General features: G+C 44.0%; 3 protein-coding genes and 1 pseudogene across 5 annotated transcripts; 2 read left to right on the plus strand and 2 right to left on the minus strand.

Annotated features, from left to right (window-relative positions):
* Positions 1-8,088: 8,088 nt before the first annotated feature.
* Positions 8,089-16,750, minus strand: LOC135547503 (transcription cofactor vestigial-like protein 3; annotated as a pseudogene).
* Positions 16,751-16,789: 39 nt separating this feature from the next.
* Positions 16,790-20,618, plus strand: LOC135547507 (sericin-1-like). The gene is made up of 2 exons (XM_064976578.1): positions 16,790-16,846; positions 19,917-20,618. Exon 2 carries the CDS (start codon positions 19,921-19,923, stop codon positions 20,386-20,388), a length of 468 nt encoding a protein of 155 aa, XP_064832650.1. The 5' UTR covers positions 16,790-16,846; positions 19,917-19,920; the 3' UTR covers positions 20,389-20,618.
* A 9,899-nt stretch (positions 20,619-30,517) lies between these two features.
* On the plus strand, positions 30,518-50,847 carry LOC135547506 (charged multivesicular body protein 2b-like). The gene is made up of 6 exons (XM_064976577.1): positions 30,518-30,684; positions 33,781-33,872; positions 40,687-40,881; positions 41,903-42,005; positions 42,237-42,343; positions 49,469-50,847. Exons 1-6 carry the CDS (start codon positions 30,651-30,653, stop codon positions 49,580-49,582), a joined length of 645 nt encoding a protein of 214 aa, XP_064832649.1. The 5' UTR covers positions 30,518-30,650; the 3' UTR covers positions 49,583-50,847.
* Positions 50,848-51,661: 814 nt separating this feature from the next.
* On the minus strand, positions 51,662-59,780 carry pou1f1 (POU class 1 homeobox 1). Of its 3 annotated transcripts, XM_064976575.1 has the most exons (8): positions 59,641-59,780; positions 54,993-55,159; positions 53,754-53,915; positions 53,560-53,658; positions 53,222-53,464; positions 52,949-53,113; positions 52,787-52,847; positions 51,662-52,629 (listed from the first exon to the last, which is right to left on the minus strand). In XM_064976575.1, the coding sequence occupies exons 2-8, from the start codon at positions 55,129-55,131 to the stop codon at positions 52,422-52,424; spliced, it is 1,077 nt and encodes a 358-aa protein (XP_064832647.1). In that variant the 5' UTR covers positions 55,132-55,159; positions 59,641-59,780; the 3' UTR covers positions 51,662-52,421. The 3 variants fall into 3 exon arrangements, with proteins under 3 accessions (XP_064832647.1, XP_064832648.1, XP_064832646.1); XM_064976576.1 differs by lacking the exon at positions 54,993-55,159; XM_064976574.1 differs by lacking the exon at positions 59,641-59,780 and having other exon boundaries at positions 54,993-55,355.
* Positions 59,781-62,199: the final 2,419 nt, after the last annotated feature.

Consider the following 62,199-nt stretch of genomic DNA (forward strand, 5'->3'; position numbering starts at 1 on the left):
TACCACGACCGACCGACCTCAGTACATATTTCAATCACCCACGTGGGTATAACCAATGAGGAGATGGCATGTGGGTATCTGCTTCTATAAACCATTGAGGAGATGGGAGAGGCAGGACTTGCACCGGGTTCAGCGTCACAAGTATAACTTATTTCTATTTTAGCACTTGGCAATGCAGATGCTCGTTGGCGTGTGGGTGCAGTTATTAAATAACGTGTACGTGTACATTTATTTTGCAACGCTCGTAAACGCGATGCGAGTGGTGTGGTCAGCATGCAATAGTTTCTCCTCCTGTCTCCTTTTTCTTTGTTCTGTTATTAAACAGGTATGTGGTGTACACAAGCACATTTTTTAAAGAAAATGTTAGAGTAGAAAGGGTTACCTGAGTGATACTTGCCTTTTATGTTGAAATTGTAAAGTTTAAAAGTTTAAATGTATTGTGTGAAAACTGTTAGCGATCTTGACATTGAGATTACTGGGTTTGCGGCTAAACTAGGCTAGCCCATAGAATAACATAAGACGAAATGGCGAAGTTAAAACTCTGGTATGAATTTATTGATTTATAGCTCCTCTAAGGTAATTTTGTGGTTTCTTATCTACTCCGTTTATATGGTGTAGGCCCTGACATCTCCCCACCCAACAGTTATATACAGTTGAAGTCAGAAGTTTACATACACTTAGGTTGGAGTCATTAAAACTCATTTTTCAACCACTCCACAAAATTCTTGTTAATTAACAAACTATAATATTGGCATGTCGGTTAGGACATCTACTTTATGCATGACACAAGTCATTTTTCCAAAAACTGCTCACAGAGAGATTATTTCACTTATAATTCACTGCATCACAATTCCAGTGGGTCAGAAGTTTACATACACTAAGTTGACTGTGCCTTTAAATTACAGAAAATTATGTCATGGCTTTAGAAGCTTCTGATAGGCTAATTGACATAATTTGAGTCAATTGGAGGTGTACCTGTGGATGTATTTCAAGGCCTACCTTTAAACTCAGGCCCTCATTGCTTGACATCATGGAAAAGTTTTAAGAAATCAGCAAATACCTCATAAAACAAATTGTAGACCTCCACAAGTCTGGTTCATACTTGGGAGCAATTTCCAAACGCCTGACGGTACCACGTTCATCTGTACATAGTAATCTGTAATACTATGCAGGTATAAACCCCATGGGACCACACAACCGTCATACCGCTGCCTCCTAGAGATGAACGTACATCAGTGCGAAAAGTGCACATTTTATTTTATATTTATTTCATCTTTATTTAACCAGGTAGGCAAGTTGAGAACAAGTTCTCATTTACAATTGCGACCTGGCCAGGATAAAGCAAAGCAGTTCGACACATACAACAACACAGAGTTACACATGGAGTAAAACAAACATACAGTAGAAAAATAAGTCTATATAAGATGTGAGCAAATGAGGTGAGATAAGGGAGGTAAAGGCAAAAAAAGGCCATGGTGGCGAAGTAAATACAATTTAGAAAGTAAAACACTGGAATGGTAGATTTGCAGTGGAAGAATGTGCAGAGTAGAAATAAAAATAATGGGGTGCAAAGGAGCAAAATAAATAAATACAGTAGGGGGAAGAGGTAGTTTGGGCTAAATTATAGATGGGCTATGTACAGGTGCAGTAATCTGTGAGCTGCTCTGACAGCTGGTGCTTAAAGCTAGTGAGGGAGATTTCCAGTTTCAGAGATTTTTGTAGTTCGTTCCAGTCATTGGCAGCAGAGAACTGGAAGGAGAGGCGGCCAAAGGAAGAATTGGTTTTGGGGGTGACCAGAGAGATATACCTTCTGGAGCGCGTGCTACAGGTGGGTGCTGCTATGGTGACCAGAGAGCTGAGATAAGGGGGGACTTTACCTAGCAGGGTCTTGTAGATGACCTGGAGCCAGTGGCTTTGGCGACGAGTATGAAGCGAGGGCCAGCCAACGAGAGCGTACAGGTCGCAGTGGTTGGTAGTATATGGGGCTTTGGTGACAAAACGGATGGCACTGTGATAGACTGCATCCAATTTATTGAGTAGGGTATTGGAGGCTATTTTGTAAATGACATCGCTGAAGTCGAGGATTGGTAGGATGGTCAGTTTTACAAGGGTATGTTTGGCAGCATGAGTGAAGGATGCTTTGTTGCGTAATAGGAAGCCAATTCTAGATTTAACTTTGGATTGGAGATGTTTGATGTGAGTCTGGAAGGAGAGTTTACAGTCTAACCAGACACCTAGGTATTTGTAGTTGTCCACATATTCTAAGTCAGAACCGTGCAGAGTAGTGATGCTGCACAGGCGGTAGCGATCAGTTGAACAGCATGCATTTAGTTTTACTTGCATTTAAGAGCAGTTGGAGGCCACGGAAGGAGAGTTGTATGGCATTGAAGCTCGTCTGGAGGGTTGTTAACACAGTGTCCAAAGAAGGGCCTGATGTATGCAGAATGGTGTCGTCTGCGTAGAGGTGGGTTAGAGAATCACCAGCCGCAAGAGCGACATCATTGATGTATACAGAGAAGAGAGTCGGCCCAAGAATTGTACCCTGTAGCACCCCCATAGAGACTGCCCGAGGCCCGGACAACAGGCCCTCCGATTTGACACACTGAACTCTATCAGAGAAGTAGTTGGTGAACCAGGCGAGGCAATCATTTGAGAAACCAAGGCTATCGAGTCTGCCGATGAGGATGTGGTAATTGACAGAGTCAAAAGCCTTGGCCAGGTCAATGAATACGGCTGCACAGTATTCTTTCTTATCGATGGCGGTTAAGATATCGTTTAGGACCTTGAGCGTGGCTGAGGTGCACCCATGGCCAGAAAGGGTCCAGATTGTCTAGCCCGGCTGATTTGTAGGGGTCTAGATTTTGCAGCTCTTTCAGAACATCAGCTTACTGGATTTGGGAAAAATGGGGAAGGCTTGGGCAAGTTGCTGTGGGGGGTACAGTGCAGTTGACGGGGTAGGGGTAGCCAGGTGGAAAGCATGGCCAGCCGTAGAAAAATGCTTATTGAAATTTTCAATTATAGTGGATTTATCGGTGGTGACAGAGTTCCCTATCCTCAGTGCAGTGGACAGTTGGGAGGTGTTCTTATTCTCCATGGACTTTACAGTCTCCCAGAACTTTTTGGAGTTTGTGTTGCAGGGAGCAAATTTCTGCTTGAAAAAGCTAGCCTTGGCTTTTCTAACTGCCTGTGTATATTGGTTTCTAACTTCCCTGAAGAGTTGCATATCACGGGGGCTGTTCGATGCTAATGCAGAACGCCATAGGATGTTTTTGTGTTGGTTAAGGGCAGTCAGGTCTGGAGAGAACCAAGGGCTATATCTGTTCCTGATTCTAAATTTATTGAATGGGCATGCTTATTTAAGATGGTGAGGAAGGCATTTAAAAAAATATATACATATATATATATTTTAAATCAATCCCAGAACAACAGCAAAGCACCTTGTGAAGATGCTGGTGGAAACAGGTACAAAAGTATCTATATCCACAGAAAAACAAGTCCTATTTCGACATAACATGAAAGGCCGCTCAGCAAGGAAAAGCCACTGTTCCAAAACCACTATAAAAAAGTCAGACTATGGTTTGCAACTGCACATGAGGACAAAGATCATACTTTTTCGTGAAATGTCCTCTGGTCTGATAAAACAAAATAGGACTGTTGGCCATATTGACCATCGTTATGTTTGGAGGAAAAAGGGGGAGGCTTGCAAGCTGAAGATCACCATCCCAACCGTGAAGCACGGGGGTGGCAGCATCATGTTGTGGGGGTGCTTTGCTGCAGGAGAGTCTGGTGCACTTCACAAAATAGATGGCATCATGAGGCAGGACAATTATGTGGATATATTGAAGCAACATCTCAAGACAGTTAAAGCTTGGTCACAAATGGGTCTTCCAAATGGACAATGACCCCAAGCATACTTCCAAAGTTGTGGCAAAATGGCTTAAGGCCAACAAAGTCAAGGTATTGGAGTGGCCATCACAAAGTCCTGACCTCAATCCTATAGAAAATTTGTGAGCTGAACTGAAAAAGTGTGTGCGGGGAGGCCTACAAACCTGACTCAGTTACACCAGCTCTGTCAGGAGGAATGGGCCAAAGGGGCAATGCTACTAAACACTAATTGAGTGTATGTAAACTCTTGACCCACTGGGAATGTGATGAAAGAAATAAAAACTAAAATAAATAATTCTCTCTGCTATTATTCTGACATTTCCCTTTAAAATAAAGGGGTGATCCTAACTGACCTAAAACAGGGAATTTTCAATAGGATTAAATGTCAGGAATTGTGAAAAACTGAGTTTAAATGTATTGGGCTAAGGTGTATGTAAACTTCCGACTTCAACTGTATTGTTAACATGTATTGTGACATATAAGGCATATATGTAATAAACATTTTAATACTACGTGTCACATGTATGTACATACTATAAAAACTGCGTTCAGAAAGTATTCAGACCCCTTGAATTGTTCCACATTTTGTTATGTTACAGCCTTATTCGGAAATGGATTAAATACATTTTCCCCCTCATCCATCTACCCCATAAAGACAAAGTGAAAACAGGTTTTTTGAAATGTTAGCAAATTTATATAAAAAAACTAAACAGAAATACCTTATTTACATAAGTATTCATACCCTTTGCTATGAGACTCAAAATTGAGCTCAGGTGCATCCTGTTTCCATTGATCATCCTTGAGATGTTTCTACAACTTGATTGGAGTCCACCTGTGGTAAATTCAATTGATTGGACATGATTTGGAAAGGCACACACCTGTCTATATAAGGTCCCACAGTTGTATTTGAAGCTACTCTTCCTGGGTTGGATGATGTGTCTGTGCCTATTTTTGTGTTGCGTCACAGTCCCTGCTGTTCCATAAGGCGTGTTTGACAGTACACGTCAGAGCAAAAACCAAGCCATGAGGTCGAAGTAATTGTCCGTAGAGCTCAGAGACAGGATTGTGTCGAGGCACAGATCAGGGGAACGGTACCAAAAAATGTCTGCAGCATTGAAGGTCGCCAAGAACACAGTGGCCTCCATCATTAATAAATGGAAGAAGTTTGGAACCACCAAGACTCTTCCTAGAGCTAGCCGCCCGGCCAAACTGAGCAATCGGGGGAGAAGGGCCTTGGTCAGGGAGATGACCAAGAACCCGACGGTCACTCTGACATAGCTTCAGAGTTCCTCTGTGGAGATGGAAGAACCCTCCAGAAGGACAATAATCTCTGCAGCACTCCACCAAGCAGGCCTTTATGGTAGAGTGGCCAGACAGAAGCCACTCCTCAGTAAAATTCACGACAGCCCTCTTGGAGTTAATTTTTTTTAAAGGCACCCAAAGGACTCTCAGACCATGGGAAACAAGATGCTCTAGTTTGATGAAACCAAGATTGAACTATTTGAACTGATTTTGATTAGATTTTAATGCCAAGCATCACGTCTGGAGATAACTTGGCACCATCCCTATGGTAAAGCAGGGTGGTGGTAGCATCATGCTGTGGGATGTTTTTCAGCGGCAGGGACTGGGAGACTAGTCAGGTTCAAGAGAAAGATGAACAGAGAAAAGAACAGAGAGATCCTTGATGAAAACCTGCTCCAGAGCGCTCAGGACTTGAACCCAATTTAACATCTCTGTAAAGACCTGAAAATAGCTGTGCAGCGACACTCCCCATCCAACCTGACAGAGCTTGAGAGGATCTGCAGAGAAGAATGGAAGAAACTCCCCAAATACAGGTGTGCCAAGCTTGTAGCATCATACTCAAGAAGACTTGATCGCTGCCAAAGGTGAAGTACTGAGTAAAGGGTCTGAATACTTATGTAAATGTGATAATTACAATTTGTATTTTTTTTATTTGCAAAAATATCTAAAAACTCATTTTGCTTTGTCATATGGGGTATTGTCTGTAGATTGATGAGGGAATTTTTTTTAAATTCCATTTTAGAATAAGGCTGTAACGTAGCAAAATGTAGAAAAAGTCAAGGGGTCTGAATACTTTCCAAATGCACTGTATGTGTATATAAGGCATAAATATACAGTGCCTTGCGAAAGTATTCGGCCCCCTTGAACTCTGCGACCTTTTGCCACATTTCAGGCTTCAAACATAAAGATATAAAACTGTATTTTTGTGTGAAGAATCAACAAGTGGGACACAATCATGAAGTGGAACGACATTTATTGGATATTTCAAACTTTTTTAACAAATCAAAAACTGAAAAATTGGACGTGCAAAATTATTCAGCCCCCTTAAGTTAATACTTTGTAGCGCCACCTTTTGCTGCGATTACAGCTGTAAGTCGCTTGGGGTATGTCTCTCAGTTTTGCACATTGAGAGACTGAAATTTTTTCCCATTCCTCCTTGCAAAACAGCTCGAGCTCAGTGAGGTTGGATGGAGAGCATTTGTGAACAGCGGTTTTCAGTTCTTTCCACAGATTCTCGATTGGATTCAGGTCTGGACTTTGACTTGGCCATTCTAACACCTGGATATGTTTATTTTGTAACCATTCCATTGTAGATGTTGCTTTATGTTTTGGATCATTGTCTTGTTGGAAGACAAATCTCCGTCCCAGTCTCAGGTCTTTTGCAGACTCCATCAGGGTTTCTTCCAGAATGGTCCTGTATTTGGCTCTATCCATCTTCCCATCAATTTTAAGCGTCTTCCCTGTCCCTGCTGAAGAAAAGCAGGCCGAAACCATGATGCTGCCACCACCATGTTTGACAGTGGGGATGGTGTGTTCAGGGTGATGAGCTGTGTTGCTTTTACGCCAAACATAACGTTTTGCATTGTTGCCAAAAAGTTAAATTTTGGTTTCATCTGACCAGAGCACCTTCTTCCACATGTTTGGTGTGTCTCCCAGGTGGCTTGTGGCAAACTTTAAACAACACTTTTTATTGATATCTTTAAGAAATGGCTTTCTTCTTGCCACTCTTCCATAAAGGCCAGATTTGTGCAATATACAACTGATTGTTGTCCTATGGACAGAGTCTCCCACCTCAGCTGTAGATCTCTGCAGTTCATCCAGAGTGATCATGGGCCTCTTGGCTGCATCTCTGATCAGTCTTCTCCTTGTATGAGCTGAAAGTTTAGAGGGACAGCCAGGTCTTGGCAGATTTGCATTGGTCTGATACTCCTTCCATTTCAATATTATTGCTTGCACAGTGCTCCTTGGGATGTTTAAAGCTTGGGAAATCTTTTTGTACCCAAATCCGGCTTTAAACTTCTTCACAACAGTATCTCGGACCTGCCTGGTGTGTTCCTTGTTCTTCATGATGCTCTCTGCGCTTTTAACGGACCTCTGAGACTATCACAGTGCAGGTGCATTTATACGGAGACTTGATTACACACAGGTGGATTGTATTCATCATCATTAGTCATTTAGGTCAACATTGGATCATTCAGAGATCCTCACTGAACTTCTGGAGAGAGTTTGCTGCACTGAAAGTAAAGGGGCTGAATAATTTTGCACGCCCAATTTTTCAGTTTTTGATTTGTTAAAAAAGTTTGAAATATCCAATAAATGTCGTTCCACTTCATGATTGTGTCCCACTTGTTGTTGATTCTTCACAAAAAAATACAGTTTTATATCTTTATGTTTGAAGCCTGAAATGTGGCAAAAGGTCGCAAAGTTCAAGGGGGGCGAATACTTTCGCAAGGCACTGTATATCACATATGAAAATGGCCAAATTTTGTATATGTATCCACATATGTGAGTTTAAGTAATATACACACAGTTTATTAGGTACACCACCAGGCATTCAGTTACTGTGTGATGGAATGTTAGAATGGGCAAAACAAGTGCCCTAAGCGACTTTGACTGTGGTACGATCATCGGTGCCAGATGCACCAGTTCCAGTATCTCAGAACAGGCCGGCCTCCTGGGCTTTTCATGCACGACAGTGTCTAGGGTCCCTTGATACCAATTCCGTAACGTTTCCATGCCCTAAAGAATTCAGGCTGTTCTGGAGGCAAAAGGTTATCCTAATAAATTGGCCACTGAGTGTATTGCCATATATTACTTTTCCCTATGGGCAGGTCATTGCTAAACCATGCTGAGTGATGTCCAATTATCAGATCTGATACAAAATAAGATACTTTGAGTCCGTTCTTAAAGATGAGGAAATGTTTGCCAATAGAACTTAGCAATTTATTACACATCAGTAATTACATGATTTCTCCGCACATATAGAACACTAGGCAACATGACAACACAGGGTTGGTGAAAAACAATTAGCAACAATCAAACACTTTAAGGAAATGACAATCACATCAAATCAAAGTACTATATACAAAATATATTACAGTCAATTACACACATATTTACACACATAGTTACACACATAGTTACACACATAGCACGAAGTAAAAAAAATATCAAAAAGAGGCTTGGCTGAGCAGTGTTCCCACAAACTAAGTTCTTTAAACAGAACGATCATGTGGTATATTAGGTCCGAAACAGCCAGCTAATACTTTTGGTACGAATTTGAAAAATATTTGGCCAAGAAGTGATCAGAAGTATTCCTGGTGAGTGGTGTGAGGCATGGAGAGTGGTCTAGGCTTCTCCAGAGTGCTTTCTAAGAGACCTACAGATGTAGGATCTTAATTTGAGAAAGCTTGCTACAGCAGTAATCCCGCAGCAACAGGAAATGTGAATTATTATGTGGATTATAATAAATTGACATTTTTGTAGGGATTTATACATTTCATTCATTAGGGGGGAAAATTAAGTCTAAAACTTCAAAGTGGGAAATTACAAACTTTAGAAGCCTTTTTAAAACTGAAATACTCTACAAGTTTGCATTTCCTGCTTTGCAGTAAAATTCTCATCAATAAAAGAATGATCAAATTAAGATCCTACATCTGTAAACCCACCCTGGACTTTTTCTAGTGAGCGGAGAGTCTTCTACTTGAGAGTGAGTACACAGGAAATGTGTTGTGGTTCCAGGGGGTTCTGTTAGAGCTGGTCACAGCTCAGTGCCAGGGTGATGTCACAGTGATGTCATATCCTCTCTCTCAGAACCAAACAGTATTGACTTTGTCCTGATCCAGACCTGATGAGAGCGTGAGAGAGCACAACATCAACTTTTAGATTAAACAAAAACGTAGCATGCATGTAGACATCAGTGGAGGCTCCTCAGTGAATTTCATAAAAAATTAAAATAGTAAAACAATTAAAAAGTTATCCTTTTTAGATTAAACTATACTAAATATATTCACATGTCACAAAATAATTGATTCAACCACACTGTTTTGAAATGAAGGTCTACAGTAGCCTCAACAGCACTCTGTAGGGTAGCATAAGGGTGTAGCCAGAGAACAGCTAGCTTCCGTCCTCCTCTGGGTACATAAGAATCCTCCTCTGACTTCAATAAAAAACTTAGGAGGCTCATGGTTCTCACCCCCTTCCATAGACTTATACAGTATTTATGACAACTTCCAGAGAACGTCCTCCAATCAAAGCTCTTGCAGCATGAACTGACACGTTGTCCACCCAATTAAAGGATCAAAGAATTAAACTAGTTCATAAAGCATAAGCTACAGCTACCTAGCTAGCATCGAAGTGCATAAAATGTGGTGAGTAGTTTACAAATAAATAAAAAGACAATAGTTGAACAGTTTTTAACAAATTAATTTGAAAAATTAAGGAGAAGCAAGAGACAGAGAGAGAGAGAGATATTTAGTAATTTATTTTCACTTTCACTTTGCTAGCAAATGCAGCTTGCTGGCTAATTTAGCCTACTCAAACACCCGGCTCAAACAGAGGGATGCTATGTTAGCTAGCTGGCTATGCCTATCTAGCATAGCCAGCTGGAACTCTTACAATTCAAGGTAAGCTTTTGGTTTTACAAATGTATTGCCACCAGTGTAACTGCTAAAGTGCTTATTCAACTGCTTACTGACTGCACACTGTAATGTTACTGCATAATTGTAGCTATGTTGACTATGACATTACTTTGGCTAATATGGTGACAATGATGCAGGCTGTGTGTAGCGGTTATGATTTGGCATGGAAAGGGTTTTCCCCTGGACACATTCAGCTGATGTGTTGTGCATTGAAGTCCTCAAGCAAAGGGAAAAGGTGAGAGGAGAAGAGTGCAAAGATGTGAGAAAGAATACAACGTGGCGGCTATGAAAGTGAACTGTGTTGACATGTTATCAGGGGTGTATTCATTTCACAGATTCTGTTGTAAACGTTTCTTAAAAAGAAGCACGGAATGTACAACTGTTGGACTAATGATTACACACTAAATCAGATAGATTCAGGCAAGAGTGTGCAAGGCAGTATTTAATGTGTCTGTCCATGTGTCACTGTCTGTCACCTCAATTTTCTCTTAACCTGTGTGTACCTACGTTAAAAAAACTTGCATTCATAGGCTAGGTTGTAGCAGAAAAATTCAAGTATCATGTAGTAGCCTAAACCTATCGATGTTACATCGAACTGGGTGAATGGAATATGAATGACAGCCATTCAATATGCTGTAATAAAAATAAGGCCATGCGGATGAAAGAAAAATCATCTCTCTTCTTAAATGGCACTGACCACCACTGGCAGACATACAAGAGAGAGAGTGCATGTGTGGGTATGAATGCTTCAAGTCCGGGGCTTACCTGAGTCGTAGGTATCCAAGGGTGTGTGTAGAGCTGCGGGCCAGGCTGAGGGGGTCAGGGTGGGGGGGTTGGTGCTGGCCTGCTCCACCTCTATCTTCACACCACTGTGTATCCCTGGGCTCTGGCTGCTGTGTGTGTTACTGTGTGTGTTACTGTGTGTGTTATGTCCAGCAGGGCTGTGGGCTAGGGGGCTCTGAGTCTTCACACCAGGCAGGAGCAGAGGGCTGAACCTGGGGTCTAGGCCTGGGTCATGGGACGGGTGGGGATGTATGACCGGGTGGGTGTGGTGGGGGTGCATGTGTGTGTGAGGGTGTGTGTGTGTGTAGACATTGTGGGCATGTGTGTAGCTGGCGGAGGTCTGAGGGTTGCGGCTGTAGGCCCAGGGGTCTGGGAGAGAAGCTGTAGGAGGGAGGCTGGGCTGGGGCAGAACGTGTCCCGTCCACAGTGCACTATCTGGGGCATGGAAGGCTGCTGGGCTGGGGGAGAAGTCTGGGTGGACGGAGAGACAGGGGCTGGTCTGGGATGGGTAACCTCCACCCCACAGGGAGGAGGACAGGGAACCACACTGGGCCTCCGAGAGAGATACACTGTCTGTGAGAGGGAGGGAAGTCATTTGTATAAGAAGAGGTTGTTATGGACACAAGTTTCTACCATGTGATTGTATTAATTCTAGATAAAAGTAACAGTAAAATGTAAATTTACAGTAAATTACTGGCAGCACAGAAGTCAGTAAATTACTGTCGATTTACAGTAAATTTACTGTAACAAATGCACAGCATATTACTGGAACACCTGACAATAGTAACATGTTGTATTTCTAGAATTTACAGCACATTACTGGAGGAACAGTGGTTAGTATACTGTTGCAGACTTACAGTGCAGGTAGCTATCTCTTTACTTGCTGTGACTATGGTATATTCTTATTTACCCTCATTTTAATACACTGACTGTAAGTCGCTCTGGTTAAGAGCATCTGCTAGATGACCAAAATGTAAATGCTAGGCACACTGCTTGGTATAATTATAATGACCTCCCCCCCTAAACAAGGCCATGTCATTAGGATAATACCCAGCAGTGTGCTTTGCAAATGTACATTTTAAACATTTACATTTTGGTCATTTAGCGGATGCACTTGTCCAGAGTGACTTATAGTCAGTGCATTCATCTAACATTGCTTTTGAAAAACAACACATATCACAGTCATAGCAAGTCAAATGTTTCTGTAACCATTACTGGGAATGTTGTTGTAGTTAAGGATACATTGATCTTCAAAATATCCTGTATTTGTAACAAGATAACTTCTGGAAACAACTTTGCCCATCTTTGGCTAGTGCAAAGTGTGACACGGTCATTTTCACAGTAACGTGCCAATAGCTTACTGTGACTTAAAGGAAAATGCAGCGCAATGATGCAGTACAATACTGTAAAATTTGCCTACTATACTGTAACAGAGGAAATGCTACTGTAAATGCTACTGTAACCAGTTTTTTACTGTAATTACTAGTGATGCGGAAACAAAGCTTCCTTTCCAGACAATTGTGTTGAAAATAGGTTCACTAAATGGAGTGTCATTAGAATAGTGGTTAAAGCGTTGGACCAGCAACCAGAAGGTTGCAAGTTCAAACCCCCGAGCTGACAAGGTACAAATCTGTCATTCTGTCCCTGAACAAGCAACCCACTGTTCCTAGGCCGTCATTGAAAATAAGAATTTGTTCTTAACTGACTTGCCTAGGTAAAAGGTAAAATAAAATGTTTTTTTCGCAATGCACATTAGTGACTTCTGCTGGTCAGCAATAAATAGCAACGTGTGATTATAAGCTAGGTTTTTTTCCCTCTACTGATTTCATCAAAACTCTGTAGCGCAGCAGTAAGTCGTTGGCTTTAATGGATTGCCAGGTTTGCATCTTACATAATGTTTCCCTTTTTTGCCAACAAGTTTACTATTTTTCTAAAATGGAATCTATGGCATTTTTTAGGATGCTTAAGACAGCTTATTCTATGTATTTTTTATATTTTTTATTGAACCTTTATTTAACTAGGCAAGTCAGTTAAGAACAAATTCTTATTTACAATGACAGCCTACCAAAAGGCAGAAAGTCTCCTGTGGGAAGGGGGCTGGGATTAAAAATAAATACCATATAAATTCACAGGGGGCAGAAAAGTATTTAGTCAGCCACCAATTGTGCAAGTTCTCCCACTTAAAAAAACGAGAGAGGCCTGTAATTTCCATCATAGGTACACTTCAACTATGACAGACAAAATTATTTATTTTTTTCAGAAAATCACATTGTAGGATTTCTAGTGAATTTATTTGCAAATTATGGTGGAAAATAAGTATTTGGTCACCTACAAACAAGCAAGATTTCTGGCTCTCACAGACCTGTAACTTCTTCTTTAAGAGGCTCCTCTGTCCTCCACTCGTTACCTATATTAATGGCACCTGCTTGAACTTGTTATCAGTATAAAAGACACCTGTCCACAACCTCAAACAGTCACACTCCAAACTCCACTGATAATCTCCCTCGATCTGGGGCTCCACGCAAGATCTCACCCTGTGGGGTCAAAATGATCACAAGAACGGTGAGCAAAAATCCCAGAACCACACGGGGGGACCTAGTGAATGACCTGCAGAGAGCTGGGACCAAAGTAACAAAGCCTACCATCAGTAACACACTACGCCGCCAGGGACATAAATCCTGCAGTGCCAGACGTGTCCCCCTGCTTAAGCCAGTACATGTCCAGGCACATCTGAAGTTTGCTAGAGAGCATTTGGATGAACCAGAAGAAGATTGGGAGAATGTCATTTGGTCAGATGAAACCAAAATATAACTTTTTGGTAATAACTCAACTCGTCGTGTTTGGAGGACAAAGAATGCTGAGTTGCATCCAAAGAACACCATACCTACTGTGAAGCATGGGGGTGGAAACATCATGGTTTGGGGCTGTTTTTCTGCAAAGGGACCAGGACGACTGATCCGTGTAAAGGAAAGAATGAATGGGGCCATGTATCGTGAGATTTTGAGTGAAAACCTCCTTCCATCAGCAAGGTCATTGAAGATGAAACGTGGCTGGGTCTTTCAGCATGACAATGATCCCAAACACACCGCCCGGGCAACGAAGGAGTGGCTTCGTAAGAAGCATTTCAAGGTCCTGGAGTGGCCTAGCCAGTCTCCAGATCTCAACCCCATAGAAAATCTTTGGAGGGAGTTGAAAGTCTGTGTTGCCCAGCAACAGCCCCAAAACATCACTGCTCTAGAGGAGATCTGCATGGAGGAATGGGCCAAAATACAAGCAACAGTGTGTGAAAACCTTGTGAAGACTTACAGAAAACGTTTGACCTCTCTCATTGCCAACAAAGGGTATATAACAAAGTATTGAGATAAACTTTTGTTATTAACCAAATACTTATTTTCCACCATAATTTGCAAATAAATTCATTAAAAGTACTACAATGTGATTTTTTTTTTGTTTTTTTTTTTGTCTGTCATAGTTGAAGTGTACCTATGATGAAAATTACAGGCCTCTTTCATCTTTTTAAGTGGGAGAACATGCACAATTGGTGGCTGACTAAATACTTTTTTGCCCCACTGTATAGGACAGAACACACATGACAAGAAGAGAGACAACACTACATAAAGAGAGACCTAAGACAACAACATGGCAAGGCAGCAGCACATGACAGCACAGCATGGTAGCAACACAACATGGTAGCAGAACAACATGGTAGCAGCACAAAACATGGTAAAAAACATTATTGGGCACAGACAACAGCACAAAGGGCAAGAAGTTCGAGACAACAATACATCACGCAAAGCAGCCAGTAAGAGTGAAAAGGCATATCATCGAACGAAGCGTCAGACATCATTGATGACGTACTTCTGATAAAGTGATACACGCATCGACACACTGCTTCGAAGTCAGCTGCTTAGCCCTTTTGACACCTGCCTCGGAGCTCCTATCAAGCCTAACATCACTAGTAATTACATGGGATTAGTGCAAGCAGGTTGGCTGCTAGGTAGTTGCATATTACAGCATACCAGTGACTATTTTGTGTTTTATTTCACTTGCACTTGTCGAGGCCTTAAAAAAGCCTTCTAAACTGGCATTGACTACAGGGTGAAACAGATCAAAAGGACATGGCTAAACACTCAATCATTAAAAGTTTGAGACTTGCTGCCACTCTGATCTTTCTCCTATATACATTTAATTGTTAGGAAACTACTACCATATTTCACTTAAATTGTTACAGCACTTTCACTAACAGGTGCAACAAGTATAGTCTCAAATGTGTTTATGAGCCACAACAATACCATGCACCCACAAAATGGTTTTGGCACTCCAAAATTACAGTATGGTACTGTATTCTGTGGGGGTGGAACTCAATTATGTAAATTACTGGTGGCACAGAGACCAGTAAATTACTGTAGATTTACAAGACAAAAATAAAAACAAATACGGTATGGTATGGTACTGTATTCTGTGGGGTACAGCATTCTCACTAAGGGGTGCAACAAATATAACCTCTTACAAGGCCTGCCTTGAAATATGTTAATGAGCCATACATTATTTTGCCAACCAAAACATTTCTCCACTATGCAGCATAACACAGTACTCTGCTGTAAATATACAGTAGAACAGGTAATGCAGTATTTTATTGTAAAATTGCATTGATCTTTACAGTACTGTACTGTATAGAATTACAGTATAAAACGTTTTTTTTTTTGCTGTAAATGTACAGTAGTTTGTTACAGTGAAAGATAATACGAATAAGACTGTTTTCAGATGACATAATTCAAACTATGAGTAATGATATGAAAGTCCTTCTGTGTTCCTACCTTTCCACAGTCCAACCGAGGCAGAGGTGTGCATGGGGGTGGTCCTAGACGTCTTCATCTCTCCAGTGAAGGCACTGGTTTGGTTCAGAGCCCTAGAGAAATGTTCATCCACCACATCCCCAATGTCACCATGGAAATAGGTGAACAGAACACACCTGGAGCTCAGGTACTCTGCCTCAGCAGGCTGGCTGTCCTTCCCAGTACCCCCACAGCCCCTCAGCCCAGAACCCTCCAGGCCCCGTTGGACCCAATGCTCCCCAGCCAGTCTCCCCCTCCTCCCCCACGCTGCTGTTGCTGTCTCCCCCCTGGACACTGCTGCTCTTCGCTGTCCTGCTGCATCCTGCTGTACACGCCCAGCTTCTTCTACAGAGAGTGAAAGAGAGAAAGAGAGAGAGAGAGAGTGCACGAGAGACAAGGTTAAAGTACGAAAAATTAATCTCAAAGGTTCAGCCATGAGAGCACCATCTGTCTGTCTATTTTGCGCCACAACGATCAAGCCACATGATTAAACGTGTGTGCCACATACACTGAACAAAATAGCCAACATCAATGCCCTTAAAAGTCATACTATCCGTTACAAACTTCAATTTTCTATGACCTCCATTTTAAAGGAAAACGAATCATCTTTACAGACCGAAGTTTATTCAAGAAGTTGTAGGGTGTTTCTCAGCGTGTGTTCTGGTGAAAGTATGTCAACTATGAAAATGCTCGTGGCCGTTCCAAAAGAACCATCATCATCAACATTCCTGAGAGACAGTGACGAGTTGTCATTAGCCGACACCCTTCTGACGGAACGAGGAGATGAATCACCCTAGTCATTATACCTGCTCGAAATGCACAGCGAGAAATGACCGCTTCAACTTTTCGAATTGTAACTTTATAAGTTCTGTGGTACACGGGAGTCAGGACTTTTCGCTGTGAACTGACATCTGCGACGGGCCAAAACTTTCAGCACGGAGTGTATTCGTGCCTAAAGCACCCGGACAATTATGGGAACACTAAAACAGCATAATATTTAAAAAATATATATATATATTACAAACTATTTTAGTGCAGTGTGTCTGGATACCCACCTGCTGCTGGTGCTGTTGATGATGGTAATATGCCGCTTTGTAGGCTGCTGCCGCTGCTGCTGAAGACGCAGGGAGATAGTGAGCTCCATAACTCTGGTAAAACATCACGTCCAGACAACTCATGGCTGAGACGGCGCTGTCAGGGGCTCAGAGAGAAACACAGCCTGGATCAGCGCTCCTCAAACTGATGGAATCCTCACATCCACCGCTGCCTCCATATAAACTATGACTGTGACAATAGGCATGCTGTCGGTGAAAGGAACTGTTTGCATAAAGACAATACCGAATCACTAGGACCAACACCTCATACTGTGCCAAACCAAACCCGAGTGAAAGTGAAAAAAAGGTACGGGACAAACTCCGCTTGGTTATTAGAGCTACACTGATTGGAGGAAAGTTTTAACGGTACTGTATATAGAGGGAGAGGGGGGATAGGACTCTGCGTGCACACGCCCATGGAACTCATACACGCGGCTCGAAGTGAAGAGGTATGATGAGGTATGATGAGTGTAGCTGCCACTTGAAGATTCATTCAATCAATCACATGTATTTTATTTTATAAATCCCGTTTTACATCAGCTGTTGTCACAACGTGGTCTACAGATACCAAGCATAAAACCTAAAGACTTGGCCTCGAGTTTCAGTGAAATGTAATTGTAAGTATCTTCAGATAAGTAAATGTAAATATTCAGCATTGTGTCATAGATTATCTTTCATTGTATGTTGATTGTCATTTCAACCCAGCGAGTGTAGTCTATCCATCGAGTGTAGTCTATCCATCGAGTGTAGAGTATCCATTGAGTGTAGTCCATCCATCGAGTGTAGTCTATCCATCGAGTGTAGTCCATCGAGTGTAGTCCATCGAGTGTCGTCTATCCATCGAGTCTAGTGTATCCATTGAGTGTAGTCTATCCATCGAGTGTAGTCCATCGAGTGTACTAACCTATAGTAGAACATTTGGCATAGTTTTCCAGTAAACTTGGCAGGTTCTGACATGACCCCAACAAAGGGAGAAAAAAGAAAGAGGCAGGTTAGACTGCTGTATAAAAGACTCCCATAAATTCTGTAACAGAGGGATGTCAACATTATTATGTACTTATATAACTATATTCATACTTCACTGAATAAACCAGTGGATCCAAGGAACTGAACCACACTGACTGAAGGGATTCACGTGACTAGGATATTCTCTTCCCAATTCCAAATCAAAAGATTTTGAATAGGAATCAGGAATACATTGCTTTTCCACACACCCACTCCTCTTAGATCTATAATAAGAACCTGTGTGAAGGGGCCAGGGTTTGGTTTGGAACATGTCCCTTAGCTGTCTTTGGTCCTTTGGCTAGTGAGGAACTCAGTGGAAGATGTCAATGAGTGATCTGCTTCCACCTGCTGGTGACATCACAGAGATCACTGCTCTCAGATCGACAGAGGTCTCACCATAGAATTGCACCAAATAATTACATGTAACTTAATTGAATAGGATCTCTGTGGGTCTCACCACTCCTCTCTGACCCTGAGTAAACCTTGTGTTTCTCACATGGCTGGTGCTTCTGTCCCAGGCTCCCAGCTATAGACCTGAATAAAGATTGTAAGTGGTCCTGGCCTGTGATTTCAGCCCAAACTCTGTAGATGGTGTGTCCGTGTCAGTTTTTGTAGAGCATAGACAGCTGTTCTTGAATGGCATGTGCAGAGGAGAAGAGACGAGAGGGGAAGAGAGAAGAGACAGGCGGGGAGGGGAGGAGGGGATGGGAGGATAGGGGAGGGGAGGGAAGAGGAGATGGGAGGAGAGGAGATGAGAGGGGAGGAGAGGAGAGGGGAAGAGAGGGGAAGAGATCAGAGGCTGTAAACAACAGAAGTGCTGCTGAGGATGATGGTGATGATGATGACGGTTATTATGGGGATATTTTTGGGAGAAGAGAGGGTGAGCCTGCAGAGCACATTCAGGCGCTGCCTGGTGTGGTTCAGACCCTCAGTGTAGAGGAGAGCAGGATAATGAGAGGACTACAGATAACAGAGAGATGTCTGAGTTCGCTGAGTCCACTTGTCTCTCAAGTGAGTTCCATGATGAAGCCTGACGTCCCACGCTGCTGTTCATACACGCTGGAGGAGCAGCTGCCCTACACACACACATACACATGGAGAAATGACGTGCACACACATACACACGCGCACACACACTCAGGGGTGAAGATATCAGTGTGTATATCCTGAGGTGCTCATTCGCACTGGTCATCTCATTACAGAAGGTCTCTGTGTAGTGTCTAAATGTTCCTAATACTGTTGTTTTATAATCCCTGTGATACTCAAACTTATGTATGTGATGCATAAATTAATGCGATCTTGATATGATTTATTATTGATATCAGTGTGTGTTGTTTCACCCCAGTTTTAGAAAAAGGGGTCACACGTCTGAGATGTAGGAACATCAAATCCTGTGTGTATTATTGACTATAAGAGCTATACAGGTTATGGGGCAAAGCTCTATCACTCTCCCTATTTTCTTTAAAAAAATCTTTACCTCTTTCTCTCTCTCGAGCTCTCTCTTCCACATACACAGTTAGTATGCCACATTATGCTTTTGACATTTGATCCATTCTGACAGGGCGGTAGTTAGGAAAGACAATATGGTGGTTATATTATTGATTTCCTGATTCAGCCCTATTCCCTGTAGCTGTCAGATATGATGAGGCTGTGTGAGGGGCTGAGGCTGAGACAGGGGGTAACTGTTCCATTCACTTTGATGATGCCGCACGCTGCAGATGGAAGCTGAATTATTCAGTCTTGGTTTGATGATGTGATAGGTCTGGAACTGTGGCATAGTCAGAGGCAGGTTTTGATGATGTGTTTTTGGGCTGTGGAAGTGAGGCAGTGTTACAGACGGAGACACACACACACACACACACACACACACACACACACACACACACACACACACACACACACACACACACACACACACACACACACACACACACACACACACACACACACACACACACACACACACACACACACACACACACACACGAGCTACAGACCCCACACAGATGCTTCAGTCCTCAGGGTCTCTCACTAAACACATTTCTCTCAGGGTCTCAGTCACATCTGGAGGTGCAACTCTATCCTATCCTCTCTTCTCCTTTCTCTCCTCTTCTCGCTTTAATTAGATCATTATTAGAGGATGTTTAGAAGGGAGGTGAGGAGAATCACAGGGATTAGAGGAGGCGGACATGCAGGGATAAAAGCAGTTTTTAACGAGTGTGCTGAGAGTCAGGAAGCAAGTTGAGGGAGTGAATAAATAAATAAAATAAACACTCCCTAAACTTGCTTCCCGACTCTCAGCACATTTGTTACAAAATAACACCTCACCTACATATTAGGGTGTTTAATTTTTTTTTTTTTTTTTGTGTCAGAGTAATGACGTTGGGTCCGGGAACTGCTACAGGCTCTCATGCCTCAACCAGATCGCCAGGCTCCCCTGCCTCAGCCGGCACGTCGGGCTTTCATGCCTCAGACGGATCGCCAGGCTCCCCTGCCTCAGCCGGCACGTCGGGCTTTCATGCCTCAACCAGATCGCCAGGCTCTCCTGCCTCAGCCGGCACGTCGGGCTTTCATGCCTCAACCAGATCGCCAGGCTCTCCTGCCTCAGCCGGCACGTCGGGCTTTCATGCCTCAGATGGATCACCAGGCTCCCTTGCCTCAGCCGGCACGTCGGGCTTTCATGCCTCAGCCGGATTGCCAGGCTCCCCTGCCTCTACTGATCTGTCAGGTTCCCGCGTCCCAGCTGACTCGACAGGTTCCCGTGCCTCAGCTGTCGTGACAGGTTCTCACACATCAGCAGGGGTGACCCGTCCGCTCCTGATCCCTCAGGTTCGTCCCCTTTGACGGCGTCCTGCGGCTGGAGCCGTGCATTGGGGAGGGGGTGCTGGCACGTATACTGACCTCTCTGGCCTCTAGGTTATCAGGCTGTTGATTATCCCACACACCTGTCACCATCGTCTTGCACACCTGCGCCTCATGACTCTCACCTGGACTCCATCACCTCCTTGATGATCTTCCCTATATCTGTCACTCCCTTGGTTCTTTCCTCAGGTGTTATTGACTCTGTTTCATTGTCGGTGTTTTGTTTGTGGTTCGTGTTCATTGTTTCTTTTATTTATTTAAACTCTCACTCCCTGAACTTGCGTCCCGACTCTCAGCGCACTCGTTACACAGTTGTTTGTTTTCTGTCCATGTTATGCTCAAAGAATGAAACTCATCAACTGGGTTAGATCTCAGAGGGCTGTAGTGTTTTGGTCTAAAATCTTGTCTTTAGCCTTGTGGAAAACACATTTCTGATTCACAACATAAAACAAATAAAGCATATTGTTAGATGTTTTTTCGTTACGGTCTCTCTTCAGTACAGTAGTTGCCGTATCACTGGACATAATTACCATGCTAGTCATTAGTAGTGAGTAACTGCTGAATGTGATAAGCTGCACCTGTGAGTGTTATTAGTAGTAATATGTGATTAATAAGGATGACTTCCTTCACCATAAGAACTGCAGAGTCTGGAGTTTGTAACATGGATGTTGCTCTATTGTAATCCCTTCTGAAGAACACCTGCCTCTATAGGTTTCTCCAGAGTCTCTCTACAACACCTGATGATGTTGATGACCATGATGCTCTAATGGTTCATATCACCTCTGTAATCACCCAGCTACAGTACAAACTCATGTGTCAGTGTGCTGACTGAGGAAAGGAGAGGGGAGCGAAATACATTAATAGCCAATTAAATAGCCATTCGTACAGCTGTAGTTATTAAAGTGGTTTTGTAACATACTAATACTGATCACTGGATCACCGCCTTGTACGACAACTGCACCGCCCGCAATGGCAGGATTCTACAGGGGGTGGTGCGGCCAAACCAACACATCGTCGAGGGCACACTGCCTGTCCTCCAGGACATCTACATCACCAGGTGTCACAGGAAGGCCAAGAAGATCATCAAGGACCTGAGCCACCTGAGCCACGGCCTGTTCACCCCGCTACCCTCTAGAAGACGGAGACAGTTAAGGTGCATCAAAGCTGGGACCCCCACCCAGTACCCTCCTCTGAACCTAAGACTGTCACTAGCTGGCTACCCTACACTATAAAACATTTCATGTAAATTCTACAGTAACTTACTGGCAGCAATTGGACAGTAGGTTACTCTAATTTATTTGACAGTACAGATACTGTCATTCATTTCACGGCAATCCATTGTACGGCACCAAAAATGTTACTGTAATCTAATTTACAGTATATTACTGGAATTACCCATGCAGCAACATATTAACCAGTGTTCTTTGTAAGTTTTCATTTCAACATTTGCATTAATATTTTTGCTCTTATACGTAGTAACTATCAGTCAGTAGATTTATCCAAGGTTGATTAAAAAAACATATCACAGTCATAGCAAGTAAAGCTTTTCTGTGTGTTACTGAAAATGTTTTAGCTAAGGATACATTAGTCTTCAAAATAATTGTAATTACAGCAAGATATCGTATGATATCTCTGACTATCTCTGGATACTGCCAATACAATACTGAGATATTACCGGTAACTTGATTCCAGACTATCGAAACACAGTACAATATAGTGAAAGTGACTATTAAACTGTAATACAATTATTTCTACTGTATTTTACTGTAATTATAAGGGATTCGAGAAAGCAGGTCGTCTGTAGGTATTTGCATATTACAGCATATGAATGAATACTAGGTGTTTTATATCACTTGCACTTCTGGAAGACTTTTAATTTTAATTTTAATTTTACCTTTATTTTACTAGGCTAGTCAGTTAAGAACAAATTCTTATTTTCAATGACGGCCTAGGAACAGTGGGTTAACTGCCTGTTCAGGGGCAGAACGACAGATTTGTACCTTGTCAGCTCAGGGATTCGAACTTGCAGCTTCTAAACTGGCCATGATTACAGGGCAAAAACAGATCAAATGGACATGTGTAAATACTCAGCCATTAAAAGGTTTAAGACACGACCATTTTGATCTGCTCCATATATACTGTTGATAGGGAACTACTATCACATTTCACTTAAATTGGTACAGGACTCTCACAAAGGGGTGCAACAAATATAACCACTTACAAAGCACACAGTCAAATATGTTAATGACCCAGCGATTCCTTCTCCTCCCACAATACTTCGTCACAATGCACCATCGTTTACAGTATGCTGCAGTAAATGTATCGCAAAACAGCAATAGAGTACTTTATTGTTGAATTGTATACAAAATAATGTTTGGTGTTTTATATCCCTTGTACTTTAGGCCTTAACAAAGGCTTCTAACCAACCATTAAAGGTTTGAGACTTGCTGCCACTCTGATCTGAACCTTATATAAAGGTCATTGTTAGGGAACCGCTACAACGAGTGCAACAAATAGAGCCTCTTAAAATACGTTAATATACGGCACTCCAAAAATGCAATATGGTACTGTATTCTGAATGACAGTAAATTACTGTAGAGTTTCAGGACAAAGTTTGTAGAACTCCTAAAATGCAGTATACTGTATTACTGTATTCTGTGGGGATAGAACATTCTCACTCACAGCTGCAACAAATATAGCCTCATACATTCCTTAAAATATGTTAATGAGCCAGAGACTCCCTACTACTCCCTCTACTCAGCAAATTGGATGCAGTCTATCACAATGCCATCCATTTCGTCACCAAAGCCCCATATACTACACACCACTGCGACCTGTTTGCTCTCGTTGGCTGGCCCACGCTTCATATTCGTCGCCAAACCCACTGGCTCCAGGTCATCTATTAGTCCTTGCGAGGTAAAGAACTTGTTCTCAACTGGCTTACCTGGTTAAATAAAGGTGAAATAAAAAATAAATACAGTCATTGATCACTGGTCACTTTAATAATGTTTACATACTGTTTTGCCTACTTTATATGTATATACTATATTCTAGTCAAGGCTCATCCTATATAACTACTGCTGTACACACCTTTTCTATTCTTATACTGTCCATGCTGTCTATACACACCATCATATACATAGATAGAAACATAAGCATTCCGCTGCAGACAGGCAGAGGGAGACAGACAGACAGACAGACAGACAGACAGACAGACAGACAGGCAGAGGGAGACAGGGAGACAGACAGACAGACAGACAGACAGACAGACAGACAGGCAGAGGGAGACAGACAGACAGACAGACAGACAGACAGACAGGCAGAGGGAGACAGGGAGACAGACAGACAGACAGACAGACAGACAGACAGGCAGAGGGAGACAGACAGACAGGCAGACAGACAGACAGACAGACAGACAGACAGACAGACAGACAGACAGACAGACAGACAGACAGACAGACAGTGTAGTGAGGTGCGTACTGGCAGAAGAGTAGTCAGGTGCAGGAGAGCGAAAACTGATTTACAACGGTGTCGTTTAATATCCATAAACCACATTCAACAGAACAATACAATAAATGGGTCAAACAAAACCCGGTAAATACCAGCATACCGTTGTATAAGCACTACAAGAAACAATTACCAACAAGGACATGGGGGGTGTGGGGGGGGGGGGGGGTGGAATTGGAACCAGGTGTGATGGAAGACAAGACAAAACCAATGGAAAATGAAAAGTGGATCAGCGATGGCTAGAAGGTTGGTGACTTCGACCGCTGAATGCCGCCCAAACAAGGAGAGGGACCAACTTCGGCGGAAGTCGTGACAGACAGACAGAGACTGTATTGTTTATAATATGTTTCCTATTAAAAGGAATAGGTGCAGTATGTACATGGCTGTTATATGTGGGCTCATTTAAGTCAATAACCTTAATACATGGCCATGTGTCATTTAATTGTGGGTGAGGGTTTAAATAAAAAATATAATTATTATGTAAAATGACAAAACCACGTTTTAACAAAAGGCTCAATGACCATCCAGTCTAATCCCACATTGTGACTAATTTAATCACAATATAATGTAACATAGTCCAAGATAATCACATTTTTAATTGTTCCTGCTCTTTTAGCTATCATACTGATATCATACTGCCACGCAGAACCAGAATGTCAATGGAACTTTTAATTGGATCTCACAAAGGGAATCCCGCACGTGTGTGTGTGTGTCCTGCTCCGTGGTGGCAGAGCGGGGTGATATGTGTCTGTAGTGTGTTAATGAACTGACCAGTGGAGGACTCAGATCTCTCTGGAATGACGGACCAGGCCTTTATAACCAGATAATTACAATAATAATAATATAACTCCTGCTCCATCAAAAATCACCAGTTTGCAAATGAGATGGTAATAGAGACAGGCGTGAATACTGAGAGTTATTTAATGAGGTATTGGAGACTCAAAGACTGTCTGGATTGATAGAGGACCCTCCTTGACTGGTCTGACAGGAAGGTCAAATGGGGTTCTTGGTCAAGACAAAGAGGTAATTGGAAATGGTCAGGTCAGAGAGAGAAAGTGAGGGAAATAAGTGAATACATTTCATATTGCAATGCATCTAGTATGTTACATTTAACTTCCAACTTGGTCTACACAGTAATTGTTTCTGTCTGTGCTGTTATTTTTCCTAACATACCAGATCAGCATATTATCCCCTAAATAAAGCACATCATGTAATCACTGTCTGCTCTGCTTCCTCTTTCCTCCCCTGTTTAGACGATATGCCTCCATCAAACAATAGAAATACTGAATTTAATGTAGATTAGATTTCAGTTGTCTTGAAGGACCACTGTAGAACAGTGGGAGATAAGGAAAAGAGGCGTCTTTCTGAAGTGAGTCGTTTTAAAAAGCACAGACAGAAAAGGATAATGCGAATACAAGCAGACAGAGAAACAGTTTCTGCTGTGCCAGCACCATCAGAAAGTCTTTAACACATGTCTGAATATAACACGTCTGAATATAATTTCCTACCTTAATGTACTGGTGTGTCCTTATCCTTGGCATATACAATGGTGCAAAAAAAGTATTTAGTCAGCCACCAATTGTGCAAGTTCTCCCACTTAAAAAGATGAGAGAGGCCTGTAATTTCCATCATTGGTGCACTTCAACTATGACAGACAAAATGAGAAGTAAAAAAATCCAGAAAATCACATTGTAGGATTTTTTATGAATTTATTTGCAAATTATGGTGGAACATAAGCATTTGGTCACCTACAAACAAGCAAGATTTCTGGCTCTCACAGACCTGTAACTTCTTCTTTAAGAGGCTCCTCTGTCCTCCACACGTTACCTGTATTAATGGCACCTGTTTGAACTTGTTATCAGTATAAAAGACACCTGTCCACAACCTCAAACAGTCACACTCCAAACTCCACTATGGCCAAGACCAAAAAGCTGTCAAAGGACACCAGAAACAAAATTGTATACCTGCACCAGGCTGGGAAGACTGAATCTGCAAAAGGTAAGCAGCTTGGTTTGAAGAAATCAACTGTGGGAGCAATTATTAGGAAATGGAAGACATACAAGCCCACTGATAATCTCCCTCGATCTGGGGCTCCACGCAAGATCTCACCCCGTGGGGTGAAAATTATCACAAGAACGGTGAGCAAAAATCCCAGAACCACATGGGGGGACCTAGTGAATGACCTGCAGAGAGCTGGGACCAAAGTAACAAAGCCTACCATCAGCAAGGGCATTGAAGATGAAACGTGGCTGGGTCTTTCAGCATGACAATGATCCCAAACACACCGCCCGGGCAACGAAGGAGTGGCTTCGTAAGAAGCATTTCAAGGTCCTGGAGTGGCCTAGCCAGTCTCCAGATCTCAACCCCATAGAAAATCTTTGGATGGAGTTGAAAGTCTGTGTTGCCCAGCAACAGCCCCAGCAGCCCCAGAACTTGCACAATTGGTGGCTGACTAAATACTTTTTTTGCCCCACTGTATGTGCATGTGTATGTGTATGTTTGTGTGTGACTGTATGGGGTGTGTCTGGCTATCCCCTCTCAAATCTGACCACAGGACTCGTCCTCTCTGCCCTTCCATACTTAGTGAGTCTAATTCCCCATGCTAATAATATTCACCAGCCTCCCTCCCCTCACTGATACTGGCTCAGCCCGGCCCCAGGGCGGTGGGGTGGTAGAAGGGACAGGGGAGATGAGACTGGGGAAGAGAGGAGAATGGAGGCAGCAGGGTTTGTCATCTGACCCTCAGTGCTTGTTTTTCAGGAGACAAGGATAGAGGAGAGACATATGTAGGATGTAATGGAGATAGAAACCAGGAGGGGACAGGAGAAGGGCATGTGATGCAGGGCTGAGGGAGGATGGGGAGAGACAGAGGAATGACGGGAGGAACCCGATGTTACACATGTTCCAAACCTGGCCCAGATTGTCTTCCTCGGGCTAGACATACCTGTGGATAAGAGCTTGTCATTGGCTGGAATAATGAGTGTCTTCATTAGTATCCCTTGACTCCCCAGTGAGATGTCAGCAGAAAGCAGGTTTAAACAATAGTACCACATCCCACTTTGATCTATGTTACATTATCACTGGAGTCAGTAACTCTGCTGAATGAATGGATTATTAGGCTCATTCATATTCACAGACATGTCAATTAACTTAATTTTCTGTGTGAAAGGTGTGTGTGTGTGTGTGTGTGTGTGTGTGTGTGTGTGTGTGTGTGTGTGTGTGTGTGTGTGTGTGTGTGTGTGTGTGTGCACACGCATGTGGGCGTGTGTGTCCCCTGCTCCAGGCTGCTAGTGATGAGCTCACCCACCAGGGGAGATAATCTTTCATTACCCATGTTCCCTGCTGCCCTGTGCCTGAGAGCAACACGCCTTTCTCTCATTCTTCCCACGGGCTAAAGGAGTGGAGTCATTCACTCGATATATTACCACTTCTGACCCTGTACCTATCTTCCCACCCACCCCTCTCTCTCTCCACCCTCCCCTCTATGTGTCTCGTTCTAGTTGAGAGCATCCATCCATCAGCTCGAGGATGTTGCTGTTTAAATCCCCTGCTACCACTCTAAGTCCTGGGCCTATCTCCGCCTGCATCTGTCTGTTATCATTGCACCATAACTCTGCCTTGTTACATGTCACATATCACACATATTATACCAGCCATGAACTCAGGATTGGTGGATGATCATGGTAATTAAATCATAATTTACTCCTGCTTGAATACATGCTGAATATGAACAACACTATAGAGCAAGGTTACCCAACTGTCAGCTAAATATGTCCCTCGGGTGGTTTTATTTTGGGTAAGTAAAAAAATGTTATATGTATATATATTTTGAATTGTTGTTTTTTCATTTTCATTGTTGGACATAAAATACTTTAAAACCACCAGGGAATCAGCTCTAAGTGATTTTAATTTTGAAAATCGGTTCCCAAGTATAATAGAGAGACATACTGTATGTGATTGTATACAAGTAATAATAATAAATAATAACTGGTTGGATTTGTACCGTGCTTTTCTACCAAATTAGGTCATCAAAGTGCTTTACATAGTAGAGGGAAACTAAGCTCATCCACCATCAATGTGTAGCACCAACTTCAGTGATGCACGGCGACCATTTTTTGTGCCAGAACACTCACCACTCATCAGCTATCAGGTGGAGAGGTGAGGAGTGATGTATGGAAATTAGGAATGAGGGGGATGATTAGGTGGCCATGAAGGAATGTGGCCAGGTTGGGAATTGAGCCATGACTGAGGGGAACACCCCTACTCTTACAATAAGTGCCATGGGATTTCAAATGACCACAGAGAGTCAGGACACCCGTTTTAACGTCCCATCCGAAAGACGGCACCCTACGCAGGGTGTCCCCAAATGTAATCAAGGTTTGAAATTATTATGTTTTAGTCAAATATCATATCTGTTTTGGCTTCTTGCGGTCAATTTGAAGTCTACAAATATGTGTTTTATAATGTTCCGGCCCCCCGACCATCCGCTCAAGAAAACATCGTTCCGCGGCTGAATCTAGTTGATGATCCCTGCTATGGAGCAATAAAAATAACATGCATCATATTGTAAATGAATCGGAAACACTTTGACAGATATACGTATAATAATTGACAAAGAAAGATCAAATCCAATATCTTCTAACTAAAGTCATCATTCAACCCTTCAGCATTGCTGATGGGGAAACATATTTTATTATGTATTGCAGATGGATTGCACTACAGTGAGTCTACGTGTAGAATGAGACCTCAAAGCAAAATGTTAGATTGTTCTGTTATAATTCGCAGGGATTTACAGTGATTGTACTGGGATCTAATTTCACACATGACATCTCTCTCTGCTGTCTGTCTTCTGTCTGTCTGTGTAGTTAGTTAGCAGCATGTTAACATTAAACGTCTGTTTGCCTTAGGCGAGACCACCAACAGAGAGAGAAAATAGAGAGATTTTTTTTTTGAATACCTCAGAGGGAATTCTCATTTAATGTCCTCAACATGTCCCGCCCTCCCTTCCCTCCAATATGAGATGTAGATATGTAATATACTTTGAAAACAACCTCCACAGCAAATACAGGAGTCTGTGGCTAGTGTCATTATGAAGGGGGCTGTAGAGGGCCTGTGTGCTGGGGGCTGGCTGGATGGATGGATCACCTCAGGGCATGTGGTAGTAGTAGTGATGAGAGCTTTTAGCTCCGTTCCCTGTAGTCTACTACTGATTAGACCTAACATCTCCCTAATAACCTTAACTAGAACAACGCCCCAGGACACTGCACTCCTCTGCTGGGATGGAGAGGGGTATGAGCTGAGAGCTACTAATCCTCCTCTCCTCTGTCTTCTCAAAGTCACCCCACTATCCTCTGTCTCCTCTCATCTGTTATCTTCTCCTCTCCTCCTTCTGTACTTGGCCCCATCCTCTCATTTTGAGCCATAACTCCCCCTCTCTTCCTCTCCTATTCTCCTCTTCTCTACTCCCTCCTTTTCCATTTGACCAAATGGAGGGAACTCAGAATTTTCATTGAATTGAGTTGGTTACGGTTCAAGTGAGCAGACTGCAATGTTTCTCACAGCAGCATTAATATGAAGAGAAACCATCCTATGAATTTATTCTTTAATATAGCAGGTCCCTGACCTCAGTGGTAACATTATCCAGTGAGATGAGGATGAAATGAGAACAAAATAATTGATGGCGGTGTAAAGCCGTAGGGAGTTATTTTATGTCTATCGAGCCTATGTGGTTGTTTTTATGGACGTAGTACTTTACATTTTCATAGCTTCTTAAAAAAACACACACACACGAGCGCACACAGAGGGACACACACACAGACAGAACAATCCCGAGTATTTGCTATATTTTCAAGTGCATAGAAAATACCTCCAACCAAATTTTTAATGGGGGCATAATCCAATATGCAAAAATAAAAATCCTAAATGCTAATGTAAATGGCCTGTGCTTGAGCTACTATTGCTTTCTAGTGACTGGTCTGGTGTCTTGAGGTTAAACGCCCCCATCCTGTTATTTCACAGGTGTCACCAACAGTTAATCTGTCTCATCTCAACTTTTTAAGTCACTTCAATAAAACGATTTTGAGGTACATTGATCTAATATTTTGTCATTTAGAAAAATGTTATGGATATATAATATTATGAAGTTAGATCTATAAACTCGTTTATATATACCAGTAGGGGAGCCTAAAGATAAATAATCTACTTGGTTAGAGAGAAGAATTGTCATCAGTTTTTAATAAAGTTGTACAATTTAAAGTGAATATGTTTGGATTTCTATTTTTATTAAAGAACAAAATAAATATTATTTCCCTTCAAAGAGTGTTTGTCTAAGGATAGTCAGTATGCACATATCTAGATCTTACCAAACTTTTCAGTGGAGGGCGTTTTTCCCAAAGTTATCGTCCTCGTTTTCTACTCACTCTGAAATTTCTGAGCAGAGTTGATAAAATAATCACTGATAACTAAATCTAACCCAGTTCACTGTGCGGGTTGATATGAACCCTAAAAGAGCTCCGTTTGCGTCGGAACAGTAGCGCTCTCTAGGGGAGACAAGGGGAACTGGGAGAGTCCCGTGGTGACGTCAGACAGTCGGTGGTGAGTCTGGGATGTCATGTGAAAGGCTGGAACAGTTCGACCAGGAAGTCTCAGCTTGTTGCTAGAGCTACAGTTTAGTTGCCCACGGCCTGGAAGCACATACATTGTATTTAGGCCTAGTATTTGGTTTTAATTTGTGCGCCATGGCTTCTCTATTCAAGAAGAAGACAGTCGACGGTAAGTTTGTTTTCCACTGCTAGTAGGCTTGTAGCAAAGTTGTTTGAATTGTTGTGACCCAGACTCTGCCACTAACGAACATAGACTTGCCTACTAAACTGTTTTACCAGCTCACCTGACACCCGTTTAAAAAGTGAAGATGCATGTTTGTTACAAAATCAACAATGACATTGGTCAACGTGGAATCCCCTCAAGTTAGATTGTGTCACCGTCTGAAACTAGACAATATAACGTTACTATTCCACTTGTCTGTGTAACGTTATCAGTGAAAGTTCCTTGTGAAGTTGCTAAATGCTAAAAAAAAAACTGGTCACAATTTGATCCTCGTGAACAGTGTAGTTGTATTAGGCTAAATGAGTACATTGTTACATTGATTTGATTGTGCTGCCTAGTATGTTTAATGGTTACTTTGTAATTTACCTGCTGACTGGAACAGATTAATTCCATGATTAACAGCCTCTAGCAGTGTAGGACCTGTAAGAAAGCTTTGTTCACACGAGAGAAACATGTGATCCAGAGACCCTGTTACTTCACTCTGTTCAGTTAAAGACAGATGGATATAAGTAAGGTTTATCACACTTGTCTGCGCGATCCATTCCCGCTACTCTCTAAAAATCAATACAGTTACATATCGGGAAATAATTTTTTATGTATCGTTTTGACAATATCGCAATATTATTTTTTTTGCGCTAGTTGGCTGTACCTGCTGCACCAACACTCCAATTGTTCTCAATCTTAATCATTTGGGCACTAAAGTATCGTGATAATATCATATGGTGCGGTCCCTGGCAATTCCCAACCCTAGTAATGATCATGTCAAGATTTCAATTAGGCTATGTTTGACTGTAAAACACTTCTCAGTCTTCCTGTCTCATAGTAGTCAAACATGACGCAAGGGGAAACCAAAAGTCAACAGTGAAGTGTGTGTGAGAGAGTTCAAACTGCCTGTAAAGATAACACATTTTGCTGCTGATACTTTGAAAATGTGGCAATATGTTAAAAGAAGAACCTCAAATATTGATTTTCAGGTGTCTTTTGATAAAGAAAAGTTAAGAAGAGGAAATGTCTCCATCTTATTGTGTATTTCCTTGAGCCATTGAAATGTTGGGCCTTATCAGTCAAAATGTCTTGGTCTTACAGGGTCAGAATGCAACAGAACTATTCAGACTATTCAGAATACATCAATACATTACTTCTGAATCACTAATAACTTTATTAAACAAAAACATATTGTACGTTTTTATATAATCAATTTCAAGGTTCTACCTAATTCAATATTAATAAGTTATTTCATGACCATGGTCTCATTGATGGAGAATCAATATTCACTTACTGTGATTGTACTGTACGTTTACTCAAGGCCAGATAGTTGATAGGATATTGCAGCGTCTCTGCCCCTTCTCTCACTCTTTCTCTCTCCTCTCTCTGGGCGTGGGGTGCCAAGGTTGCCCGGTGTCGAGAAGCGGTGGTATCCCATGGTAGGGCGTGCGGGTGTGATGGCGGGCAGAGAATAGCTGGTGGAGTTTTGTAGACGATACCCCACCCTCTTGTAGACGTTGTCGATACGTCACCCTGCACGTAGATACTACGCTTCACTCTCACAAGTGGTCCAGCTCTCTCTCTGGAGTTGTTGGGTTGATGAGGGCACCATAGGTACCTATAGCAAGGATTCTCACTTTCAGGTCATTTTTTAAATGTATTATTTTGAAATTATGGTAATTTATGGTAATTTTTTTGAGAGTTTGAGAGCCTGTTATTCTGCAACATTTATCTGTAAAAACTGCAGTATTTTTTGGGGGGGAGAAATATTTATATAAATATTTCTTTAAGTTTCCTCATGTAAAGCACCTCAAACTTTTAGAAGAAAATACAACAACACAACTTTCACTGCTGTATGCTTCAGTTTTGGACTTCCACTGCAGGAATTACCTGAACAATAAACAAATACTTTCCTGTTATTGTTTTTAAATGTTTTTTATACCTTTTTATAGTTTTGTGGAAAAAAAAATATTTTGAGGAAAGAAAGATAATTTTCGGTTGAATATTTAGCGTTTTGATCCAGCAATGAAATCGGCTCAATTTAGATGTTGTGTTAGAGGTTGTTGGTAGCGCTTCTGGTACCTATTCCACTGTAGAGAGAATCTCTGGGAATCCTCTCGTTCTAGTGATGGGAGTCCAGTGCAATGGTCTAGGGCATCAGCTGGTGGAGTGCCCTGGCTCACTATATGTGTCTACGGTAGCCTTAGAGCTAATAGCAGTGTAGGGGATCGTGTCCTTTACCCAAATACGGGAGCTGGGACGGCCGGGACACATTCACAGCTGTGTGTGAAAGAGAGAGAATGTGTGAGGCGGTTTGGATGAAATGGCAAGAACAGTGTACCCTTGCCTACAGACATGCCTGGTCTCTCTCTGGGACTGCTCTCCGAACTCATACTCCACAGCCTTATATTAGGAACTGCTGCTGTGTGACCATCTCTATTCAGTTCACCTCACGCTTGTGCCTATATTGTTCCCATTGATGCTACACTTCAAGGGTTTTATCCTGCCTTAAAACATTGATTCAAATGATTATTATTTTTGCTACATTATTGCTGTTGTACATATGAAGGCAGGAGCATGGTGTATTGTTATTGGAAACCCTTGAAACAAGACTCACAGTTTGTTAAGGAATTATTTTAGTCTGGTCCATCTGAAGTATGTATTATCTCAATAAGAGTTCAATCCTGAGCTCACTTTAGTGTTGGCCCACCTATCCATTTAATAAAGAACCCCGTTTTATTGAGTACAGTTGAGTCTGGTATTTGGAGCAAAGCGTGTGTCGGACTGTGTTACATGCGTCATGTCAGGGTAATGGGTAGTGTGTGTGAGGCAGGAATGGTTTAGAGTCCAGGCTCAGCCCTGTGAATGAGGAATTTCCAGAGCTTTGTCCCTGTCTATCTACCCGTGTGAACAGAATGCTACTCTGCTTCTATAGCTTTACAGAAAGCCCAATGTCTGTCTGTCGGTCTGTCTAAAAAAAAAAAAACAGTTTGATTCAATAACTGTATGTTTGTAGGGTAAATGTTTTTCTAATTGCTCTCTCTCTCTCTCTCTCAGACATTATAAAGGAACAGACTAAGGAGCTTCGTGGTACTCAGAGACAGATCACTAGAGACAGAGCTGCTCTGGAGAAACAAGAGAAACAAATGGTGAGACCCCCTCCCCCCTCCCCCCTCACCCTGTGAAGTGCTGTAGGACGGCAGCAGGTTTTAGTTTCTCGGTAGAACCTTTTCTGCTGATTTCATCAAATGTGTGTAAATGACTCAAGGTGAATCCTGCTCCATCCTACCTCCACTCACATCCCTTTCCTGATCTGTCTGTTCGGCCTACAAGCTGCTTAGCTAACCACTGGGATAGAAAAGACAGCTTTGGACAGGTAGAGTGTGTGTGTGTGTGTACGTACTGGCATGGATCCAGGGATAGCCCATGATTTGAATTTATAGCCACTTTATTCCATAGAACAACTTGGTTCATTATTCAGATGAAAAAGAGCATGTTTTGTCACATCTGTCTAGCTGAATTATTGCCCGGGTCCAGTGAGCATTAGAGCAGTCTGTCTCTATGTACATTGTTATTTGATAGCATCATTCCTCTGTCAGTTTTACCGAATCCTCTCCCCTCTCTCTCAAATTCAGATTGCTTTATTGGCATGAAATACAATTTTTACATATTGCCAAAGCAGTATAGTGGTACAGCATTTCAGTAAATATAGTGCAATGAGGATAATGAAACGCAGTTAATTTCAGTATTAATAATAGTACATACTGTATGTGACCCACCACCTGGATTCGGTCCAATGTAGCAAAAATTGAAATGTTGTTTTTTACGTTGGATAAAGGTAGAGACTCAGAGCTACAACATTGAATATCATAACCTGCAGTTGAGGAACAATGGTAAAGTAATTCTGCTTTGAATGTTGACAAACCTCTAACCCCACTTTTGAGAAAATGACCCATATAAGGTTTTGTACACCAACTTGAGAGCCCTTCTTTGTCTACACTATTCAGCATAGTCTCACCCTCTTATGCCTTAGCCCCACCCATCTCTTTAACGATTCACATGTGAGGCCATGTGCTGAACAGAGTGAATAAGATAGTAGTGTAGTAAACAATGATTTCAAGATTAAAAGTGGTGAAAGTAGTAGCAGAAAATATTAGTCAAAATACACTTTATCTAGTCCTTGGGTTGTATCATCATCTGATTTTGGTGCAGGTCATGTTGTTCTTCACATTACCGTCTCTGTCATACTATATCAAATTAAATGTAAGCTTTATTTATCACATGCACAAGATACATAGGGTGTAAACGGTATAGTGAAATGGTTACTTGCATAGTGGAGTCTTGTGTTTAGAAATGTAGCAGGCTAGCTAGCTAAACAATGAACCATAATCCCAACTCAAAATGCCATGCATGAATCTGCAAGTAGCTAAAGCTAACCAATTAGGTTCAATGTTAGCTAGCTAGCATTAGGCTATAACTAGCAATGTAAATGGATTTCTGAGATACAAATAATATCACTTCATAGATGATACATGTAACGTTAGCTAGCTAACAGTACGCTTTAACTTGCAATGACAACAGCTTTCTGACAAAATTAGAAACTTAGAATATCTGAACATGGAGCTAGACTCTTACCTGTATATATGGATGAATGCTTCTCCCTCTGTCATGGATACCATGGTTTCCCTTAGTTTGAAGATGTAATCTGGACACAGGTGTTTTATACAACATCCTCATATGTTCTCTTTTGGACTCTCTGCATTTGGTAATCATATCTCTGCTTCCACCGGGCATTCCACTGATTTCAAAACTCTCATCTTCTTCAGAGACGACACTGTTGAGCGCCGTTTCTTCTGATGACAGTGATGGGGGAAGAATCTACAATGTCTGGTTCAATGAACATGTTTTTACCTAAATCAGGGATTTCCTCATCGTCTGATTCGTTTTCAGAGTCTGAGTCAGCACGGCACGATCGTCCTCCGGAAAGTACTCCATCACTACTTTTTCCCACTGATTTTTGTCGATAGCGCTATTAACCTCATTGCAGCAATGCAACACTATGTCAAAATACGCCGCGGTAGAAAGGGTTGTCTAAACATACTGAGCAGCTCATATTATAGACAGAAGCATTCTACATGGCAGACCAATCCGAACTTATCTCCCGGCATGTCCAGCCCACCCATTATCTCAGCCATTCATGGCTAGTGGGAAGGTTCCTGTATTTTTCCTTGGCTAAACCAACTAGGCTCGTAATTCAACACATTTATTTGTATTTACAGATGGCATACAAGTTTTTTTTATTTATTAAGGTACATGAACTTTCACATGTTCCAGTCATTTCTGCCCAAAAACACACATTTTGATTAAAATAAAAAAAAGTTCAAATGACACTCCTATGAAGTCGTGACGTGTGACATATGCCTAGGTCACATGATCATGTCTACAGGTACAACACTACTGCTGTTGTATAGTGTAATCTTTGGTTGATACATTTAATTAAATAAAAATAAGAATAAAAAGAATGGCTAATAAATAACAAAATATACATGGATGATGGTTACACTATGTAAATACTTCAAGGAATTAATGGTCATGAGCTGTTCCTCCGGCTTTGGCAATCAGAATTCTGTATGTGGGTTTTTTGCACATTGCTTATAATCGTAATTACAGGTGGACCCCAAACCTTGCTTCCATATAGTGCAATTGGTAAAATTACACTGAAAATTTTGTACCAGATTTTAATATGAATATTTTTTTTTTTTTTTTAGATGTTTTTTCTTGGGAGGTGGGGGGAGGGCTGATTTAATTAAAAACAAATTGTCCCAGGTAGTTGTACCATTGGTCATGTTCAACCATGCAATTTCCTAATCAACCATGGAATTTCCTAATATAATATCAGTAATAAGCTTGTAGTGGTATTTATTAGAGAGGGGTAAAGAAAGATTTTGTTCGGGCGCCAGGCAGGTATTAACCATGTCGAAAGGAAAAGAGTAGAATAGAGAGAGTACCACTACCAGACCCACACACATCAGCAGAAGAGACTGCCTAGAGTGTAGCCTGTTTACCAGATAGCCAGTGGAGAGAAAAGAGAATGCACACCATATAAAACCCACATCACAGCACAGGGGTAACCCCACCCAGAATACCTCATACAATAATAATAATACTAATGATGGCAGGGCAATTAAACAGCATCTTCATACAAGAACGAACCCAGTCATCAACAGAGGATTTGCAATAATCTGTATTATTTTCTCGTGGATGAGTGCAGAGGGTATGAATGTGGGGGGTGTTCATCGACACAACAAAGGCCTTAAAAATGTCCACAGTCTTCTCGGCCACATGTCATTAGTACACCTCACCTCAATACAGTTCACATAACAATACACAACCTGCAAGCAACCTCCTTTTTAACTAAAATGTCCATCAAAATACTTCTGGCAGGGCAATAATAGTCCAGCTCTAATAAACCAATGGGAAGTGCATTTGAAAAATAGAGAGTCTGTTGCAGGGTAAAGCACTGGAACGAGAGGGAAGAGAAAGAGAGAGAAAAAGAGATCTTAGCTGTGGTCTTCAGGCCTGCCGGTGTACGGTCTGACTGTCCAATGGTTTGTTGGTTTGTATGGTAAAGCTTCGCAACAATGTTGCTACTAATCCATGCGATCCATAACGGGCGCGGTCCCAAACAAAAACAACCACGATCTAAAGCGATCACACCGATGATTGAGTTAAATACTTTATAAACTACAAACGCTGAAAAACAAACAAAACTTCTGCAGCACAGCACACACAATCAAACTGTCGCGCCAGCCAAGAGCCCCTCCCCAAAGAGCTGAATGAGCTCTCTTTATCTCCTCCTTCCTTACTGCTCATGTGCTCTTAAAGTGGCAGTGCACGGTGAAGGCTCCGTGCAGATTTCGCCACAAGCTCACATCAGCACCACTTGTCATCCCATCCTAAATCACTGTTACATATTTAAATGTAATTTTGCTTTATGGCAGATAGCAGCCTCATTATTAAGATGTTCTGTCTATTCTGATCATTAATATGTTTAGCAGGCAGACTGTCTGCACCTGTTTGTGTGTCTGAGGGCTAATGTAATGGTCCTGTAATGGAAATCTGCCTACTCAGCTGTTTAGCGGAGCATCTACCTGAGGAGGAGACTGGCTCTGCTGAATAATCATCTCCTTCACTCAGCTCTTCTCCTCTCTACATAGCACTGATCAGCCTAATGATAGTTGAACCCTCACTATACTCTGACAGAGGGAAGGGGTGGAGGGATGGGAGTAGTATTCCTGTAAAAAATGTCAATGATAATTAATCAATAAGTTTTGAGGACTGGCTCTTCAGAATAATCAGAGAGACACAGGACTGCAGCTGTATTGTTTCCCAGGGACCATGGCTTTACAGCCTTGCAGTGTGTGTTCCCTCGGGGCAATAGGCTGTTTTACCAAAGCTAAGAGGGGCTGCTAGCTCTCAGGTGTTTAGACCATAGCCAAATCACAGTATTTACACTGTGTATAATCTAACAAGGCTCCCTGGGGAAACTGATGTGTACTGCCGTGGCCAAAAGCTTTGAAAGTTTTACAAATATTAATTTTCACAAAGTCTGCTGCCTCAGTTTGTATGATGACAATTTGAATATACTCCAGAATGTTATGAAGAGTGATCAGATGAATTGCAATTAATTGCGAAGTCCCTCTTTGCCATGCAAGTGAACTAAATCCCCCCAAAACCATTTTCACTGCATTTCAGCCCTGCCACAAAAGGACCAGCTGACATCATGTCAGTGGTTCTCTTGTTAATACAGGTGTGAGTGTTGACGAGGACAAGGCTGGAGATCACTCTGTCATGCTGATAAAGTTAGAATAACAGACTGGAAGCTTCAAAAGGAGGGTGGTGCTTGGAATCGTTGTTCTTCCTCTGTCAGCCATGGTTACCTGCAAGGAAACAAGTGCTGTCATCATTGCTTTGCACAAAAAGTGCTTCACAGGCAAGGATATTGCTGCCAGTAAGTTTGCACCTAAATCAACCATTTATCGGATCATCAAGAACTTCAAGGAGAGCGGATCAATTGTTGTGAAGAAGGCTTCAGGGCGCCCAAGAAAGTCCAGCAAGCGCCAGGACCGTCTCCTACAGTCGATTCAGCTGCGGGATCGGGGCACCACCAGTACACAGCTTGCTCAGGAATGGCAGCAGGCAGGTGTGAGTGCATCTGCACGCACAGTGAGGTGAAGACTTTTGGAGGATGACCTGGTCTCAAGAAGTCCAGCAAAGAAGCCACTTCTCTCCAGGAAAAACATCAGGGACAGACTGATATTCTGCAAAAGGTACAGGGATTGGACTGCTGAGGACCGGGGTAAAGTCATTTTCTCTGATGAATCCCCTTTCCGATTGTTTGGGGCATCCAGAAAAAAGCTTGTCCGGAGAAGACAAGGTGAGCGCTACCATCAGTCCTGTGTCATGCCAACAGTAAAGCATCCTGAGACCATTCATGTGTGGGGTTGCTTCTCAGCCAAGGGAGTGGGCTCACTCACAATTTTGCCTAAGAACACAGCAATGAATAAAGAATGGTACCAACACATCCTCAGAGAGCAACTTCTCCCAACCATCCAGGAACAGTTTGGTGATGAACAATGTCTTTTCCAGCATGATGGAGCACCTTGCCATAAGGAAAAAGTGATAACTAAGTGGCTCGGGGAACAAAACATTGATATTTTGGGTCCATGGCCAGGAAAATCCCCAGACCTTAATCCCATTGAGAACTTGTGGTCACTCCTCAAGAGGCGGGTGGACAAACAAAACCCCATAAATTCTGACAAACTCCAAGCATTGATTATGCAAGAATGGGCTGCCATCAGCCAGGATGTGGCCCAGAAGTTAATTGACAGCATGCCAGGGCGGATTGCAGAGGTCTTGAAAAAGAAGGGTCAACACTGCAAATATTGACTCTTTGCATAAACTTCATGTAATTGTCAATACAAGCCTTTGGCACTCATTTAAATGCTTGTAATTATACTTCAGTATTCCTTAGTAACATCTGACAAAAATATCTAAAGACACTGAAGCAGCAAACTTTATGAAATTTAATGTTTGTCTTTCTCAACTTTTGGCCACAACTGTACAGTACCAAAAGTTAGGACACACCTACTCATTCACGGGTTTTTATTTTTATTTTGACTATTTTCTACATTGTAGAATAGTAAAGACATCAAAGCTATGAAATAACACATGGAATATTTTTTTAAATTCAGCTATGTATGTCCGCTAATAACAAATTGTTATTTAAAATTATGGCCTACTCCGGCCAAACCCTCCCCTAACCCGGACGATGCTTGGCCAATTGTGCGCCACTCTATGGGACTCCCGATTTACGGCCGGTTGTGATACAGCCTGGGATCGAACCAGGGTCTGTAGTGACTTGTCTAGAACTGAGCTGCAGTGCCTTAGACCGCTGGGCCACTCAGGATCACATGTTGTAACCAAAAAAAGTGTTTAAACAAATCAAAATATATTTTTAATCCTTCAAAGTAGCCACCCTTTGCCTTGATGACAGCTTTGCATGTTATTGGCAGTCTCTCAACCAGGTTCACTTCAAATGCTTTTCCAACAGTCTTGAAGGCGTTCCCACATATGCTGAGCACTTTGCTGCTTTTCCTTCACTCTGCGGTCCAAACCATCTCAATTTGGTTGAGGTCGGGTGATTGTGGGAGCCAGGTCATATGATGCAGCACTCCATCACTCTCCTAGGTCAAATAGCCATTACATATCCTGGACTTTTAACAAGGCACACCTGTGTATTGAAATGCATTCCAGGTGACTACCTCATGAAGCTGGTTGAGAGAATGCAAGTGTGCAAATCTGTCATCAAGGCAAAGGGTGGCTACTTTGAAGAATCTAAAATATATGCAAAGCCAGTCAGAAGCTGATCCTCCTCCTCCTGTTCCTTCTCTCCCCCTGTAGGAGATGGAGATAAAGAAGATGGCTAAGTCTGGGAACCGCGAGGCGTGTAAGATCTTGGCCAAGCAGCTGGTACAACTGAGGAAGCAGAAGAACAGGACCTACGCCGTCAGTTCAAAGGTCACCTCCATGTCCACACAGACCAAGGTCATGAATTCTCAGATGAAGATGGCTGGAGCCATGTCCACTACGGCTAAGGTAAAGAGCACCACACACATTCTGACAGGCACGCAGACCATCACATTTTGGATGTTGGGCCTCTAAAAGTCATCAGTTTTTAACATTTTTAAAATTTGTATTGTTGCTCCACACACGCATACATTTTTGTGTGCCTGTGTAAATGAGGCCAAAAATCAGACCGACTAACCCAGTTAACATAAAAACAGCTTCTCCAAAACAGTTCAAAGGATTCCTCTCCATCTCTGAGTGTGTGATAATTAGTCTGTCTATATATCCTGTCATCCCCCCGGGATGTAAATGTTTGTCTGATTGGGTAGATATTCTCATTTCACCCTCGTCCATCCTATACCCTTTCACAGCTCAGACACAGATCAGATGACATCCTTACACATCTTTGATTATTATCAATTAGTGTTCTGGTAACGTATAAAGTAGCATATCTAATTAGCCTGGTTATAGGACTATAAGCCCATAATGTTTAGAGCTAAGAATGTGAACTAGTTACAGTCTGAAAGTATTTACTAATGTAGTTTATTCATGTATTAATCTGTTTCTAATCAGTGCATTGTTTCTGATCGGAGTGTTTTCTCTGTGTGGTAGTTAATTAGTCATGACCTGGATGTCTGATTGGCTGGTCTTACAATTAGACCTATCTGTAACAGAAAAAGGAATGTGTTTAGGGAGCGCTGCTCATTTGTGTGTTACCACGGCTTCAGTGTGGAGGGAAAACAGTAACGTCTCACCAAACAGCCCACTTCTAGCTTCACCTAGACTATGGGGCTGCAGAGAGACCCACTAACAACAGGAACATGCTCTGAAAAGGTTTTCGAGCAATACAAAAATGACATCTAATTACATGTGACATGTGCAGCTCATTTGGCAGTTTGAGGCTCCGGCGTGAAACTAGGCCACAGGAAGAAGAGGCAGAATCCCTCTCCGTATTTATGATGCGCGTACATGCTCTGGGAGTTGTGTATTGTGTCTGTGTAATATAACAGTTTTGGTGGTGTAAGTCTTGTCTGTCTCTGTGTTTGTCCAGACAATGCAGGCGGTGAACAAGAAGATGGATCCTCAGAAGACCCTCCAGACCATGCAGGACTTCCAGAAAGAGAACATGAAGATGGGCATGACCGAGGACATGAGTAAGACCTGCTATCATTGGCTCCCTAGCCTAGGATTTAAACATTTTAAAAGGATGACAATAGTGACTGACAAAAAAAACTGTCAGAACCAAAAACATCATGCAGATCAGTGTGTTTGCCTCGTGGTTCAATGACCTTTTAACGGTAAACTGACTAGGACCTCTGTCTCGCTGCCTCTCACTCTCTGTCTGCCCCTTTTCCCCCTCTACCCCTCTCTCTTGCTCCCTCCAGTCAACGATACGTTAGATGAGATATTTGTGGAATCAGGAGATGAGGAAGAATCTCAGGACATTGTGAACCAGGTTCTGGATGAGATCGGGATTGAGATCTCTGGAAAGGTAAGACATACTGCCCAATGCCGTTCCCCAGTCACTTCTCCCTATAAGTAGTCCTCTGGAAAGGTAAGAGGGTCCTGTGTCATCTCAAAGCTCTCTCCCATCTGGATGCTTTGAGGTGTAGCAGACAAATACAGTAGCAGGATAGCCCGTAGCCTGCCGGTCTTAATGGGAGGGAGACCAACTCCAGTCCTAGAGTTCCCAACAGCAGGGCTGGGACGATACCAGTATTGCAATACTTGTTAGTATCGTGGTAAGAAAACGAAACAGTGGTTAGAGCGTTGGACTTGTAACCGAAAGGTTGCAAGTTCGAATCCCCGAGCTGACAAGGTACAAATCTGTCGTTCTGCCCCTGAACAGGCAGTTAACCCACTGTTGCTAGGCCGTCATTGAAAATAAGAATTTGTTCTTAACTGACTTGCCTAGTAAAATAAAGGTAAAATAAAAAATACAGCAGGTTTTTAAAGGACCAACGCGTTCTTACTGCTTCGTGTTTTCATTTTTGTCATGGAAAAAATATTGCGATACTGGTATCGTCACAGCCCTACCTAACATTTTTGTTGGAGTCCCGGACTAACTCACCTGATTCAACTAATTTGAGGGTTTGATAATTAGTTAACAAGTTGAATCAGGTGTTTGTCCGGAGCTACGACAACAATGTGTACAGTTGGGGATACTGGAGTTGGGAAACACTGCTGTAGACTGTGCCTGTAGCCTGCCTGTCTTTATGGAAGATTGCTTGTAGGCGGGGGAACTGCAGTGGGGTTGCCAAAATGTTAATAAAATAAGTGTGTGTGTTTGCGCAGATTATTGTGTGGGACAATAAACAAACGGTTTTAAGAAAGATTTGAAAAACAATTTTGAGTAAATGTATTAATTGGTTTCTATTAATTTTAAGAAGAGATGAATGCAATGAATTAAAGGTTATTTGTTGATATAAAAATCTAAATTTCTAGATTAAGGTTGTCATTAGATTTGGACTGCTAGTGAGAATGAATGGAAATTCTGGTGGAAAAAATAGGGTCCCTGCTGAAAAAGTATCAATACCACTGCTGTGGTCAGCCTGTGGTCAGCCTGTGGTCAGCCTGTGGTCAGCCTGTGGTCAGCCTGTGGTCAGCCTGTCTTTATGAGATGACTGCCTGTGGTCAGCCTGTGGTCAGCCTGTGGTCAGCCTGTGGTCAGCCTGTCTTTATGAGATGACTGCCTGTGGTCAGCCTGTGGTCAGCCTGTGGTCAGCCTGTGGTCAGCCTGTAGTCAGCCTGTGGTCAGCCTGTGGTCAGCCTGTAGTCAGCCTGTGGTCAGCCTGTGGTCAGCCTGTGGTCAGCCTGTAGTCAGCCTGTGGTCAGCCTGTGGTCAGCCTGTGGTCAGCCTGTGGTCAGCCTGTGGTCAGCCTGTGGTCAGCCTGTAGTCAGCCTGTGGTCAGCCTGTGGTCAGCCTGTCTTTATGAGATCAGCCTGTGGTCAGCCTGTGGTCAGCCTGTGGTCAGCCTGTAGTCAGCCTGTGGTCAGCCTGTAGTCAGCCTGTGGTCAGCCTGTGGTCAGCCTGTGGTCAGCCTGTAGTCAGCCTGTGGTCAGCCTGTGGTCAGCCTGTGGTCAGCCTGTGGTCAGCCTGTGGTCAGCCTGTGGTCAGCCTGTGGTCAGCCTGTGGTCAGCCTGTGGTCAGCCTGTGGTCAGCCTGTAGTCAGCCTGTGGTCAGCCTGTGGTCAGCCTGTGGTCAGCCTGTCTTTATGAGATGACTGCCTGTGGTCAGCCTGTGGTCAGCCTGTGGTCAGCCTGTGGTCAGCCTGTCTTTATGAGATGACTGCCTGTGGTCAGCCTGTGGTCAGCCTGTGGTCAGCCTGTGGTCAGCCTGTGGTCAGCCTGTCTTTATGAGATGACTGCCTGTGGTCAGCCTGTGGTCAGCCTGTGGTCAGCCTGTGGTCAGCCTGTGGTCAGCCTGTCTTTATGAGATGACTGCCTGTGGTCAGCCTGTGGTCAGCCTGTGGTCAGCCTGTGGTCAGCCTGTGGTCAGCCTGTCTTTATGAGATGACTGCCTGTGGTCAGCCTGTGGTCAGCCTGTGGTCAGCCTGTGGTCAGCCTGTGGTCAGCCTGTGAGTCAGCCTGTGGTCAGCCTGTGGTCAGCCTGTGGTCAGCCTGTGAGATGTCAGCCTGTGGTCAGCCTGTGGTCAGCCTGTGGTCAGCCTGTGGTCAGCCTGTGAGTCAGCCTGTGGTCAGCCTGTGGTCAGCCTGTGGTCAGCCTGTGGTCAGCCTGTGGTCAGCCTGTAGTCAGCCTGTAGTCAGCCTGTGGTCAGCCTGTGGTCAGCCTGAGATGACTGCCTGTGGTCAGCCTGTGGTCAGCCTGTGGTCAGCCTGTGGTCAGCCTGTCTTTATGAGATGACTGCCTGGTCAGTGGTCAGCCTGTGGTCAGCCTGTGTCAGCCTGTGGTCAGCCTGTGTTAGCCTGTGGTCAGCCTGTCTTTAGCCTGACTGGTCAGCCTGTCTTTATGAGTCAGCCTGTGGTCAGCCTGTGGTCAGCCTGTGAGTCAGCCTGTGGTCAGCCTTTTTCAGCCTGAGATGTCTGCCTGTGGTTAGCCTGTGGTCAGCCTGTCTTTATGAGATGACTGCCTGTGGTCAGCCTGTGGTCAGCCTGTGGTCAGCCTGTCTTTATGAGATGACTGCCTGTGGTCAGCCTGTGGTCAGCCTGTGGTCAGCCTGTGGTCAGCCTGTCTTTATGAGATGACTGCCTGCCTGTCTTTATGAGATGACTGCCTGTGGTCAGCCTGTGGTCAGCCTGTGGTCAGCCTGTCTTTATGAGATGACTGCCTGTGGTCAGCCTGTGGTTAGCCTGTGGTCAGCCTGTCTTTATGAGATGACTGCCTGTGGTCAGCCTGTGGTCAGCCTGTGGTCAGCCTGTGGTCAGCCTGTGGTCAGCCTGTCTTTATGAGATGACAGCCTGTAGCCTGCTTGTCTTTATGAGATGACTGCCTGTGGTCAGCCTGTGGTGTAGCCTGTCTTTATGAGATGACCTGTGGTCAGCCTGTCTTTATGAGATGACTGCCTGTGGTGCCTGTCTTTATGAGATGACTGCCTGTGGTCAGCCTGTGGTCAGCCTGTGGTCAGCCTGTCTTTATGAGATGACTGCCTGTGGTCAGCCTGTGGTCAGCCTGTGGTCAGCCTGTGGTCAGCCTGTCTTTATGAGATGACTGCCTGTGGTCAGCCTGTGGTCAGCCTGTGGTCAGCCTGTAGTCAGCCTGTCTTTATGAGATGACAGCCTGTAGTCAGCCTGTGGTCAGCCTGTGACAGCCTGTGGTCAGCCTGTCTTTATGAGATGACTGCCTGTGGCCAGCCTGTGAGGTGAGCCTGTGGTCAGCCTGTCTTTATGAGGTGACTGCCTGTGGTCAGCCTGTCTTTATGAGGTGACAGCCTGTGGTCAGCCTGTCTTGAGATGATGAGATGACTGCCTGTAGCCTGCCTGTCTTTATGAGATGACTGCCTGTAGTCAGCCTGTCTTTATGAGGTGACTGCCTGTAGCCTGCCTGTCTTTATGAGGTGACTGCCTGTAGCCTGCCTGTCTTTATGAGTGACTGCCTGTAGCCTGCCTGTCTTTATGAGATGACTGCCTGTAGCCTGCCTGTCTTTATGAGATGACTGCCTGTAGCCTGCCTGTCTTTATGAGATGACTGCCTGTAGCCTGCCTGTCTTTATGAGGTGACTGCCTGTAGCCTGCCTGTCTTTATGAGGTGACTGCCTGTAGCCTGCCTGTCTTTATGAGATGACTGCCTGTAGCCTGCCTGTCTTTATGAGGTGACTGCCTGTAGCCTGCCTGTCTTTATGAGATGACTGCCTGTAGCCTGCCTGTCTTTATGAGATGACTGCCTGTAGCCTGCCTGTCTTTATGAGATGACTGCCTGTAGCCTGCCTGTCTTTATGAGATGACTGCCTGTAGCCTGCCTGTCTTTATGAGATGACTGCCTGTAGCCTGCCTGTCTTTATGAGATGACTGCCTGTAGCCTGCCTGTCTTTATGAGATGACTGCCTGTAGCCTGCCTGTCTTTATGAGATGACTGCCTGTAGCCTGCCTGTCTTTATGAGATGACTGCCTGTAGCCTGCCTGTCTTTATGAGATGACTGCCTGTAGCCTGCCTGTCTTTATGAGATGACTGCCTGTAGTCAGCCTGTCTTTATGAGATGACTGCCTGTAGCCTGCCTGTCTTTATGAGATGACTGCCTGTAGCCTGCCTGTCTTTATGAGATGACTGCCTGTAGCCTGCCTGTCTTTATGAGATGACTGCCTGTAGCCTGCCTGTCTTTATGAGATGACTGCCTGTAGCCTGCCTGTCTTTATGAGATGACTGCCTGTAGCCTGCCTGTCTTTATGAGATGACTGCCTGTAGCCTGCCTGTCTTTATGAGATGACTGCCTGTAGCCTGCCTGTCTTTATGAGATGACTGCCTGTAGCCTGCCTGTCTTTATGAGATGACTGCCTGTAGCCTGCCTGTCTTTATGAGATGACTGCCTGTAGCCTGCCTGTCTTTATGAGATGACTGCCTGTAGCCTGCCTGTCTTTATGAGATGACTGCCTGTAGCCTGCCTGTCTTTATGAGATGACTGCCTGTAGCCTGCCTGTCTTTATGAGATGACTGCCTGTAGCCTGCCTGTCTTTATGAGATGACTGCCTGTAGCCTGCTTGTCTTTATGAGATGACTGCCTGTAGCCTGCCTGTCTTTATGAGATGACTGCCTGTAGCCTGCCTGTCTTTATGAGGTGACTGCCTGTAGCCTGCCTGTCTTTATGAGGTGACTGCCTGTAGCCTGCCTGTCTTTATGAGGTGACTGCCTGTGAGCCTGCCTGTCTTTATGAGATGACTGCCTGTAGCCTGCCTGTCTTTATGAGGTGACTGCCTGTAGCCTGCCTGTCTTTATGAGGTGACTGCCTGTAGCCTGCCTGTCTTTATGAGGTGACTGCCTGTAGCCTGCCTGTCTTTATGAGGTGACTGCCTGTAGCCTGCCTGTCTTTATGAGTGACTGCCTGTAGCCTGCCTGTCTTTATGAGATGACTGCCTGTAGCCTGCCTGTCTTTATGAGATGACTGCCTGTAGCCTGCCTGTCTTTATGAGATGACTGCCTGTAGCCTGCCTGTCTTTATGAGATGACTGCCTGTAGCCTGCCTGTCTTTATGAGATGACTGCCTGTAGCCTGCCTGTCTTTATGAGACTGCCTGAGCCTGCCTGTCTTTATGATGACTGCCTGTAGCCTGCCTGTCTTTATGAGATGACTGCCTGTAGCCTGCCTGTCTTTATGAGATGACTGCCTGTAGCCTGCCTGTCTTTATGAGATGACTGCCTGAAGCCTGCCTGTCTTTATGAGATGACTGCCTGAGCCTGTGCCTGAAGCCTGCCTGTCTTTATGAGATGACTGCATGTAGTCTGTGCCTGTAGCCTGCCTGTCTTTATGAGATGACTGCCTGTAGCCTGCCTGTCTTTATGAGATGACTGCCTGTAGCCTGCCTGTCTTTATGAGATGACTGCCTGAAGCCTGCCTGTCTTTATGAGATGACTGCCTGTAGCCTGTGCCTGTAGCCTGCCTGTCTTTATGAGATGACTGCCTGTAGTCTGTGCCTGTAGCCTGCCTGTCTTTATGAGATGACTGCCTGTCTGAGATGACTGCCTGCCTGTCTTTATGAGATGACTGTAGCCTGCCTGATGAGTCTGTGCCTGTAGCCTGCCTGTCTTTATGAGATGACTGCCTGTAGCCTGCCTGTCTTTATGAGATGACTGCCTGTAGCCTGCCTGTCTTTATGAGATGACTGCCTGTAGCCTGCCTGTCTTTATGAGATGACTGCCTGTAGCCTGTGCCTGAAGCCTGCCTGTCTTTATGAGATGACTGCCTGTAGTCTGTGCCTGTAGCCTGCCTGTCTTTATGAGATGACTGCCTGTAGCCTGCCTGTCTTTATGAGATGACAGCCTGTAGTCTGTGCCTGTAGCCTGCCTGTCTTTATGAGATGACAGCCTGAAGCCTGCCTGTCTTTATGAGATGACTGCCTGTAGCCTGCCTGTCTTTATGAGATGACTGCCTGTAGCCTGTGCCTGAAGCCTGCCTGTCTTTATGAGATGACTGCCTGTAGTCTGTGCCTGTAGCCTGCCTGTCTTTATGAGATGACTGCCTGAAGCCTGCCTGTCTTTATGAGATGACTGCCTGTAGTCTGTGCCTGTAGCCTGCCTGTCTTTATGAGATGACAGCCTGTAGCCTGTGCCTGTAGCCTGCCTGTCTTTATGAGATGACTGCCTGTAGTCTGTGCCTGTAGCCTGCCTGTCTTTATGAGATGACTGCCTGTAGCCTGCCTGTCTTTATGAGATGACTGCCTGTAGTCTGTGCCTGTAGCCTGCCTGTCTTTATGAGATGACTGCCTGTAGCCTGCCTGTCTTTATGAGATGACTGCCTGTAGCCTGCCTGTCTTTATGAGATGACTGCCTGTAGCCTGCCTGTCTTTATGAGATGACAGCCTGTAGTCAGCCTGTCTTTATGAGATGACAGCCTGTAGTCTGTGCCTGTAGCCTGCCTGTCTTTATGAGATGACAGCCTGTAGTCTGTGCCTGTAGCCTGCCTGTCTTTATGAGATGACTGCCTGTAGCCTGCCTGTCTTTATGAGATGACTGCCTGTAGCCTGCCTGTCTTTATGAGATGACAGCCTGTAGTCTGTGCCTGTAGCCTGCCTGTCTTTATGAGATGACAGCCTGTAGACCAGGACTCATTCCACTGAGGGCCGAGTGTCTGGTTTCTTTTGTTCCGTTCAATTAAGAACTAGACAAACCGGTGAGGGGAGTTCCTTACTAATTACCGTAATTCATCCATCAGTACAAGGGTGGAGCAAAAACCTGCACACACTCGGCACCCCGTGGAATGAGTTTGACACGTGCTGTAGACTGTGCCTGTAGGTGTCCTGTGTGTGGCGATAAATGAGAGGAAGTTACAGTGACTGTCCATCTGGCAGGGAACCCACTCCCCCTGGGGGACAGCATGTGTTACTACACCACCGCTTTCTATGCAGAAGGGCGACTCTACTGTGTGTTGTAAGGCCAATGTTAACCTGTTGGGATGTGTGTTGTAAGACCAGTGCCAGTGTTAACTGGTTGTAATGTGTGTGTGTTTCAGATGGTGAGAGCCCCAGCAGCAGGGAAGTGTCTCCCTACTGCTTCTCCTAAACGGAAAACGCAGATCTCTGACGACGAGATAGAGCGACAACTCCGAGCCCTGGGAGTGGACTAACACACACACCATGGGCTAGGCCTGTGTACTAGCAGGCTGGTGGTCCATGTGTGGGTGATTCTGGTGGTCCAGATTGTGGGTGATTCTGAATATGTAATGACTAAATTAAGGAATAATAGAATATTATGACCCACGCTACATTCTGCTGCAGCCTGCAGAAGCGGTTGGCTTATTTATGTTCATACAGACTGTTGACTCTGGAAAAGTGACCTCTATGTTCACATTATTTTGTGCATGGCTTCTCCATTAGTCCTTGGAGTACAAATCCTGTGGGAGGAGGATGAAGTCAAAGAAACAGAGTGAGGTAATGACTGTTCTCTGTGCTCTCACATCTTTAGGTACAGTACTATAGATGCTGCTGGTGTCAAATTACTGACACTGTGTCTGTCTAGAACCACTGACATTAACTCTAGGAACTACTGACATTAACCCCTACGAGTAGGGTAAGGGCTTGACTTTTTCACTAATAAACATTTTGCATGAGAATCTATGGAATTAGCAGGATCAAGCTGGATGTCAAGATACATAAATAGATTCAGTTTAAAACGATGTGTGAAATAGTAATTAATGCTAATTCAAACTAATAATCATTAACATATTTCAAAGAATGGTTCATTTTGAATTGCTTGTTTTGTACTATTGAGTTGTACTCTAATTTGAAGATGATGTCTGTGTCTTAGTGTATCTCTGTGTGTCCTGTCTTTCTGATGTGGGATTGAACCAGCAGTCTGTCTGTCCTCCTCATCCTTTTATCTCGGCTGCTGTGCAGTTATCGTATCTGTTGTTAGAGCTGTTTTTTTAAAACACCACACACACACACACACACACATATTCTAGAGTGTACAATGGGTTTGTGAAGAAGACTGATCATTGTCTTCCTGACGCTCTCTCTGTTTCACTCTACCATGCTGTAAGAGCAGGTAAGGAGACGATGACATATTTTGCATTATCAACTAAACATTTCATGCATTCTAGAATGTTCCCTCTCATGGTTCTCTTCTGGTTTTCTAATGTCGACTAGTATATCACTGTATACTAAAATAATTGTCTTAAAGATTGTTACTGGAAAACATTGACTGGCTTACTATTGTTACAGCAGTTTCTTTTCAACTTGATTTTGTGGTGCAATTCTCCAGAGAGGAAAGGTGAATAAATGAAGGTTGTTGTCACACTTTTTCTCCACCATGTATGTATCCTCTGTATCTATACAGTTGTACTGTTTAGACTTGATGACTTTTATAATGAATAAAATAGCATCATGTACAAAAAAATGGTTTTATTGTCACACTGAATAGGTGCAGTGAAACATGTTGTTTTACTAGCTGCTGCTCAAACAATGACCTATGCCAACCACACCTGCTTCATATCAATGGTGTTTTTATTCAGGCATTGAAGAGGACAGTCCGCATTAGAAGCATGGAGGCCCAGAGCTGTAATGACACAATTTCAATTGAAGGGAGTCAATTCAGGAAGTGATTTTAATTTAAATTCAAAAAGGAAAAACTGTTGAAATAAATAGCTTCTACTCCTCAGTTTATTGAGAAGTCATTGAAAGTAGATGCAGATTTTTCACATTTGTAATGGTTACTTATGTTTACTTCCTGAATTGACTGGCTTCAATTTGAATTGACCCCAGCCCCGACACACTCATGCAGCGCTGGAGAGCGCAGCCATATACCACAGGCTGTGAATTAGCATATAGAGCTCATTATGTAGGGACCTCAGTATCAGTAGTGCCACAGTGCATCCCACCTTTTCTCAGACCACAGAACATGAACACTTCTAATCTTATCCTTATTTCATGCCTGTCCTATTGAGATTACTGTCTAGATTCCTACAGTTCTGCTCTCCCAGTACATCCAAATGAAGACATGGGAGAGTGAATGGATCCTTGGGGAAGGGGCTATGGAGATGAATTCAGAGGTTCCTCCACCAGACAGCTGTAAGACAGGAGCCACTCTACAGTTATAATGACCGGGTGAGTTTAGCACAGTATGCACATGTTGACTAGTGGGCTGGATGTTTGTATTCACAGAAACACGTCAATAAATCAGGGAATAATGTCACTGTCATACAATGCAGGGTGCTCAGCTCCCTTTTATTGGGCTCTCAGAAACACCAACTGCTTAATAAATGAATCAACAAATCATTACATTAAATGCATGTCAGTGCACAATCCATGAATTCATTAATTGCATCTGTTAAATGTTTCATTAAATCATATTTTTTTCACTCTATTTTTATTTGTATACATCTACCCTGTACTGAATGATTGATTGTAAGAGGATAACTGGCACTTCTGGCCTGCTTTTGAGCCCAGCTCTACACTGATGCAGTATAATGTCCCCAGTATGCTACAGGGACACAGGTGCTTGTATATTCATCACTTAAATCATCTCCTGTCCTCACCACACTGTTGGTTTGTATGTATTTATTCATGGGAAACGCATCATGAAATCAGTACGTATGAAAGATGACACGTGCAACTGGGACGTTTTGATTTCTTACATATCAAAATGTCTGAGAATGTCTCTATATAGTTCTCGCTCTCTCTCTGGGTTGAAGATGTCTCTGACTTGAAAACACAAATCTGTCAATAAATTAATGTTCACATTCATAATCATTCAGTTTATATATTACATTTGAGATAAATAGATCATGATAAAGACACATGGGAATGTATTAGAGTCATTTGTTTTTACAACGACCAGACACTTCTGGGAGAAATAGTATTAGGCTGCAGGCACTTGAAGATCAAAAGGCTTTTAGTCCAATGAAAGAATGAGGTCACACCCGAACTCAAGGTTTTATGGCATTGGGGGACAGATAGGGGTTAGGGTTATCTATAGGTAGGACTGTCCTTGGTCAGGTAGGAGCTGTGGTGAAGGCTGGTCTTGACCCGTTTCTCTCGTTGCCGACGGTTACAGAACCAGACCCGGACCACCTCCTTCTCCAGGTGTAGCCCCTCGGCCATACGGACGATCTCCTGAGATGAGGGCTTGATCTTCTCCCCGAAACTACGCTCCAATGCCTCCTTAGCCCCCAGACTACAGGAGGAGAGGGATGCAGTGTTTTAAAGAGGGAGGTGGTGTTTGATCAAACCACTTTCAACCATCTCTGTAATTGTAATGTGTAGTTAGTTACCTGATGGAAAAATATGTTGTAGGTATGTGATGCATAGGAGAAAATTGCGAGGGTAGTTACCTGATAGTGGTTCTTCTTTTCCTCTTACGCTCATTCATGCCCATTTTCTCATTAAACAGAGCTGTGGAAAGAACAACATTAAGGTCACATGCTTACTCATTCATTACTTTAAGGTCATGGCTGTCCCTCTCTCCCAGGGTAAGATCATGGTTGTCCACTCACCCCCGGCCTGCTCTGCTTCGTCCAGCCACTTGGCCAGGATGGCCTTTAACGTGCAGGCGTTCTTGAAGCTCAGCTGCAGGTTCTCAAAGCGACAGATGGTTGTCTGGCTGAACTCTGAGCCATGCACCGCAGCCAGAGCCTCTCCAACGTTAGTTTGGGTGTACCCTTTGAAACAGACACACACACACACACAGTCAGCCATTACATTGTGGGTGTGCATGTGTAACTTTTTTAAACAGTTCAGAACAGAAAGACAGTAGCTATCTAACTCACCCAGTTTGATCCTGCGGAGTTTGAAGTCGTTGGCAAACTTCTCCAGCTCTCGTATCTGCGGTGAGTCCATGCCGGGGGGATCATCTGGTGGCCGGCTCCTAAGGCGGAGGTCCTTAGTGCCCCCCAGGGGTGGCTCCTCAGACAGCACGGCAGGGGGCAGTGGGGGGAAACTGTGGCTCAGAGAGCACGACCCCCCACCCAGACCATGCTCTGGAAACTTATACAGACAAGGGGCCAATGAACCTAAATAGATGGAGAAACATCAACTGTGATACCAGCTACAGCCAGTAGAGGGGAGTGTAGCTGTATGAAGGGTGTTTGTGTGTGTGTGTGCGTACCTTGCAGTGTGTTTGCTCCGTTGACCATGTTGGGGTGCGGGACGCTGCAGGTCTGCAGGATTCTGGTCTGAGATATACTGGCAGACAGCATCTCCTGAGCTAGGGAGGAAACCTTTATCATCAGCAGCATCCCCACCACCATCACCATCCCCACCACAACCATCATCATCATCACAACCACCATCATCACTGACCTGCCATCATGCCGTAAGTGGTCTGTTGGTTGCTATAGTGACAGGGTGTGACAGGGTAGTGCAGGCCGGGAGGACCGTTGCTGAGGGCGTTGCTAAGGGTGGAGGTGGAGAGGTGCATGTGGGAACGCTTGGAGGACTGGAGGAGAGATAGACCTGACGGGACTGGAGAGAGGGTGAGGGGGAACGAGGGAGAGAGACCTTGGATCAGTTTAGACATGGCTTTTTGCTGTACTTGTGTAATTGTCCATGGGTGCACCTGCATGTGGAAAAAACTGTATTGAGTGATAGCAATAGAATGGTGGTTGATTTACATTCTTTGTTGTAGAAGCTGTAGTGTTGAATTAGCTATAGTGTAGGTTCCTTTCCAATGACGATGGACAGAATATTGAACTTCAGTTAGCAGGTGTGTTCTTCTGGTGAAGTCATTTCTCGTGGCGAATGTGGACGGTTAATTTAGCTCTCAAACTGGACAGGCTAATAACACTCCTACTGTCCTATTTCTCTACAGACAGACACAGCAGGGAGAAACTGTGAATCTTTTACGAAACTGAGACAATGTTCAGATGCAGTCCAAAATCTTCATCTTCAGCTGTAAAGTAAGATGTGTGTGCGTGTAATAATAATAATAATAATTTCGTGGGTGCTATTTCATGTGTTTTTTCCATATCCCAACTCTCCCTGAGACCCCCTTCGGAGAGATAAGTCACGGCCAATGTCTGCCAACGCGACCCTGGAGCAGTTCGGGTTAAGTGCCTTGCTCAAGGGCACATCGACCAATTTTTCACCTTGTCGGCTCAGGGATTCAAACTAGAAAACTGTCGGTTACTGGCCCAACGCTCTAAATGCTAGGCTACCTGCTACTTGTGCATGTGTGTACACAATTGCGTGCCAGTGTGAGGGTGTTAGTTAATACATCCAGTCTGCAGCCTGGATAGCAGTGGGGGTCACACAAACACCCAACCTACGCTCTCTACACACACACAACTCTATCCACCTCTATGGAATCTCTCCAAGGCCAAGAGCTGGAGATGTTCTATCTAGAAACATCTAAGAGAGATCTTCAGGGTTCAGCTATAACAGCTCTGCTAATATCCACCCACACACACAGCAAAAAGACAGCCTCTAACACAGTTACACCACAGAGAGCAGGACCCAGCACAACTGTTAGAAGACTGGAAATGGTTGAGAGGGATAGAAAGAATGTGTTATCAGGGGTTAGGGGTCGGCGTGAGAGGTTACCTGCGGACACCATGTTGTGTGTGTGTGTGGAGGCGGAGGAGGGCAGGCAGTCTGCCACGGAGGCGTGGTGCATGAGAAGGGGCAGGGAGTCTCCTGCCAGGGTGGTGAAGGAGTCCGCGCTGAACGCCTGGCACGACATCACGATGATCTCACGACCTCCTTCTCACCTGGATAGGATCAGGAAGATTGACCTTCCCTGCACTTAGCTGTTCTCAGGTGCTGACCTCTTGTCGTTTCTTCCCTGGACAGGTAAAAGCTGCTGTGCTTGGCTGGTCCCCTCTCCTTCTGCTTCCTATGTGTCTGTCACCTGGCCAGTATCTGCTCTGTGTTCCTCCCTGGCCTCCCTGTGAGCCCACCTGAGTGACGCACGCCTGTCTACTGCAGGTATTTATACCCCACCCTTCTCTGCCCCCCCCCCCACCACCCCCACCTCATCCTTGTGAATATCCGCCCCGCCACCCAACCCCCCATAGCTGGCTGTGGTTGTATCTGACTCTCTGCCTCCAGCGCTCCAGCCAGTGCCGGGAAAAGCCTGGATTAGTAGCAGAGAGAATTGGGTAACTTAATCTTCTCTCTAGGTGGGTCTCTTTGGGTCCCCCCCTCTCTCTCAATCCATTTATTTCTCTCTCTCTCTGGGTGTCTGTGCTATGCTATTTTTATGATGTGGATGGATATTCTGAGCAGCAGACTCTATAGGGAACAGATATTCCCATCGGATTCCATTTCAAACTCTATGTTTATGAGAAGAAACTGTGCTAGGGTAACATGTGTAAAGACAGAATAGTCATGAGTGCTGCTGGAAAAAGAAGGCACACTACATACATCAATAGTATCAAACATTCACATCTATAGGTTTTAAACTTCATTTATACTTTCTTTATGAGCTTTCTAGCAATGTCCCTCCCTGCAGAACTGCATACTAGACTAAGAAAACTTCTAGCAATACATTTGAGTTAATTTAAGCTTTTTTATGTGATTGACCTGTTTGTAGTGAAAGAAGCAGTGTGTGTTTGTAAGTGTTTGTGTGTGTGTGTTTGTACTCTAACCATCTGTCTGGCAGGATTAGGAGGGGAAGTGGAGAGGATGTGCCTGGCATTGTTTTGGCATTGTGTCTATATTATGTTAGTATTGTATCAAATAGGTTGGTATTGGGTGTGTATTGTGTTAATATTGTATCAAATAGGTTGGTATTGGGTGTGTATTGTGTGGGCTCTATGTGTGTTAACTGTGTTCGCATGGAAGACAACAGAAGTCATCTCTGATTAGTAGTTCATCTGGAGACGCGTGCCTGCATGAGTTTCTCTCTGGCCCCGAGTCACTCTGCTGGTGAAAAGACTTCAGTCCAGCTGTTGTTTTTGTGGTGATTATAGTGAGAGTTAAACCAGTGAAGTCACACTGTTGTTTAAGAGATAATAAGCTGTAGTTGTAGGGAGAGTAGGTGGGCAGCAGGTGAGCTGATGTCACCACCTAGCCAGAGGTCAGAGCATCATGTGGGCACGCTCCAACCTGCCTCACAACACCACAAGCCATACTGATGTACCCTAATAGATCAAATTGATTTGTAAAGCTTAGAAAACAAGCAGTGAACACACTACAATGCCATTTTAAACTGTCAAAATTGATAAATCGTGGTTTATCCCTATGCCTTTGGCAAGGTGCTTAGTTGCGGTTCAAATGTGTGTGTCTGTCCTCAGCAAGGTGTTTAGCTGTCTGACCATTTCCAGAGGAGCAGGCCCTTTAACCACAGTGAATAGTCTCTGTAATGTCCCCTACTGTAAATACTAATGTCTGGACGGAACGAGCTGGATTCTTGGAGCAGAGAGAAAGAATACTGGTACACAGGAGAGAGGAGAAGCAGGGTAAAGAGAAGGGTTAGGGAGGGTAAAGAGAGGGGTTAGGGAGGGTAAAGAGAGGGGCTAGGGAGGGTAAAGAGAGGGGTTAGGGAGGGTAAAGAGAGGGGTTAGGGAGGGTAAAGAGAGGGGTTAGGGAGGGTAAAGAGAGGGGTTAGGGAGGGTAAAGAGGGGTTAGGGAGGGTAAAGAGAGGGGTTAGGGAGGGTAAAGAGAGGGGTTAGGGAGGGTAAAGAGAGGGGTTAGGGAGGGTAAAGAGAGGGGTTGGGGAGGGTAAAGAGAGGGGTTGGGGAGGGTAAAGAGAGGGGTTGGGGAGGGTAAGAGAGGGGTTGGGGAGGGTAAGAGAGGGGTTGGGGAGGGTAAGAGAGGGGTTGGGGAGGGTAAGAGAGGGGTTGGGGAGGGTAAGAGAGGGGTTGGGGAGGGTAAGAGAGGGGTTAGGGTTGGTAGAGAGAGGGGTTAGAGTTGGTAAAGAGAGGGGTTAGGGTTGGTGTAGAGAGAGGGGTTAGGGTTGGTAGAGAGAGGGGTTGGTGTAGAGAGAGGGGTTAGGGTTGGTTTAGAGAGAGGGGTTGGGGTTGGTGTAGAGAGAGGGGTTGGTGTAGAGAGAGGGGTTAGGGTAGGTGTAGAGAGGGGTTAGAGTTGGTGTAGAGAGGGGTTAGGGTTGGTGTAGAGAGGGGTTAAGGTTGGTGTAGAGAGAGGGGTTAGGGTTGGTGTAGAGAGAGGGGTTAGGGTTGGTAGAGAGAGGGGTTAGGGTTGGTAGAGAGAGGGGTTAGGGAGGGTAGAGAGAGGGGTTAGGGTTGGTGTAGAGAGAGGGGTTAGGGTTGGTGTAGAGAGAGGGTTTAGGGTTGGTGTAGAGAGAGGGGTTAGGGTTGGTGTAGAGAGAGGGGTTAGGGTTGGTGTAGAGAGAGGGGTTAGGGTTGGTATAGAGAGAGGGGTTAGGGTTGGTAGAGAGAGGGGTTAGGGTTGGTAGAGAGAGGGGTTAGGGTTGGTGTAGAGAGAGGGGTTAGGGTTGGTGTAGAGAAAGGTTAGGGAGGGTAGAGCGAGGGGTTAGGGTTGGTAGAGAGAGGGATTATGGTTGGTGTAGAGAGAGGGGTTAGGGTTGGTGTAGAGAGAGGTTAGGGTTGGTGTAGAGAGAGGGGTTAGGGTTGGTGTAGAGAGAGGGGTTAGGGTTGGTGTAGAGAGAGGTTAGGGAGGGTAGAGCGAGGGGTTAGGGTTGGTAGAGAGGGATTAGGGTTGGTGTAGAGAGAGGGGTTAGGGTTGGTGTAGAGAGAGGTTAGGGTTGGTGTAGAGAGAGGGGTTAGGGTTGGTGTAGAGAGAGGTTAGGGTTGGTGTAGAGAGGGGTTAGGGAGGGTAGAGCGAGGGGTTAGGGAGGGTAAAGAAATGTGTTTGGAAGGTAAAACGTGGGGTCATGGTTGGTATATAGAGGGGTGAGGGAGGGTCTATAGAGGGGTTAGGCAGGGTCTATAAAGGGGTTAGGGAGGGAAGAGAGAGGGGATAGGGAGCGTAGAGAGAGGGGTTAGGCAGGGTAAGGAGAGGGGTTAGAGAAGGGTTAGGAAGGGGAGAGAGAGGGGTTAGGGAGCTGTGAAGAGGAGCCTTTCCCATGGTGGAGGAACAAAGACCCTCAACCTAATTAGTGATTGGACCATGAGCCGGCAGGGACCTGTCCCCAGCACCTGCCCTGTTCCGACCCCTCACTGAGACACACACAGACACACACACACAGCCTGATCTACCAGAGCAGTGGGAACAGGACACATACACGTCTTCTCACAGGTATCACATCATATACACACATGCACCCGTACAGTACTGAGGCCAGGTGATCTGTGGGTAGGTGTGTGTGTGGTTGTTTGTGTGTGGTTAAGGATGTTGGTAGCTTTCATACAATTTACAATGAAGTAACAAAATAATTTCCTGGAACGTTATAATGTCATCTCATACAGTACAGTTATATAAAGCAGATGAAGCGTACGTAGTTTACATAAAAGCTGTACTTACTTTACACAAGCAAAACTTAATTATATTGAACTGGGACATTAATGTCACCTGAAACTGAAGTGGCCAAACAGCAGAGTCATGTTTAACTCCTGTTTCCATTATGCAAACCTGAACTATAGCAGAGCGCCTCGCCAACTGATGAATATAGAGAGCCACCCTATGCTTCCATCGTGCAGCATCTGCCCTGAGCGCTCATTGCTTCTGAGCTCTACTGCATAAACACGTAGCACCAGGGCATGAGGCTAATTTCATCAACATATTCAACAAGCTAAAGGTTAGCCTGGATATACAACTCTGCTCCACTCATCTGCTCTCGTTTAGTAAATGTCACAGCCAAATGTTTTCCGGCCAAACGAGATTGCATGTTTTTGTTTGTTTGTTTGTCCCCGATTGCACAGATTACAGGAAGTGCATTGGTAGTGATTCCTTGGTCAGTTTACATTTTACTGGTGTTATATCTGTTGGATTTGTCCTTCTGTCACTACGGTAAGACTTAAGACAATAAGAGGAAAAAGGTTCAAATATAGTAGAGTGAAGGTGATCCACATGAAGAAAGTCATGTTTCTGGATAATTATCAATATGAAAATGTAATCTTAGCCTCTTTTTTTGTATGTTCATCCTGCTACAGTTAGCGCATACTGTGGTTAAACAAACAAGAAGATCAATGCTCTATTGGTTACTGAGAACATGAAATTCTCTATTACCACAGAAACCTTGTGAGCAAGGAGACGATTCAGTCATAGCCTGCTTTTTAAAGAAAATTTCCCCTGGAGAAATGTAGAAAGTTATCAGAATATGACCTACCAGTCCATCAGGGCATATCTCTCTGGTCAATCTGGTTTATTTTATCTCTCTCTTTCTTTTTCTCTTTGCTTTGTAGCTACAGTTCCAGACCTCCCAGACACTGCACCTCATCAGTCTGAACACTCTCTCTGCTCCCTCTGGAATACGGCTCTGGTAGTATATATATATATCTGACTGGTAATATATATTTATCGGACTGGTAAATATATTTATCGGACTCAATGCTGAATGTTTAAAGATACAAGTATTTTACTATCAATATACACCGCGAACACACCCGAGTCCCCCCTCTCTCCCTCCATAGTAATAGCTGACTGGGTACTATACTTTACTGATAGGCTTTCTCTCTGTCGACTACATACACAAATACAGCTAACAATGATATCATGATAATGCAAAGAGTGCAGTGTAGGGTCATATATTTATATACTTTAAAATAAACATGCACAGGAAACTATTTAATCGTTTCATACTTATTGCTTTCAGCTGCCTTTATACCGCCAAAAGAAAATGAAATAACCTCAATCTATATTTTCACTGAACATTTATGGGAAACTGAGAGGCGGCTAGAGAGAGAGAGAGAGAGAGAGGCGGCGAGAGAGAGAGGCGGCGAGAGAGAGAGGCGGCGAGAGAGAGAGGCGGCGAGAGAGAGAGAGAGAGGCGGCTAGAGAGAGAGAGAGAGAGGCGGCTAGAGAGAGAGAGAGAGAGGCGGCTAGAGAGAGAGAGAGAGGCAGCTAGAGAGAGAGAAAGAAGGCTAGAGAGAGAGAAAGAAGGCTAGAGAGAGAGGGAGGGAGATAGAGAAGACTAGAGAGAGAGCGAGAGGGCTAGAAAGAGCGAGAGAAGGTTAGAGAGAGAGTGAAGGCTAGAGAAGGCTAAAAATAGAGAATTCTAGAGAGAGAGAAGGCTAGAGAGAGAAGGCTAGAGAGAGAGAGAGAAGGCTAGAGAGAGAGAAGGCTAGAGAGAGAGAGAAGGCTAGAGAGAGAGAGAAGGCTAGAGAGAGAGAGAAGGCTAGAGAGAGAGAGAAGGCTAGGGAGAAAGAGAGAGAAGGCTAGAGAGAGAGAGAAGGCTAGAGAGAGAGACGGCTAGAGAGAGAGAACAGAGAGAGTCTGTAGAGATGGAGATGGAGAGAGAGACGGCTAGAGAGAGAGAGACGGCTAGAGAGAGAGACGGCTAGAGAGAGAGAGAGAGAAGGCTAGAGAGAGAGAGAGAGAAGGCTAGAGAGAGAGAGAGAGAGAAGGCTAGAGAGAGAGAGAGAGAAGGCTAGAGAGAGAGAGAGAGAAGGCTAGAGAGAAAGAGAGAGAAGGCTAGAGAGAGAGAGAAGGCTAGTGAGAGAGAGAGAGACGGCTAGAGAGAGAGAACAGAGAGAGTCTGTAGAGATGGTTTGTATGTACTTTGTAAGAGCTTTCCAGATATGCAGCTGAAACATACCATGGTGTCGTACAGGGGTGTGCAACTCCAGTCCTCGGGGGCCTGATAGTAGATTGTAGCTAAGCAACAGGCGCTCTAGGGAAACTGTGTCCACATGGACATGGTGTGCTGGCTGAATGAGCTCCATACTACCCACGATACGCTTAGGGTTTCTGTATGTAGTTATTACAGCAATATGATAGATGGATGGGCAGGTCAAATGTTTTCAAAAGGAACTACAACACCATTCAGAGTGCTCAATATAACAACAGGGGATTCAAGAGCAATTTCCCTACCTGACCACCAGAGGGACACATAACAAAGAGAGAGAGAGAGAGAGAGAGAGAGAGAGAGAGAGAGAGAGAGAGAGAGAGAGAGACTGTCCTTGCTGCATGTATAGAATGACAACCATGACTTAACTGCCTGATTAGGGAGCTGTCGTTGATCAGTGGTCTGCAGGGTTTTTAATATGCCGAAGCAGATGAATGATGACATGGACAGCACTAATGACAGGACCGGGACTGGGGATGGGAGAACTGGGTATTTATATTGGTCAGGCTGAGGATGATGATAAGGGACAGGGCTGTGGTGGGCTCTTTCTAGTGGTCCAAGACTGATACTGTAGAATCGGGCTGGGCTCATTCAGACCGAGAACAGGAGATCCAGATCAAACAGACCACTGCTCTTTGTCGCTGATAAAAGACCCACGTCGCTAAGCTACGCGTGGGGGTGGTGGTGGTGGGGGGGGGGTGGCTCTTGAGCAGAGATGTGAAACTGCCTCCAAACCTTCACTTCCATCTTACTATCTATCCATCCATCCATCTATTCATGAGTCATGATTCACTCTCTAAAAGGTAGTTTAGGTTTTGCTGTGAGACGTGGTATGGCTTGTATCAGCAGGTGTCTAACATTATGGTTAAACTGTCATCTGTGTTTGTGAAGCCACTGTATGAACATGTTAACATCCCCCTGGATACCTCTGACAGCAAGAGTCTGTAAACACACATCCCACTGGGCACAAACCGCTTGAATCCATTTTGTTTTCACGACATTTCAACAACAAAAATGTGTGATGACGTTGAATCAGAGTGGAAAACTTGTTTGGATTTGCAAAAAGTCATCAACGTAAAGGAATGTTTTTTTCATCTAACT

The sequence above is a fragment of the Oncorhynchus masou genome, chromosome 10 (genome assembly GCF_036934945.1).
Source record: "Oncorhynchus masou masou isolate Uvic2021 chromosome 10, UVic_Omas_1.1, whole genome shotgun sequence".
NCBI lineage: Eukaryota > Metazoa > Chordata > Actinopteri > Salmoniformes > Salmonidae > Oncorhynchus > Oncorhynchus masou.

Coding starts and splice junctions, on each gene's coding strand:
- pou1f1 (XM_064976575.1), bottom strand. CDS start 55,131: ATGTCGTGCCAGGCGTTCAGCGCGGACTCCTTCACCACCCTGGCAGGA. Junction 53,465..53,559: donor CGGAGCAAACACACTGCAAG/GTACGCACACAC, acceptor CCATCTATTTAG/GTTCATTGGCCCCTTGTCTG. Junction 52,630..52,786: donor AAAAGAAGAACCACTATCAG/GTAACTACCCTC, acceptor CTCCTCCTGTAG/TCTGGGGGCTAAGGAGGCAT.
- LOC135547506 (XM_064976577.1), top strand. CDS start 30,651: ATGGCTTCTCTATTCAAGAAGAAGACAGTCGACG. Junction 30,685..33,780: donor CAAGAAGAAGACAGTCGACG/GTAAGTTTGTTT, acceptor TCTCTCTCTCAG/ACATTATAAAGGAACAGACT. Junction 42,006..42,236: donor GGGCATGACCGAGGACATGA/GTAAGACCTGCT, acceptor TGCTCCCTCCAG/TCAACGATACGTTAGATGAG.
- LOC135547507 (XM_064976578.1), top strand. CDS start 19,921: ATGACGTTGGGTCCGGGAACTGCTACAGGCTCTCATGCCTCAACCAGA.